This window comes from Salvelinus namaycush, chromosome 15, assembly GCF_016432855.1.
Source record: "Salvelinus namaycush isolate Seneca chromosome 15, SaNama_1.0, whole genome shotgun sequence".
Taxonomy (NCBI): domain Eukaryota; kingdom Metazoa; phylum Chordata; class Actinopteri; order Salmoniformes; family Salmonidae; genus Salvelinus; species Salvelinus namaycush.
In genome coordinates this window covers 6,767,205-6,839,293 of record NC_052321.1, presented here as the reverse complement: position 1 = coordinate 6,839,293, position 72,089 = coordinate 6,767,205, and the positions used below count along the sequence as shown (strand labels likewise).

General features: G+C 47.0%; 1 protein-coding gene across 1 annotated transcript; it reads left to right on the top strand.

Annotated features, from left to right (window-relative positions):
• The first annotated feature begins 12,348 nt into the window (after positions 1–12,348).
• LOC120059745 (sodium/calcium exchanger 3-like) lies at positions 12,349–67,282 on the top strand. Its single transcript, XM_039008800.1, has 8 exons — positions 12,349–12,451; positions 41,663–41,680; positions 46,783–46,901; positions 49,950–50,049; positions 50,788–50,790; positions 58,904–58,989; positions 60,264–60,450; positions 66,777–67,282. The coding sequence occupies exons 1-8, from the start codon at positions 12,349–12,351 to the stop codon at positions 67,151–67,153; spliced, it is 993 nt and encodes a 330-aa protein (XP_038864728.1). The 3' UTR covers positions 67,154–67,282.
• Positions 67,283–72,089: the final 4,807 nt, after the last annotated feature.

The following is a 72,089-nucleotide window of genomic DNA, read 5'->3' as shown; positions in this document are numbered from 1 at the left end:
TCTGTTGATACTGGCAGACTCTAGTATTACCCCAACCATCTGGCCTGTCTCTCTGTCACTACTACAGTCTGTTGATACTGGCAGACTCTAGTATTACCCCAACCATCTGGCCTGTCTCTCTGACACTACTACAGTCTGTTGATACTGGCAGACTCTAGTATTACTCCAACCATCTGGCCTGTCTCTCTGACACTACTACAGTCTGTTGATACTGGCAGACTCTCTAGTATTACCCCAACCATCTGGCCTGTCTCTCTGTCACTACTACAGTCTGTTGATACTGGCAGACTCTCTAGTATTACCCCAACCATCTGGCCTGTCTCTCTGTCACTACTACAGTCTGTTGATACTGGCAGACTCTAGTATTACCCCAACCATCTGGCCTGTCTCTCTGACACTACTACAGTCTGTTGATACTGGCAGACTCTAGTATTACCCCAACCATCTGGCCTGTCTCTCTAACACTACTACAGTCTGTTGATACTGGCAGACTCTAGTATTACCCCAACCATCTGGCCTGTCTCTCTGACACTACTACAGTCTGTTGATACTGGTAGACTCTAGTATTACCCCAACCATCTGGCCTGTCTCTCTGACACTACTACAGTCTGTTGATACTGGCAGACTCTAGTATTACCCCAACCATCTGGCCTGTCTCTCTGACACTACTACAGTCTGTTGATACTGGCAGACTCTAGTATTACCCCAACCATCTGGCCTGTCTCTCTAACACTACTACAGTCTGTTGATACTGGCAGACTCTAGTATTACCCCAACCATCTGGCCTGTCTCTCTGTCACTACTACAGTCTGTTGATACTGGCAGACTCTAGTATTACCCCAACCATCTGGCCTGTCTCTCTGTCACTACTACAGTCTGTTGATACTGGCAGACTCTAGTATTACCCCAACCATCTGGCCTGTCTCTCTGTCACTACTACAGTCTGTTGATACTGGCAGACTCTCTAGTATTACCCCAACCATCTGGCCTGTCTCTCTGACACTACTACAGTCTGTTGATACTGGCAGACTCTAGTATTACCCCAACCATCTGGCCTGTCTCTCTGACACTACTACAGTCTGTTGATACTGGCAGACTCTCTAGTATTACCCCAACCATCTGGCCTGTCTCTCTGTCACTACTACAGTCTGTTGATACTGGCAGACTCTAGTATTTCCCCAACCATCTGGCATGTCTCTCTGACACTACTACAGTCTGTTGATACTGGCAGACTCTAGTATTACCCCAACCATCTGGCCTGTCCCTCTGACACTACTACAGTCTGTTGATACTGGCAGACTCTGTAGTATTACCCCAACCATCTGGCCTGTCTCTCTGTCACTACTACAGTCTGTTGATACTGGCAGGCTCTGTAGTTATCAGGTATGAAATGGGTCAGTCATGGCCAGTTCGTACTATCAGGTGTGAAAGTAAGACCCAGATGCAGATCATGTCGAATAAACAATAGTTTAATATTCGAACAGGAGCAGGCAATAGACAGGTCAAGACAGGCAGGGGTCAGTAAACCAGAGGTGGGGCAACGGTACCGGGCGGCAGGCAGGCTCAGAGTAAGGCAGAGGTTGGTAATCCAGAGGTGGGGCAACGGTACCGGGCGGCAGGCAGGCTCAGGGGCAGGCAGAGCGGTCCGGGCAGGTGGGCCCAGAGATAGGACAGGCAACGGTCAAAACCAGGAGGGCGAGAAAAGAGAGACTGGAAAAAGCAGGATCCGAGACACAAAACGCTGGTTGACTTGAATAAACAAGACGAACTGGCAACAGACAAATAGAGAAGACAGGTGTAAATACACCGAGGATAATGGGGGTAGATGGGCAACACCTGGAAGGGGGGTGGAGACTTCACAAAGACAGGTGAAACAGATCAGGGGTTGACAGTAGTATTACCCCCAACCATCTGGCCTGTCTCTAAATGTTTACCACTGACCTATAACACCAATATTAAAGGTCTATGTATGAATTGTATGCAGTTAATGTACTGTCATTTCTATTGTCACAAAGTATTTCTAAAATATTGATAATATGACTCACTTGAACACAAAATGTACTCGGACACAACACAAAAAGAGAAGGAAATGTGAACACTTTACAGTGAATTCAGAAAGTATTCAGACCCCTTGACGTGTTCCACATTTTGTTACGTTACAGCTTTATTCTGAAATGGATTATATAATACCAATTCCTCATCAATCTACACACAATACCCCATAAGGACAAAAGCGAAACAGGTTTTTAGAAATGTTTGCACATTTATTTGCCGCAGAGTGAAGGAAATTGCAGCCAGCAAGTGCTCGGCATATGTGGGAACTCCTTCAAGACACTTGGAAAAGCATTCCAGGTGATGCTGGTTGAGATAATGCCAAGAGTGTGCAAAGCTGTCATCAAGGCAAAGGGTGGCTATTTGAAGAATTTCAAATATAAAATATATTTTGATTTGTTTAACACTTTTTTTGGTTGAACACAGAGAGATTTCGGTATCTACTCTGCTGACCACTTAACTGCCCTTCGTCCCTCCCCCTCTCCCTCGTTTATAACTCTTTAAAGGATCAATTAGGACGATCGGTGGGCAGCACTCCCGCTGGATGTTGTTGTCTGATGCCATATTGACCTGTTTGTGTGTGATGGTGTCGCAGTCAACAGCTCCTTTTAAAACAGATAGATAGCTCTCTTTGTGTGTGTGTGTGTGTGTGTGTGTGTGTGTGTGTGTGTGTGTGTGTGTGTGTGTGTGTGTGTGTGTGTGTGTGTGTGTGTGTGTGTGTGTGTGTGTGTGTGTGTGAGCCTCACCCCTGCAGACATTGAGACTTCATTACAGGGTAGTTGTGTTCAGAATGGAGCAGGAAGCTGAACAATAAACTCTCTTCCCTTTCGTCTCGTCTCGTCTCGTCTCGTCTCGTCTCGTCTCGTCTCGTCTCGTCTCGTCTCGTCTCGTCTCGTCTCGTCTCGTCTCGTCTCCTCTCCTCTCCTCTACTCTACTCTACTCTACTCTACTCTACTCTACTCTACTCTACTCTACTCTACTCTACTCTTGTCTGTCTGTCTGTGTTTGGGTGTGCATGCGTGCGTGCTGTTTGGGATTTGTAAATACAGCTGAGGAATGGGGTAAGGGAAATATTCAAATCCCTCCTTTGTGTGGACTGTTTTTCCATGTTTGTTTTTAGGTTGGACTTTAGCACACACGTTTGGTGTCACTTCATTAGTCAGTATGTGTTACACCTGTGCTGGTTGCCATCTCGTTAGTGGGAAAGTGTTTCACCTGTGCTGGTTGCCATCTCGTTAGTGGGAAGGTGTTTCACCTGTGCTGGTTGCCATCTCGTTAGTGGGAAGGTGTTTCACCTGTGCTGGTTGCCATCTCGTTAGTGGGAAGGTGTTTCACCTGTGCTGGCCCAGGTGCTATTTAAGAGCAGCTGGCCCAGTACTCCAGGGGTCTTGATATCTGTGGAGGGTCAACACCTTTAGTTGTCTTGATATCTGTGGAGGGTCAACACCTTTAGTTGTCTTGATATCTGTGGAGGGTCAACACCTTTAGTTGTCTTGATATCTGTGGAGGGTCAACACCTTTAGTTGTCTTGATATCTGTGGAGGGTCAACACCTTTAGTTGTCTTGATATCTGTGGAGGGTCAACACCTTTAGTTGTCTTGATATCTGTGGAGGGTCAACACCTTTAGTTGTCTTGATATCTGTGGAGGGTCAACACCTTTAGTTGTCTTGATATCTGTGGAGGGTCAACACCTTTAGTTGACTTGATATCTGTGGAGGGTCAACACCTTTAGTTGACTCTCACTATGTTGATTTCTGGACAAACAATCCTTTATCTGATCTTCCCTGTTTCTGTTTTGCTCCACCTTTTTGGTTGATTTCCTGTCTTTAAGTTTGGTGTTTGATTTTTCTTTTGTTTACTTCTTCTTGGGCAGATTTAGTGGGCGCTCAGGGTGGGTGTCTTGTAGGTTTCAGTGGTTGTTGCTCGTCAACTTTCAGTGGACACTAAAGCTCCACCTGTTTCGTTTTGGTTGTTGCTCGTCAACTTTCAGTGGTCACTAAAGCTCCACCTGTTTCGTTTTGGTAGTTGCTCGTCAACTTTCAGTGGACACTAAAGCTCCACCTGTTTCGTTTTGGTTGTTGCTCGTCAACTTTCAGTGGTCACTAAAGCTCCACCTGTTTCGTTTTGGTTGTTGCTCGTCAACTTTCAGTGGACACTAAAGCTCCACCTGTTTCGTTTTGGTTGTTGCTCGTCAACTTTCAGTGGTCACTAAAGCTCCACCTGTTTCGTTTTGGTAGTTGCTCGTCAACTTTCAGTGGACACTAAAGCTCCACCTGTTTCGTTTTGGTTGTTGCTCGTCAACTTTCAGTGGTCACTAAAGCTCCACCTGTTTCGTTTTGGTTGTTGCTCGTCAACTTTCAGTGGACACTAAAGCTCCACCTGTTTCGTTTTGGTTGTTGGTCATTGTCAGTTCCCTCTTCTGCTTCTTGCCGGGGAATGTAACATGGACAATCAAATAATTGAGCTCAGGGCGAGGATCTCCTTCCAGTTAAACATCAGGGACAGTCTTTTTTTTCTCTGAATTATGGCTCTCTCCGAATATATTGTCTTCATCCGTTCAGCTAGCGGGGTTCTCCGTCCATCGTGCGGAGTCGGGGGGGGGGGGGGGGGGGTGGAAGGGTTTGTTTCATGATGAAAAACTCATGGTGTGATTGTGGAAACTTTCTTTGGTCATTGTCACTGCCATATATATTCCCCCCAAACCAACAATGTGACGGCCGTCAAGGAACTACATTGGAAATTGTGAAAACCGCTTTTCCTGAGGCCGCATTTATTGTAACTAAGGAATTTAATAAAGGAAATATCAGGAAAAGGTTACCGAAATTACTATCAACACATCTCCTATGTTACTCGCTCATCGAATACTCTGGATCATTGCTACTCTCCCTTCCAGGAGGGCTAGAAGGCTTACAAGGCCCTCCCCAACCCTCCTTTCAGCATGCCTCTATTCTGCTACCCCACACCTATAGGCAGAAACCTAAGCAGGAAGCACCCGTAGTAAGGCCTGTTCAACAATGGTCTGACCAATCAGAATCTATGCTTCAAGGTTGTTTTGATCATGCAGACTAGGAAATGTTCCAAATCAGTAAGACATTTAAGAGTCTTAACCCTCGCAAGGTTGTAGGCCCAGACAGCATCCCTAGCCGCATCCTCAGAGCATGTGCAGACCAGCTGGCTGCTGTGTTTATGGACATATTCAATCTTTCCCTATCCCAGTCCTTCAAGATGGCCACCATTGTTCCTGTACCCAAGAAAGCAAAGGTAACTGAACTAAATGACTATCGCCCCGTAGCACTCACTTCTGTCATCATGAAGTTCTATCATATCACCTCCACCCTACCGGCCACCCTAGACCCACTACAATTTGCATATTGCCCCAACAGATCCACGGACGATGCAATCGACATCGCACTGCACTCTGCCCTATCCCATCGGGACAAGAGGAATACCTATTTAACAAAATGCTGTTCATCGACTACAGCTCACCACAGTACCCTCCAAGCTCATTACTAAGCTCGGGTCCCTGGGTCTGAACCCAGCCCTGTGCAACTGGGTCTGAACCCAGCCCTCTGCAACTGGGTCTGAACCCAGCCCTCTGCAACTGGGTCTGAACCCAGCCCTCTGCAACTGGGTCTGAACCCAGCCCTGTGCAACTGGGTCTGAACCCAGCCCTCTGCAACTGGGTCTGAACCCAGCCCTCTGCAACTGGTTCTGAACCCAGCCCTCTGCAACTGGGTCTGAACCCAGCCCTCTGCAACTGGGTCTGAACCCAGCCCTCTGCAACTGGATCTGAACCCAGCCCTGTGCAACTGGGTCTGAACCCAGCCCTCTGCAACTGGATCTGAACCCAGCCCTGTGCAACTGGGTCTGAACCCAGCCCTCTGCAACTGGATCTGAACCCAGCCCTGTGCAACTGGGTCTGAACCCAGCCCTGTGCAACTGGGTCTGAACCCAGCCCTCTGCAACTGGGTCTTGGACTTTTTTTTTTACTGTTAAGCATTTGTATTGGCTTTTCAACCTAGAAACAACACATGAATGAAATAGATACAGAACGTAAAATATGGGAGGAAAATGGGGTGGGGGAAGGGGAATGGTAGTACATTAAATAGCAGTCACATACATTAGTTACAAGGTTTTATATTCATACAATTTTGGAATTGGCAGATATTCAAGTACCGATTACAGGTTTGAAACTTTCAACTGTACATTTCCCGGGTCCCAGAACTTGTGTCCCAGTGTCTAAAATCAAAGTCCTTGAGCAGGCAAGCTGCACATTCCATGTAGTCCTCAAGCAGGCAAGCTGCACATTCCATGTAGTCTTCCAGCAGGCAAGCTGCACATTCCACGTAGTCCTCAAGCAGACAAGCTGCACATTCCATGTAGTCCTCAAGCAGACAAGCTGCACATTCCATGTAGTCCTCAAGCAGGCAAGCTGTACATTCCATGTAGTCCTCAAGCAGACAAGCTGCACATTCCATGTAGTCCTCAAGCAGGCAAGCTGCACATTCCATGTAGTCCTCAAGCAGGCAAGCTGTACATTCCATGTAGTCCTCAAGCAGGCAAGCTGCACATTCCATGTAGTCCTCAAGCAGGCAAGCTGCACATTCCATGTAGTCCTCAAGCAGGCAAGCTGTACATTCCATGTAGTCCTCAAGCCAGCAGTCAACAGAAAAGCAAGTTGGCTTATGTTCCTTACAGGTAACAATAAGAATTCTCTTGACTGAAAGACAACCCAATGATAACGGTTCTTAATAACTATATTAATATATTGTTATATTATTATAATATATTTACTTATATTAATATGACCAAGTAAACATGAAATAGGACACGGGTGGAAATTCAATAAAACATTTCTAACAAAACTGAAATAACTTCAGACCCAAATATTCCCACAACATGTGGAGCAGAGAGCTATTGCTACTACAGTTTTGCCAAGTCAGATTGAGTATTATACAGAATATCTTGTACTGAATAATCTCATACACATTTTGTGGACAGACCTCTCCAAATAGTGTCCCATTGCGATGGGGTGAGAGGTCACTCTCCCATGCTATAACTGAATGAGGGAATATGCGTTTGGGAGGGGGATAAAACAACAGTCTATAAATACCTGATACAGTTTCTTTCGTGGATGCAGCTTTTCTTTTTTTTCATGGAACTCCTGCGAGGAGAGAGTTTATACCTCCTTAAACCATGACTGTGGGGACTGGAGAGGGATGGATCCTCAACACGGGGGCCCCACAGGGGTACATGCTCAGCCCCCTCCTGTACGCCCTGTTCACCAATGACTGCGTGGCCACACGTATCTCCAACTACATTTTCTGATGACACAACAGTGGTACAGTAGGCCTGATTACCAACAACGATGAGACAACCTACAGGGAGAAGGTGAGAGCCCTGGCGGAGTGATGCCAGGAAAACAACCTCTTTCTCAACATCAACAAAACGAAGGAGCTGATCATGGACAACAGGAGACAGCAGAGAGAGCACGCCCCCATCCACATAGACATAGTGGAGAAAGTCAAAAGCTTCAAGTGCCTCGCTGTGCACATCCCTGAGGACCTGAAATTGGTCTCCACACCGACAGCGTGGTGAAGAAACCGGAAAAGTGCCCCTTCAATCTCAGGAGACTGAATAAATTGGTCATGGTCCCTAAGACGCTCATGAACTTCTACAGGTCCACCATCGAGAGCATTCTGTTGGGCTGTATCACCACCTGGGGCTTTCCAGAGGGTGGTACAGTCAGCCCAACGCACCACCCGTCGGGCACACTACCTGACCTCCAGGACATCTACAGCACCCGTTGTCACAGGAAGGCCAAGAAGATCATCAAGGACCTCAGCCACCCAAACCATGGCCTGTTCACCCTGCTACAGAGACAGTACAGCTGCATCAAAGCTGGGACCGAGAGACTGTTAAACATTCATCACGAACCGGCCCCTTCCCGGTACCCAGCACTGATCCTTAGGAACTGTCACTAACCGGCTCCAACCAGGTACCCAGCCCTGAACCTTAGAAACTGTCACTAACCGGCTACAACCAGGTACCCAGCCCTGAACCTTAGACACTGTTACTAACCAGCTCCAACCTAGTACCCAGCCCTGAACCTTAGAAACTGTCACTAACCGGCTCCAACCTAGTACCCAGCCCTGAACCTTAGACACTGTTACTAACCGGCTCCAACCAGGTACCCAGCCCTGAACCTTAGACACTGTCACTAACCGGCTCCAACCAGGTACCCAGCCCTGATCCTTAGAAACTGTCACTAACCGGCTCCAACCAGGTACCCAGCCCTGAACCTTAGACACTGTCACTAACCGGCTCCAACCAGGTACCCAGCCCTGAACCTTAGACACTGTTACTAACCGGCTCCAACCAGGTACCCAGCCCTGAACCTTAGACACTGTTACTAACCGGCTCCAACCAGGTACCCAGCCCTGAACCTTAGAAACTGTCACTAACCGGCTCCAACCAGGTACCCAGCCCTGAACCTTAGAAACTGTTACTAACCGGCTCCAACCTAGTACCCAGCCCTGAACCTTAGACACTGTTACTAACCAGCTCCAACCAGGTACCCAGCCCTGAACCTTAGACACTGTTACTAACCAGCTCCAACCAGGTACCCAGCCCTGATCCTTAGACACTGTTACTAACCGGCTCCAACCAGGTACCCAGCCCTGAACCTTAGAAACTGTCACTAACCGGCTCCAACCAGGTACCCAGCCCTGAACCTTAGACACTGTCACTAACCGGCTCCAACCTAGTACCCAGCCCTGAACCTTAGACACTGTCACTAACCGGCTCCAACCAGGTACCCAGCCCTGAACCTTAGAAACTGTCACTAACCGGCTCCAACCAGATACCCAGCCCTGAACCTTAGACACTGTTACTAACCGGCTCCAACCAGGTACCCAGCCCTGAACCTTAGAAACTGTCACTAACCGGCTCCAACCAGGTACCCAGCCCTGAACCTTAGAAACTGTCACTAACCGGCTCCAACCAGGTACCCAGCCCTGAACCTTAGACACTGTCACTAACCGGCTCCAACCTAGTACCCAGCCCTGAACCTTAGACACTGTCACTAACCGGCTCCAACCTAGTACCCAGCCCTGAACCTTAGACACTGTCACTAACCGGCTCCAACCTAGTACCCAGCCCTGAACCTTAGAAACTGTCACTAACCGTCTCCAACCAGGTACCCATCCCTGAACCTTAGAAACTATCACTAACCGACTCCAACCAGGTACCCAGCCCTGAACCTTAGACACTGTCACTAACCGGCTCCAACCAGGTACCCAGCCCTGAACCTTAGAAACTGTCACTAACCGGCTCCAACCAGGTACCCAGCCCTGAACCTTAGACACTGTTACTAACCGGCTCCAACCAGGTACCCAGCCCTGAACCTTAGACACTGTTACTAACCAGCTCCAACCAGGTACCCAGCCCTGAACCTTAGACACTGTTACTAACCGGCTCCAACCAGGTACCCAGCCCTGAACCTTAGACACTGTTACTAACCGGCTCCAACCAGGTACCCAGCCCTGAACGTTAGAAACTGTCACTAACCGGCTCCAACCAGGTACCCAGCCCTGAACCTTAGACACTGTCATTAACCGGCTCCAACCTAGTACCCAGCCCTGAACCTTAGACACTGTCACTAATCGGCTCCAACCTAGTACCCAGCCCTGAACCTTAGACACTGGTCACTTTAATAATGTTTACATACTGTTTTACCCACTTTATATGTATATGCCTTGGTTTCTCAAATTATTGCCTCGCCTGGTACACCAACTACTTCTCAGATAGAGTTCAGTGTGTCAAATCGGAGGGCCTGTTGTCCGGGCCTCTGTCAGTCGCTATGGGGGTGCCACAGGGTTCACTTCTTGGGCCGACTCTCTTCTCTGTATACATCAATGATGTCGCTCTTGCTGCTGGTGATTCTCTGATCCACCTCTACGCAGACGACACCATTCTGTATACTTCTGGCCCTTCTTTGGACACTGTGTTAACAAACCTCCAGGCGAGCTTCAATGCCATACAACTCTCCTTCCGTGACCTCCAACTGCTCTTAAATACAAGTAAAACTAAATGCATGCTCTTCAACCGATCGCTGCCCACACCTGCCCGCCCGTCCAGCATCACTACTCTGGACGGTTCTGACTTAGAATATGTGGACAACTACAAATACCTAGGTGTCTGGTTAGACTGTAAACTCTCCTTCCAGACTCACATCAAACATCTCCAATCCAAAGTTAAATCTAGAATTGGCTTCCTATTTCGCAACAAAGCATCCTTCACTCATGCTGCCAAACATACCCTCGTAAAACTGACCATCCTACCGATCCTCAACTTCGGCGATGTCATTTACAAAATAGCCTCCAATACCCTACTCAATAAATTGGATGCAGTCTATCACAGTGCCATCCGTTTTGTCACCAAAGCCCCATATACTACCCACCACTGCGACCTGTATGCTCTCGTTGGCTGGCCCTCGCTTCGTCGCCAGGTCATCTACAAGACCCTGCTAGGTAAAGTCCCCCCTTATCTCAGCTCGCTGGTCACTATAGCAACACCCACCTGTAGCACGCGCTCCAGCAGGTATATCTCTCTGGTCACCCCCAAAAACCAATTCTTCCTTTGGCCGCCTCTCCTTCCAGTTCTCTGCTGCCAATGACTGGAACGAACTACAAAAATCTCTGAAACTGGAGACACTTATCTCCCTCACTAGCTTTAAGCACCAGCTGTCAGAGCAGCTCACAGATTACTGCACCTGTACATAGCCCATTATAATGTAGCCCAAACAACTACCTCTTTCCCTACTGTATTTATTTATTTTGCTCCTTTGCACCCCATTATTTCTATCTCTTCTTTGCACATTCTTCCACTGCAAATCTACCATTCCAGTGTTTTACTTGCTATATTGTATTTACTTTGCCACCATGGCCTTTTTTCTGCCTTCACCTCCCTTATCTCACCTCACTTGCTCACATTGTATATAGACTTATTTTTCTACTGTATTATTGACTGTATGTTTGTTTTACTCCATGTGTAACTCTGTGTTGTTGTATGTGTCGAACTCTTTTGCTTTATCTTGGCCAGGTCGCAGTTGTAAATGAGAACTTGTTCTCAACTTGCCTACCTGGTTAAATAAAGGTGAAATAAAAAAAAAATAAAAAAAATATACTGTATTCTAGTCATGGCTCATCCTATATAACTACTGCTGTCCACTTCACATGTATATACTGTATTCTAGTCATGGCTCATCCTATATAACTACTGCTGTCCACTTCATATGTATATACTGTATTGTAGTCATGGCTCATCCTATATAACTACACACCTTTTCTATTCATGTCCATACTTCTATACACACCGTTATGTATATTTATTTTCTGGACTCTGACATTGTTCGTACTGATATTGCTTGTTTTTTTTATTGCTAGAATTTACTGCACTGTTGGAGCTAGAAAACACAAGCATATTGCATCTGAAAATATGTGTACGCGACCAATGAGATGTGTACACGACTAATGAGATGTGAACACGACTAATGAGATGTGTTCGCGACCAATGAGATGTGTACACGACTAATGAGATGTGTACGCGACCAATGGGATGTGTACACGACTAATGAGATGTGTACGCGACCAATGAGATGTGTACACGACTAATGAGATGTGTACGCGACCAATGGGATGTGTACACGACTAATGAGATGTGTACGCGACCAATGGGATGTGTACGCGACCAATGAGATGTGTACACGACTAATGAGATGTGTTCGCGACCAATGAGATGTGTACACGACTAATGAGATGTGTACACGACTAATGAGATGTGTACACGACTAATGAGATGTGTACGCGACTAATGAGATGTGTTCGCGACCAATGAGATGTGTACACGACTAATGAGATGTGTTCGCGACCAATGAGATTTGTAGGCTACAGTGTGATAGATGTGGATGTCAAGACAGCCATGGGAGCCAATGTGGACAGCCTATGACAGAGCTGTCCTAGAGTGACCTAGCGACCATCGTCAGGGACAGCAGCTGACCTTTGACCTCTAGCCTTTTCACCACACTGGTTATTAATCGTCCTGCTGACTTCCTTCTCCTGTCTCAGCCTGTCGCTGATCGCTAATTAACTTTCTGTTTTCTCTCTCTCTCTCTCTCTGTTTCCATCTGTCCTTTTCTCTCTTAATTCCCTTTCTCTTCTGTTCTGTTCTCTTCACTTTTGTTCTCTTCACTTCCTCCTCTTTTTCCCCCTCTCTCTCTCTCCTCTCGCAGCAAGATGGTTCAGGTGAAGGTGATAGACGATGAGGAGTATGAGAAAAACAAGAACTTCTTCTTGGAGCTGGCCGAGCCGCGCATGGTAGACATGAGCCTGCAGAAAGGTGTGGTACTGACACCCTCTTCCTCCTCTTCCTCCTTTCACCTCTTCCATTCCTCCTTTCCTCCCCAGGGACTCCCCTCCCTTTCTCTCTCCTTTCCCTGCATCCCAGTCACACCTTCACCCATGTGTTTCTCAGCCACGTGCTTCTCAGCCACGTGTTTCTCAGCCACGTGCTTCTCAGCCACGTGTTTCTCAGCCACGTGCTTCTCAGCCACGTGTTTCTCAGCCACGTGCTTCTCAGCCACGTGTTTCTCAGCCACGTGCTTCTCAGCCACGTGCTTCTCAGCCACGTGCTTCTCAGCCACGTGTTTCTCAGCCACGTGTTTCTGTTTCTCAGCCACGTGCTTCTCAGCCACGTGTTTCTGTTTCTCAGCCACGTGTTTCTGTTTCTCAGCCACGTGTTTCTCAGCCACGTGTTTCTCAGCCACGTGTTTCTCAGCCATGTGCTTCCCGTTGTCCACCTGCGTTTCCCACGGCAACAATGAAAACACTGTACGTACATACACCCCTGTAAATGAACATCCCCTCCAACACTGTGTCATAGTCCCCAAGTAATGTTGACTAGAGGAAACTACAGCTGTTTGTTTAATGGGAAGTAATGTTGACTAGAGGAAACTACAGCTGTTTGTTTAATGGGAAGTAATGTTGAATAGAGGAAACTACAGCTGTTTGTTTAATGGGAAGTAATGTTGACTAGAGGAAACTACAGCTGTTTGTTTAATGGGAAGTAATGTTGACTAGAGGAAACTACAGCTGTTTGTTTAATGGGAAGTAATGTTGAATAGAGGAAACTACAGCTGTTTGTTTAATGGGAAGTAATGTTGACTAGAGGAAACTACAGCTGTTTGTTTAATGGGAAGTAATGTTGAATAGAGGAAACTACAGCTGTTTGTTTAATGGGAAGTAATGTTGACTAGAGGAAACTACAGCTGTTTGTTTAATGGGAAGTAATGTTGACTAGAGGAAACTACAGCTGTTTGTTTAATGGGAAGTAATGTTGACTAGAGGAAACTACAGCTGTTTGTTTAATGGGAAGTAATGTTGAATAGAGGAAACTACAGCTGTTTGTTTAATGGGAAGTAATGTTGACTAGAGGAAACTACAGCTGTTTGTTTAATGGGAAGTAATGTTGACTAGAGGAAACTACAGCTGTTTGTTTAATGGGAAGTAATGTTGAATAGAGGAAACTACAGCTGTTTGTTTAATGGGAAGTAATGTTGACTAGAGGAAACTACAGCAGTTTGTTTAATGGGAAGTAATGTTGACTAGAGGAAACTACAGCTGTTTGTTTAATGGGAAGTAATGTTGACTAGAGGAAACTACAGCTGTTTGTTTAATGGGAAGTAATGTTGACTAGAGGAAACTACAGCTGTTTGTTTAATGGGAAGTAATGTTGAATAGAGGAAACTACAGCTGTTTGTTTAATTCTCACTGCTCTCTTTTCAGTCGTGTGAATGAAGGCACTGTTTTATACAAATCTGTCATTCATTCTCACATAGAGAAAAGGAAGGAGAGGAAGTCCAAGCTAGTTCTCATCAAAAGTTTGTTGTTGTTGTTTAGTGTTGTTTACTCCAGCTTGGTTGTTGGTAATGTCTGTTGAAAGGTTTAACAGGTGTGCTGTTATCTAATGTTGCATCACCAGGCGGGGGGGGGGGGGGGGGGGGGGGGTAGCAAGATGGTGTGATGGGGAGTGGAGGTGGCAGAATCTACACACACAGAGGGTGCAGAATCTACACACACACACAGAGGGTGCAGAATCTACACACACACACAGAGGGTGCAGAATCTACACACACACAGAGGGTGCAGAATCTACACACACACAGAGGGTGCAGAATCTACACACACACACACAGAGGGTGCAGAATCTACACACACACACAAAGAGGGTGCAGAATCTACACACACACACAGAGGGTGCAGAATCTACACACACACACAGAGGGTGCAGAATCTACACACACACACAGAGGGTGCAGAATCTACACACACACACACAGAGGGTGCAGAATCTACACACACACACAGAGGGTGCAGAATCTACACACACACACACAGAGGGTGCAGAATCTACACACACACACAGAGGGTGCAGAATCTACACACACACACAGAGGGTGCAGAATCTACACACACACACAGAGGGTGCAGAATCTACACACACACACAGAGGGTGCAGAATCTACACACACACACAGAGGGTGCAGAATCTACACACACACACAGAGGGTGCAGAATCTACACACACACACAGAGGGTGCAGAATCTACACACACACACAGAGGGTGCAGAATCTACACACACACACAGAGGGTGCAGAATCTACACACACACAGAGGGTGCAGAATCTACACACACACACAGAGGGTGCAGAATCTACACACACACAGAGGGTGCAGAATCTACACACACACACAGAGGGTGCAGAATCTACACACACACTGAGGGTGCAGAATCTACACACACACACTGAGGGTGCAGAATCTACACACACACACAGAGGGTGCAGAATCTACACACACACACAGAGGGTGCAGAATCTACACACACACACACAGAGGGTGCAGAATCTACACACACACACAGAGGGTGCAGAATCTACACACACACACAGAGGGTGCAGAATCTACACACACACACAGAGGGTGCAGAATCTACACACACACACAGAGGGTGCAGAATCTACACACACACACAGAGGGTGCAGAATCTACACACACACACAGAGGGTGCAGAATCTACACACACACAGAGGGTGCAGAATCTACACACACACACAGAGGGTGCAGAATCTACACACACACAGAGGGTGCAGAATCTACACACACACACAGAGGGTGCAGAATCTACACACACACTGAGGGTGCAGAATCTACACACACACACTGAGGGTGCAGAATCTACACACACACACAGAGGGTGCAGAATCTACACACACACACAGAGGGTGCAGAATCTACACACACACACAGAGGGTGCAGAATCTACACACACACACAGAGGGTGCAGAATCTACACACACAGACAGAGGGTGCAGAATCTACACACACACACAGAGGGTGCAGAATCTACACACACACACAGAGGGTGCATAATCTAACACACACACACAGAGGGTGCAGAATCTACACACACACACACAGAGGGTGCAGAATCTACACACACACACACAGAGGGTGCAGAATCTACACACACACACAGAGGGTGCAGAATCTACACACACAGAGGGTGCAGAATCTACACACACACACAGAGGGTGCAGAATCTACACACACACACAGAGGGTGCAGAATCTACACACACACACAGAGGGTGCAGAATCTACACACACACACAGAGGGTGCAGAATCTACACACACACACAGAGGGTGCAGAATCTACACACACACACAGAGGGTGCAGAATCTACACACACACACACAGAGGGTGCAGAATCTACACACACACACAGAGGGTGCAGAATCTACACACACACAGAGGGTGCAGAATCTACACACACACAGAGGGTGCAGAATCTAACACACACACACAGAGGGTGCAGAATCTACACACACAGAGAGGGTGCAGAATCTAACACACACACACAGAGGGTGCAGAATCTACACACACAGAGGGTGCAGAATCTACACACACACACACAGAGGGTGCAGAATCTACACACACAGAGGGTGCAGAATCTACACACACAGAGGGTGCAGAATCTACACACACACAGAGGGTGCAGAATCTACACACACAGAGGGTGCAGAATCTACACACACACACAGAGGGTGCAGAATCTACACACACACACAGAGGGTGCAGAATCTACACACACACACAGAGGGTGCAGAATCTACACACACAGAGAGGGTGCAGAATCTACACACACACAGAGGGTGCAGAATCTACACACACACAGAGGGTGCAGAATCTACACACACACACAGAGGGTGCAGAATCTACACACACAGACAGAGGGTGCAGAATCTACACACACACACAGAGGGTGCAGAATCTACACACACACACAGAGGGTGCAGAATCTAACACACACACACAGAGGGTGCAGAATCTACACACACAGAGAGGGTGCAGAATCTACACACACAGAGGGTGCAGAATCTACACACACACACAGAGGGTGCAGAATCTACACACACACACAGAGGGTGCAGAATCTACACACACAGAGAGGGTGCAGAATCTACACACACACAGAGGGTGCAGAATCTACACACACACAGAGGGTGCAGAATCTACACACACACACAGAGGGTGCAGAATCTACACACACAGACAGAGGGTGCAGAATCTACACACACACACAGAGGGTGCAGAATCTACACACACAGAGAGGGTGCAGAATCTACACACACACAGAGGGTGCAGAATCTACACACACACAGAGGGTGCAGAATCTACACACACACACAGAGGGTGCAGAATCTACACACACAGACAGAGGGTGCAGAATCTACACACACACACAGAGGGTGCAGAATCTACACACACACACAGAGGGTGCAGAATCTAACACACACACACAGAGGGTGCAGAATCTACACACACAGAGAGGGTGCAGAATCTACACACACAGAGGGTGCAGAATCTACACACACACACAGAGGGTGCAGAATCTACACACACAGAGGGTGCAGAATCTACACACACACAGAGGGTGCAGAATCTACACACACAGAGAGGGTGCAGAATCTACACACACACACAGAGGGTGCAGAATCTACACACACAGAGGGTGCAGAATCTACACACACACACTGAGGGTGCAGAATCTACACACACACACAGAGGGTGCAGAATCTACACACACAGAGAGGGTGCAGAATCTACACACACACAGAGGGTGCAGAATCTACACACACACAGAGGGTGCAGAATCTACACACACACACAGAGGGTGCAGAATCTACACACACAGACAGAGGGTGCAGAATCTACACACACACACAGAGGGTGCAGAATCTACACACACACACAGAGGGTGCAGAATCTAACACACACACACAGAGGGTGCAGAATCTACACACACAGAGAGGGTGCAGAATCTACACACACAGAGGGTGCAGAATCTACACACACACACAGAGGGTGCATAATCTAACACACACACACAGAGGGTGCAGAATCTACACACACACACACAGAGGGTGCAGAATCTACACACACACACACAGAGGGTGCAGAATCTACACACACACACAGAGGGTGCAGAATCTACACACACAGAGGGTGCAGAATCTACACACACACACAGAGGGTGCAGAATCTACACACACACACAGAGGGTGCAGAATCTACACACACACACAGAGGGTGCAGAATCTACACACACACACAGAGGGTGCAGAATCTACACACACACACAGAGGGTGCAGAATCTACACACACACACAGAGGGTGCAGAATCTACACACACACACACAGAGGGTGCAGAATCTACACACACACACAGAGGGTGCAGAATCTACACACACACAGAGGGTGCAGAATCTACACACACACAGAGGGTGCAGAATCTAACACACACACACAGAGGGTGCAGAATCTACACACACAGAGAGGGTGCAGAATCTAACACACACACACAGAGGGTGCAGAATCTACACACACAGAGGGTGCAGAATCTACACACACACACACAGAGGGTGCAGAATCTACACACACAGAGGGTGCAGAATCTACACACACAGAGGGTGCAGAATCTACACACACACAGAGGGTGCAGAATCTACACACACAGAGGGTGCAGAATCTACACACACACACAGAGGGTGCAGAATCTACACACACACACAGAGGGTGCAGAATCTACACACACACACAGAGGGTGCAGAATCTACACACACAGAGAGGGTGCAGAATCTACACACACACAGAGGGTGCAGAATCTACACACACACAGAGGGTGCAGAATCTACACACACACACAGAGGGTGCAGAATCTACACACACAGACAGAGGGTGCAGAATCTACACACACACACAGAGGGTGCAGAATCTACACACACACACAGAGGGTGCAGAATCTAACACACACACACAGAGGGTGCAGAATCTACACACACAGAGAGGGTGCAGAATCTACACACACAGAGGGTGCAGAATCTACACACACACACAGAGGGTGCAGAATCTACACACACACACAGAGGGTGCAGAATCTACACACACAGAGAGGGTGCAGAATCTACACACACACAGAGGGTGCAGAATCTACACACACACAGAGGGTGCAGAATCTACACACACACACAGAGGGTGCAGAATCTACACACACAGACAGAGGGTGCAGAATCTACACACACACACAGAGGGTGCAGAATCTACACACACAGAGAGGGTGCAGAATCTACACACACACAGAGGGTGCAGAATCTACACACACACAGAGGGTGCAGAATCTACACACACACACAGAGGGTGCAGAATCTACACACACAGACAGAGGGTGCAGAATCTACACACACACACAGAGGGTGCAGAATCTACACACACACACAGAGGGTGCAGAATCTAACACACACACACAGAGGGTGCAGAATCTACACACACAGAGAGGGTGCAGAATCTACACACACAGAGGGTGCAGAATCTACACACACACACAGAGGGTGCAGAATCTACACACACAGAGGGTGCAGAATCTACACACACACAGAGGGTGCAGAATCTACACACACAGAGAGGGTGCAGAATCTACACACACACACAGAGGGTGCAGAATCTACACACACAGAGGGTGCAGAATCTACACACACACACTGAGGGTGCAGAATCTACACACACACACAGAGGGTGCAGAATCTACACACACAGAGAGGGTGCAGAATCTACACACACACAGAGGGTGCAGAATCTACACACACACAGAGGGTGCAGAATCTACACACACACACAGAGGGTGCAGAATCTACACACACAGACAGAGGGTGCAGAATCTACACACACACACAGAGGGTGCAGAATCTACACACACACACAGAGGGTGCAGAATCTAACACACACACACAGAGGGTGCAGAATCTACACACACAGAGAGGGTGCAGAATCTACACACACAGAGGGTGCAGAATCTACACACACACACAGAGGGTGCAGAATCTACACACACACACAGAGGGTGCAGAATCTACACACACAGAGAGGGTGCAGAATCTACACACACACAGAGGGTGCAGAATCTACACACACACAGAGGGTGCAGAATCTACACACACACACAGAGGGTGCAGAATCTACACACACAGACAGAGGGTGCAGAATCTACACACACACACAGAGGGTGCAGAATCTACACACACAGAGAGGGTGCAGAATCTACACACACACAGAGGGTGCAGAATCTACACACACACAGAGGGTGCAGAATCTACACACACACACAGAGGGTGCAGAATCTACACACACAGACAGAGGGTGCAGAATCTACACACACACACAGAGGGTGCAGAATCTACACACACACACAGAGGGTGCAGAATCTAACACACACACACAGAGGGTGCAGAATCTACACACACAGAGAGGGTGCAGAATCTACACACACAGAGGGTGCAGAATCTACACACACACACAGAGGGTGCAGAATCTACACACACAGAGGGTGCAGAATCTACACACACACAGAGGGTGCAGAATCTACACACACAGAGAGGGTGCAGAATCTACACACACACACAGAGGGTGCAGAATCTACACACACAGAGGGTGCAGAATCTACACACACACACTGAGGGTGCAGAATCTACACACACACACAGAGGGTGCAGAATCTACACACACACTGAGGGTGCAGAATCTACACACACACACTGAGGGTGCAGAATCTACACACACACACAGAGGGTGCAGAATCTACACACACACACACACAGAGGGTGCAGAATCTACACACACACACAGAGGGTGCAGAATCTAACACACACACACAGAGGGTGCAGAATCTACACACACACTGAGGGTGCAGAATCTACACACACACAGAGGGTGCATAATCTACACACACACACAGAGGGTGCAGAATCTACACACACACACTGAGGGTGCAGAATCTACACACACACACACAGAGGGTGCAGAATCTACACACACACAGAGGGTGCAGAATCTACACACACACAGAGGGTGCAGAATCTACACACACACACAGAGGGTGCAGAATCTACACACACACAGAGGGTGCAGAATCTACACACACACACAGAGGGTGCAGAATCTACACACACACAGAGGGTGCAGAATCTACACACACACAGAGGGTGCAGAATCTACACACACACAGAGGGTGCAGAATCTACACACACACAGAGGGTGCAGAATCTACACACACTGAGGGTGCAGAATCTACACACACACACAGAGGGTGCAGAATCTACACACACACTGAGGGTGCAGAATCTACACACACACAGAGGGTGCAGAATCTACACACAGACAGAGGGTGCAGAATCTACACACACACACAGAGGGTGCAGAATCTACACACACACAGAGGGTGCAGAATCTACACACACACACAGAGGGTGCAGAATCTAACACACACACACAGAGGGTGCAGAATCTACACACACAGAGAGGGTGCAGAATCTACACACACAGAGGGTGCAGAATCTACACACACACACAGAGGGTGCAGAATCTACACACACAGAGGGTGCAGAATCTACACACACACAGAGGGTGCAGAATCTGAACACACAGAGAGGGTGCAGAATCTACACACACACACAGAGGGTGCAGAATCTACACACACAGAGGGTGCAGAATCTACACACACACACTGAGGGTGCAGAATCTACACACACACACAGAGGGTGCAGAATCTACACACACACTGAGGGTGCAGAATCTACACACACACACTGAGGGTGCAGAATCTACACACACACACAGAGGGTGCAGAATCTACACACACACACAGAGGGTGCAGAATCTACACACACACACAGAGGGTGCAGAATCTAACACACACACACAGAGGGTGCAGAATCTACACACACACTGAGGGTGCAGAATCTACACACACACAGAGGGTGCATAATCTACACACACACACAGAGGGTGCAGAATCTACACACACACACTGAGGGTGCAGAATCTACACACACACACACAGAGGGTGCAGAATCTACACACACACAGAGGGTGCAGAATCTACACACACACAGAGGGTGCAGAATCTACACACACACACAGAGGGTGCAGAATCTACACACACACAGAGGGTGCAGAATCTACACACACACACAGAGGGTGCAGAATCTACACACACACAGAGGGAGCAGAATCTACACACACACACAGAGGGTGCAGAATCTACACACACACAGAGGGTGCAGAATCTACACACACACACAGAGGGTGCAGAACAACTTCAGCATCCGAGTGTGGCGAGGACAACACAGACACAGCAGCCATGGCAAGTTCTTGAAACGGGTTGATATCAGCTGCATCCCTGAACTTCCAAATCTCACTCCAGAAGCCCAGTGTGTTTTTTTTGTCTCATTCCGTTTATTAAGATGGATGGCACGCCATTGCTGGACAATCTTGTCTATCTCTGCAGGGGAGTTGCCAAGGATCTTGGCTATTATTTCCATTTCTCCAGAGATCTTATTGTGCTTTAGAGTTTCCTCCACATTGAAAAACTGACATGTACTGCAATGCTTTGATGTTGTCCGGCAGTCTCACCCTCAACTCATTAGTGAGGGAGATGGTGAAGACTACACATCTCACCCTTAACTCATTAGTGAGGGAGATGGTGAAGGCTACACATCTCACCCTTAACTCATTAGTGAGGGAGATGGTGAAGGCTACACATCTCACCCTTAACTCATTAGTGAGGGAGATGGTGAAGGCTACACATCTCACCCTTAACTCATTAGTGAGGGAGATGGTGAAGGCTACACATCTCACCCTTAACTCATTAGTGAGGGAGATGGTGAAGGCTACACATCTCACCCTTAACTCATTAGTGAGGGAGATGGTGAAGGCTACACATCTCACCCTCAACTCATTAGTGAGGGAGATGGTGAAGGCTACACATCTCACCCTTAACTCATTAGTGAGGGAGATGGTGAAGGCTACACATCTCACCCTTAACTCATTAGTGAGGGAGATGGTGAAGGCTACACATCTCACCCTTAACTCATTAGTGAGGGAGATGGTGAAGGCTACACATCTCACCCTTAACTCATTAGTGAGGGAGATGGTGAAGGCTACACATCTCACCCTCAACTCATTAGTGAGGGAGATGGTGAAGGCTACACATCTCACCCTTAACTCATTAGTGAGGGAGATGGTGAAGGCTACACATCTCACCCTTTACTCATTAGTGAGGGAGATGGTGAAGGCTACACATCTCACCCTTAACTCATTAGTGAGGGAGATGGTGAAGGCTACACATCTCACCCTTAACTCATTAGTGAGGGAGATGGAGAAGGCTACACATCTCACCCTTAACTCATTAGTGAGGGAGATGGTGAAGGCTCTACACATCTCACCCTCAACTCATTAGTGAGGGAGATGGTGAAGGCTCTACACATCTCACCCTCAACAAATTAGTGAGGGAGATGGTGAAGGCTACACATATCACCCTTAACTCATTAGTGAGGGAGATGGTGAAGGCTACACATCTCACCCTTAACTCATTAGTGAGGGAGATGGTGAAGGCTACACATCTCACCCTTAACTCATTAGTGAGGGAGATGGTGAAGGCTACACATCTCACCCTTAACTCATTAGTGAGGGAGATGGTGAAGGCTACACATCTCACCCTCAACTCATTAGTGAGGGAGATGGTGAAGGCTACACATCTCACCCTTAACTCATTAGTGAGGGAGATGGTGAAGGCTACACATCTCACCCTTTACTCATTAGTGAGGGAGATGGTGAAGGCTACACATCTCACCCTTAACTCATTAGTGAGGGAGATGGTGAAGGCTACACATCTCACCCTTAACTCATTAGTGAGGGAGATGGAGAAGGCTACACATCTCACCCTTAACTCATTAGTGAGGGAGATGGTGAAGGCTCTACACATCTCACCCTCAACTCATTAATGAGGGAGATGGTGAAGGCTACACATATCACCCTTAACTCATTAGTGAGGGAGCGGGTGAAGGCTACACATCTCACCCTTAACTCATTAGTGAGGGAGATGGTGAAGGCTACACATCTCACCCTTAACTGATTAGTGAGGGAGATGGTGAAGGCTACACATCTCACCCTTAACTCATTAGTGAGGGAGATGGTGAAGGCTACACATCTCACCCTTAACTCATTAGTGAGGGAGATGGTGAAGGCTACACATCTCACCCTCAACTCATTAGTGAGGGAGATGGTGAAGGCTACACATCTCACCCTTAACTCATTAGTGAGGGAGATGGTGAAGGCTACACATCACACCCTTTACTCATTAGTGAGGGAGATGGTGAAGGCTACACATCTCACCCTTAACTCATTAGTGAGGGAGATGGTGAAGGCTACACATCTCACCCTTAACTCATTAGTGAGAGAGATGGTGAAGGCTACACATCTCACCCTTAACTCATTAGTGAGGGAGATGGTGAAGGCTACACATCTCACCCTTAACTCATTAGTGAGGGAGATGGTGAAGGCTACACATCTCACCCTTAACTCATTAGTGAGGGAGATGGTGAAGGCTACACATCTCACCCTTAACTCATTAGTGAGGGAGATGGAGAAGGCTCTACACATCTCACCCTTAACTCATTAGTGAGGGAGATGGTGAAGGTTACACATCTCACCCTTAACTCATTAGTGAGGGAGATGGTGAAGGCTACACATCTCACCCTTAACTCATTAGTGAGGAAGGTGGTGAAGGCTACACATCTCACCCTTAACTCATTAGTGAGGGAGATGGTGAAGGCTACACATCTCACCCTCAACTCATTAGTGAGGGAGATGGTGAAGGCTACACATCTCACCCTTAACTCATTAGTGAGGGAGATGGTGAAGGCTCTACACACCTCACCCTTAACTCATTAGTGAGGGAGATGGTGAAGGCTACACATCTCACCCTCAACTCATTAGTGAGGGAGATGGTGAAGGCTACACATCTCACCCTCAACTCATTAGTGAGGGAGATGGTGAAGGCTACACATCTCACCCTTAACTCATTAGTGAGGGAGATGGTGAAGGCTACACATCTCACCCTTAACTCATTAGTGAGGGAGATGGTGAAGGTTACACATCTCACCCTTAACTCATTAGAGAGGGAGATGGTGAAGGCTACACATCTCACCATTAACTCATTAGTGAGGGAGATGGTGAAGGCTACACATCTCACCCTTAACTCATTAGTGAGGGAGATGGTGAAGGCTACACATCTCACCCTTAACTCATTAGTGAGGGAGATGGTGAAGGCTACACATCTCACCCTTAACTCATTAGTGAGGGAGATGGTGAAGGCTACACATCTCACCCTTAACTCATTAGTGAGGGAGATGGTGAAGGCTCTACACATCTCACCCTTAACTCATTAGTGAGGGAGATGGTGAAGGCTACACATCTCACCCTTAACTCATTAGTGAGGGAGATGGTGAAGGCTACACATCTCACCCTCAACTCATTAGTGAGGGAGATGGTGAAGGCTACACATCTCACCCTTAACTCATTAGTGAGGGAGATGGTGAAGGCTCTACACACCTCACCCTTAACTCATTAGTGAGGGAGATGGTGAAGGTTACACATCTCACCCTCAACTCATTAGTGAGGGAGATGGTGAAGGCTACACATCTCACCCTTAACTCATTAGTGAGGGAGATGGTGAAGGCTACACATCTCACCCTTAACTCATTAGTGAGGGAGATGGTGAAGGCTACACATCTCACCCTTAACTCATTAGTGAGGGAGATGGTGAAGGCTACACATCTCACCCTTAACTCATTAGTGAGGGAGATGGTGAAGACTACACATCTCACCCTTAACTCATTAGTGAGGGAGATGGTGAAGGCTCTACACATCTCACCCTTAACTCATTAGTGAGGGAGATGGTGAAGGCTCTACACATCTCACCCTTAACTCATTAGTGAGGGAGATGGTGAAGGCTACACATCTCACCCTTAACTCATTAGTGAGGGAGATGGTGAAGGCTACACATCTCACCCTCAACTCATTAGTGAGGGAGATGGTGAAGACTACACATCTCACCCTTAACTCATTAGTGAGGGAGATGGTGAAGGCTACACAAACCGCTTTCGGACATCGTTTTCATCCTCAGGCGCAAGGTGGAGCTCAGCTGCCTTTGACTCAAAAAAGGTAACCAAGGTACGGTTTGGGACTGATGTATCCATCTATTGGCCCTTTGAGTACATCAACATTTGCCAGTGGATTCAGCACCCTGCTGCTCACAGACTTGATCAGGCTAACCAAGCTGTCAAGTAGCTTAAGAGGATCTACTGGCTCTCCCTCAAAAGCCTTGATGGCCAACTGTACCTCACCCAGCACTGACTTCAAAAAGAAGTCAGATACAATATGTTTTGAGGATCACTGTACATGGAGTAGAAAAACCCTCAGCCATGTAGCAGTGTTCACTGGACTTGGTGACTGTGAAATGCAGCCTAAGCTCCTCCCGCTGGTCCAAAATGCGTGAAACCGCGGGTTCAATGGAGAGCCAACGTGTGGCACACACCTTGGTTATCTGTAAAGGTTTCTCCCCACACTTGATGGTCTCATATATGGCCTTGTAGGCCTCCCTGCGCTTTGGAGGCACTGAAAACCAGTTCTAAGCCTCTCGTACCAAGTACTCCACACTACAGGGGATGGTGTCATTGGAAGCATGACTTACAGCAAGCTGCAGAGAGTGGCACACACAGCGAATAAGAACCAGATATTTGAGGCCATACTCCTCCTTCAGCACTTTATGGACCCCATTGTTAATCCCCGTCATAACAGAGGCATTGTCAGTCCCTATCCCCAGGAGTTTCTCTTTTTTAAGACAACACTTCTTGAGGAAAGCCACAACAGCACAGGGCTATAGATTTGGCATCTCCTCCCTCCAACTCAACAAGCCCCAGAAATGTTGATACAATTGTCTGCTTGGTGTCACTAAAGTACCTTATCACAACCCCCAGGTACTTAGAAACACATCCGTGGACTCATCGAGGAGGAGGCTGAAACGCTGGTCACCCACATCTGCGACCAACTTTTTCAGAAAGTATGGTGCTAGAACACCATTAATCATTTCTGTGCTCTTTGTCCTGTGCATTTTGAAGTGGGTAGCAGCAGTGGAGTCTGAGAAAGCAGCTCTACATGCTTCTCCAATGTGATCACATGCCAGCATGGAACAGTGTTCAGCGATAGCTAATGCCATGGTGGCCTCAGACTTTTTTGCAGAGTAAATCTTTTTAACCATAAATGGCAGCTTGTTTTGGGTGGAACTGTTATAAGGCTTTGCCTTTTGAGTATGTTTTTGAGTTGTTATGTGTTTTTTTACATCACTAAGTTTGGCATAGAAATCAGCCTTACAATACAGGCAGTATGCCCGTGGATCATCTCTTGTTTTTTAAATTATATGAGGAAAATTATTCAATTTGATTTGGAATGGCAAGCCACACAAAATTATTTATATAATGAATATGAATTCATTAAATACCAAAATTAGTTAAAGAAAGTTGTGATGAATGAAAAAGTATACCAGTTTCATTTCAGGACCAATAAATTGACAGCTGTGCCCTGTAGATTGTAAAATAGTTGGGAATATATTTCTTCAATGTACCGATTCCATGTCACATGGTTTATGAACTGATACACAAAAAGACTCGTAATTCAAAACATACACATTTTTCAATTTAAATTATAATACGAAATTCTTGTAACCAATAGAATGTTATATATATGGGGGATACAAATCATCCCAGCTCTGCAGATTTTGCTGCGAATTACAGATTTGTTTTGGTACTGTCCATATGTAGCTTGTTTTTGGTCGCAGGTTCAGGAATGGCTGAAGAATTGCAACATTTACCTGAAGCTAACTCTGCAGATAGCAATACTGGGGGATTTAAAAAGTCATAGTCAATCGATCAATAAAATAATAATAATAATACTCCTATCAAAAACATTTATCTTTAATTTACAATATGTAGAAATTGTGAGACTAGAAAGGTTCAGAACTGTTGTGAAACATCACAGCACAGTTGAATAAATATATGGTGAATAGAAATCAAAACTGGATGGTCTTCAGAGATAGATGGGAGGGGGTTGAGGGGAGCTGAAGGGTGAGACTAAATTGTGTCTGTAAAATATATATATATAGTATGTTTAATCTGGAAGTAGAAGCCTAAGTGTTGTTGTCCATTTGTTCACTCTAATTAGGGGTGGCAGGGTTAGGGGACAATAATAAAGGGAAATGTCTAAAACAATCTATATATTTTATATATTTACTAAATATATGTATGGGGGATTGGAAATGGTTCAAGCATTACATTGATGGAAACCACAATTTATCTGCAATATTAAAGCTGATCTATCCCTTAACAAAACATATATACATATATGCACCCTTTGTCACGATCGTCGTATGAGTGAGACCAAGGCTCAGTGTGGTATGTGTACATTCTCTTTTAATGAATGAACACTTAACAAAAACAACAAAATCAACGAACGAAACGTGACGCTATACAAATAGTGCAGACAGGCAACTACACATAGACAAGATCCCACAAACACAAAAGGGAAATGGCTGCCTAAATATGATCCCCAATCAGAGACAACGATAAACAGCTGTCTCTGATTGGGAACCATATCAGGCCACCATAGACATACAAATACACCTAGATGACCCACCCAAGTCACTATCACACCCCAACCAACACAGAGAAAAAACAGCTTACTATGTTCAGGGCGTGACACCCTTATTCTAAAATTGATTAAATTGTTGTTGTTTTTCTCATCAATCTACACACACATACATACCCCATAATGATAAAGCATTTACAAAATAAAAAATCAAATTAATTAATGAAATATCACATTTACATAAGCATTCAGACCCTTTACTCAGTACTTTGTTGAAGCACCTTTGACAGCGATTACAGCCTCAAGTCTTCTTGGGTATGACGCAACAAGCTTGGAACCCCTTTAATTGGCACGCCCATTCTTCTGTGCAGATCCTCTCAAGGTCTGTCAGGTTGGATGGGGAGCATCGCTGCACAGCTAATTTCAGGTCTTTCCAGAGAGGTTCGATCGGGTTTAAGTCCGGCCTCTGGCTGGGCCACTCAAGGACCTTCAGAGACTTGTCTCGAAGCCACCCCTGCATTGTCTTGGCTGTGTACTTAGGGTCGTTGTCCTGTTGGAAGGTGAACCTTTGCCCCAGTCTGAGAGGTCCTTAGCACCCCAGAGCAGGTTTTCATCAAGGATCTCTCTGTACTTTGCTCCATTCATCTCTAGGAAGAGTCTTGGTAGTTTCAAACTTCTTCCATTTAAGAATGATGGCGGCCACTGTGTTCTTGGGGACCTTCATTTTTTGGTACCCTTCCCCAGATCTGTGCCTCGACACAGTCCCGTCTCGGAGCGCTACGGACAATTCCTTCGACCTCACGGCTTGGTTTTTGCTCTGACATGCACTGTCAACTGTGAGACCTTATATAGACAGATGTGTGCCTTCCCAAATCATGCCCAATCAATTGAATTTACCACAGGTGGACTCCAATTAAGTTCGGGCTCCCGAGTGCTAGAGGTGTCACTACAGACCCTGGTTCGATTCCAGGCTGTATCACTACTGGCCGTGATTGGGAGTCCCATAGGGCGGCGCACAATTGGCCCAGCATCGTCCAGGTTAGAGTTTGGGCGGGGTAGGCCGTCACTGTAAAATAAGAATTTGTTCTTAACTGACTTGCCCAGTTAAATAAAGGTTAAATAAAATAAATAAACTTACCTATTGTTCACCTAATACCTTTTTTGCACTATTGGTTAGAACCTGTAAGTAAGCATTTCACTGTAAGGTCTACTACACCTGTTTTATTTGATTTGATTTGCACCATTTGTTTTGTTGGTAGGCTCCAACAGCCATAATAGCCTACGGGCTAGTGTCTAAAACTGTACACAAAATTGCACAAAAATTCTGACAAACGTTCAAGTTTCAGCTCACAAGATCTACAATTTGCACATGTTGAGGGAACATTGTTTTGCAGGGCTCTACAGTGAGAGCATTACATTAGCGGAAAAAAAAAAAAAATAGTTCAAAAATCAAGTATGAGCACATGTTCAAGTTAGGATTATAAAACTGCTGCAGTAGCTGTTTTTCCAAAGTGTTTCTGCTGTTTTGTTTCATAGCTGCTAATTACACAGAGAGAAACAGGAATCCTAGATCCCACAGCAACACTGCCTGTCGGGACGCTGTGCGTTTTGAGTGAAATGTTGATAGATTCATTTTTTTGGAGGCGCATATAAACGGGTCTAATTTACTCGACAGTCTACAAAGTGAGACTTGTGTTTCTTGTGTTTCTTGGCTATTTACATTGTTTTGTTCACAAGCTCGGTTGTTTTTAAACATTAGTTTGAGTCTGCTGCTTCAGCTGATAGCGAAGAAACACCCTAATCTCTCGCACGCACGCACACACACGCACACACACACACACACACACGCACACACACACACACACACGCACGCGCACACACACACACGCACGCACGCACGCACGCACACACACGCACACACACGCACACACACACACGACAGGACTCCAGTGGCCCCGTTACCACAGTAACCTCCCGTCCTTAAAGGGCCAGCTGATCATTTTGTCTCTGATATTTTGGTTAGAACCCCATAGAGTCGATTGACACATGGGTGCATCATTTAAAAAAATCCCCAACGAAATCTGTCAGTTTAAACTAGAGATATCTGGAGGGTCTCAATCCACCTCATCTGCCGATGTTGCACGTCCGCATCCGTGGTGACCGGTGACAGAGCGAGAGCGCTGTTTGTCAGACCATGAGACATCCCAAAATTGGTCTACTCACAAAATCAAGTGTCACGGGACTAATCTGACTCACAAGTGTCACGGGACTAATCTGACTCACAAGTGTCACGGGACTCATCTGACTCACAAGTGTCACGGGACTCATCTGACTCACACGTGTCACCGGACTAATCTGACTCACAAGTGTCACGGGACTAATCTGAAGGTAACCGGTACTGGGACTAATCTGAAGGTAACCGGTACTGGGACTCATTTGAAGGTAACCGGTACTGGGACTAATCTGAAGGTAACCGGTACTGGGACTAATCTGAAGGTAACCGGTACTGAGACTAATCTGATGGTAACCGGTACTGAGACTAATCTGAAGGTAAACGGTACTGAGACTAATCTGAAGGTAACCGGTACTGAGACTAATCTGAAGGTAACTGGTACTGACACTAATCTGAAGGTACCCGGTACTGGGACTAATCTGAAGGTAATCGGTACTGGGACTAATCTGAAGGTAACCGGTACTGGGACTAATCTGAAGGTAACCGGTACTGGGACTAATCTGAAGGTAACCGGTACTGGGACTAATCTGAAGGTAACCGGTACTGGGACTAATCTGAAGGTAACCGGTACTGGGACTAATCTGAAGGTAACCGGTACTGGGACTAATCTGAAGGTAACCGGTACTGAGACTAATCTGATGGTAACCGGTACTGGGACTAATCTGAAGGTAACCGGTACTGGGACTAATCTGAAGGTAACCGGTACTGAGACTAATCTGAAGGTAACCGGTACTGGGACTAATCTGATGGTAACCGGTACTGGGACTCATCTGAAGGTAACCGGTACTGGGACTAATCTGAAGGTAACCGGTACTGGGACTAATCTGAAGGTAACCGGTACTGGGACTAATCTGAAGGTAACCGGTACTGGGACTAATCTGATGGTAACCGGTACTGGGACTCATCTGAAGGTAACCGGTACTGAGACTAATCTGAAGGTAACCGGTACTGGGACTCATCTGAAGGTAACCGGTACTGGGACTAATCTGAAGGTAACCGGTACTGGGACTAATCTGAAGGTAACCGGTACTGGGACTAATCTGAAGGTAACCGGTACTGGGACTAATCTGAAGGTAACCGGTACTGAGACTAATCTGAAGGTAACCGGTACTGGGACTAATCTGATGGTAACCGGTACTGGGACTCATCTGAAGGTAACCGGTACTGGGACTAATCTGAAGGTAACCGGTACTGGGACTAATCTGAAGGTAACCGGTACTGGGACTAATCTGAAGGTAACCGGTACTGGGACTAATCTGATGGTAACCGGTACTGGGACTCATCTGAAGGTAACCGGTACTGAGACTAATCTGAAGGTAACCGGTACTGGGACTCATCTGAAGGTAACCGGTACTGGGACTAATCTGAAGGTAACCGGTACTGGGACTAATCTGAAGGTAACCGGTACTGGGACTAATCTGAAGGTAACCGGTACTGGGACTAATCTGAAGGTAACCAGTACTGGGACTAATCTGAAGGTAACCGGTACTGGGACTAATCTGAAGGTAACCGGTACTGGGACTAATCTGAAGGTAACCGGTACTGGGACTCATTTGAAGGTAACCGGTACTGGGACTAATCTGAAGGTAACCGGTACTGGGACTAATCTGAAGGTAACCGGTACTGAGACTAATCTGAAGGTAACCGGTACTGGGACTCATTTGAAGGTAACCGGTACTGGGACTAATCTGAAGGTAACCGGTACTGGGACTAATCTGAAGGTAACCGGTACTGAGACTAATTTGAAGGTAACCGGTACTGAGACTAATCTGAACCGGTACTGGGACTAATCTGAAGGTAACCGGTACTGGTATTAATCTGAACCGGTACTGGGACTAATCTGAAGGTAACCGGTACTGGGACTAATCTGAAGGTAACCGGTACTGGGACTAATCTGAAGGTAACCGGTACTGGGACTAATCTGAAGGTAACCGGTACTGGGACTAATCTGAAGGTAACCGGTACTGGGACTAATCTGAAGGTAACCGGTACTGGGACTAATCTGAAGTTAACCGGTACTGAGACTAATCTGAAGGTAACCGGTACTGGGACTAATCTGAAGGTAACCGGTACTGGGACTAATCTGATGGTAACCGGTACTGGGACTAATCTGAAGGTAACCGGTACTGGGACTAATCTGATGGTAACCGGTACTGGGACTCATCTGAAGGTAACCGGTACTGGGAATAATCTGAAGGTAACCGGTACTGGGACTAATCTGAAGGTAACCGGTACTGGGACTCATCTGAAGGTAACCGGTACTGGGACTAATCTGAAGGTAACCGGTACTGGTATTAATCTGAAGGTAACCGGTACTGGGACTAATCTGAAGGTAACCGGTACTGGGACTAATCTGAAGGTAACCGGTACTGAGACTAATCTGAAGGTAACCGGTACTGGGACTAATCTGAAGGTAACCGGTACTGAGACTAATCTGAAGGTAACCGGTACTGGGACTAATCTGAAGGTAACCGGTACTGGGACTAATCTGATGGTAAGCGGTACTGGGACTAATCTGAAGGTAACCGGTACTGGGACTAATCTGAAGGTAACCAGTACTGAGACTAATCTGAAGGTAACCGGTACTGGGACTAATCTGAAGGTAACCGGTACTGGGACTAATCTGAAGGTAACCGGTACTGGGACTAATCTGAAGGTAACCGGTACTGGGACTAATCTGAAGGTAACCGGTACTGGGACTAATCTGAAGGTAACCGGTACTGAGACTAATCTGAAGGTAACCGGTACTGAGACTCATCTGAAGGTAACCGGTACTGGGACTAATCTGAAGGTAACCGGTACTGGGACTAATCTGAAGGTAACCGGTACTGACACTAATCTGAAGGTAACCGGTACTGGGACTAATCTGAAGGTAACCGATACTGAGACTAATCTGAAGGTAACCGGTACTGAGACTAATCTGAAGGTAACCGGTACTGGGACTAATCTGAAGGTAACCGGTACTGGGACTCATCTGAAGGTAACCGGTACTGACACTAATCTGAAGGTAACCGGTACTGGGACTAATCTGAAGGTAACCGGTACTGAGACTAATCTGAAGGTAACCGGTACTGAGACTAATCTGAAGGTAACCGGTACTGGGACTAATCTGAAGGTAACCGGTGCTGGGACTAATCTGATGGTAACCGGTACTGAGACTAATCTGATGGTAACCGGTACTGAGACTAATCTGAAGGTAACCGGTACTGAGACTAATCTGAAGGTAACCGGTACTGAGACTAATCTGAAGGTAACTGGTACTGACACTAATCTGAAGGTACCCGGTACTGGGACTAATCTGAAGGTAATCGGTACTGGGACTAATCTGAAGGTAACCGGTACTGGGACTAATCTGAAGGTAACCGGTACTGGGACTAATCTGAAGGTAACCGGTACTGGGACTAATCTGAAGGTAACCGGTACTGGGACTAATCTGAAGGTAACCGGTACTGGGACTAATCTGAAGTTAACCGGTACTGGGACTAATCTGAAGGTAACCGGTACTGAGACTAATCTGATGGTAACCGGTACTGACACTAATCTGAAGGTAACCGATACTGGGACTAATCTGAAGGTAACCGGTACTGAGACTAATCTGATGGTAACCGGTACTGGGACTAATCTGAAGGTAACCGGTACTGAGACTAATCTGAAGGTAACCGGTACTGAGACTAATCTGAAGGTAACCGGTACTGGGACTAATCTGAAGGTAACCGGTACTGAGACTAATCTGATGGTAACCGGTACTGGGACTAATCTGAAGGTAACCGGTACTGAGACTAATCTGAACCGGTACTGGGACTAATCTGAAGGTAACCGGTACTGGTATTAATCTGAACCGGTACTGGGACTAATCTGAAGGTAACCAGTACTGGGACTAATCTGAAGGTAACCGGTACTGGGACTCATCTGAAGGTAACCGGTACTGGGACTAATCTGAAGGTAACCGGTACTGGGACTAATCTGAAGGTAACCGGTACTGGGACTAATCTGAACCGGTAACCGGTACTTGACACCCCTTCCCACACCGTCTAGCCCCATCCTCCCGCATCTCCATCTGACCCCGCCACCACCCCGACCCGGAGAAAGCATGCTTCCTGTCCCCCTCCCACCCATCCATCCCCTGAGTCTCCCCTTACCTTACCTCAATCCCCCTTCCTCCCCACAACAACCAGAGAATCCCCCCTCCTCCCCACAACAACCAGAGAACCCCCCCCCCCTCTCCCACACCAACCAGAGAACCCCCCCTTCTTCTCCCACAACAACCAGAGAACCCCCCCCCCCCTCTTCTCCCACAACAACCAGAGAACCCCCCCCCCTCTTCTCCCACAACAACCAGAGAACCCCCCCTCCTCCCCACAACAACCAGAGAACCCCCCCCCCTCTTCTCCCACAACAACCAGAGAACCCCCCCCCCCTCTTCTCCCACAACAACCAGAGAACCCCCCCCCCCTCTTCTCCCACAACAACCAGAGAACCCCCCCCCCCCTCTTCTCCCACAACAACCAGATAACCCCCCTCCTCCCCCACAACAACCAGAGAACCCCCCTTCCTCCCCACAACAACCAGAGAACCCCCCCCCTCTTCTCCCACATCAACCAGATAACCCCCCCTCCTCCCCCACAACAACCAGAGAACCCCCCCCCCCCTCTTCTCCCACATCAACCAGATAACCCCCCCTCCTCCCCCACAACAAACAGAGAACCCCCCCTCCTCCCCCACAACAACCAGAGAACCCCCCCCCCCCCTCCTTCCCTGTGGGCCTGAAAGCAAAGAATGGAAATGAAAGTATAATTAAATATCGATAATTGGTTTGAATGTGTTTGGGGCTTTAGTATGTATTCGTCCAAGCCTCAATTGTTTCTTAACTAGCACCAATGATTCTTGCTGTCGATAATTCTAATGATATAACTTCTGACAGCAGCTGTATCCACTGGTTGAAGGGGAGAGAGTGAGGTGGCAGCCATCTTAGAGCCCCCCCAAAACAAATGTGCAGCAAGCAGTCGTCTTCTCTCATTGATTGAGAGGTTCAAGGGGCTATCATCATAAAGTAACATAATGGAATCATTTAATATTTACCTTCACGCTCTTTGAAAATCATTTTCTCACTTTGTCCCAAAAGCGTTTAACTGCAGGGCACTCCCATATCCTCTCTGAGTGATTTAGGGGACTCAGAGAGCATTTGGAAGTTGGGGACAATTTCATTACAAGACGTTTCTTGTGACTTAGATAAAGTCTGTGAACAAATTTGAAATTAATAAATTGATGGTTCGGATTATGGGATGCAAAAGGACATATTTTTTTTCCATATTCTGGTCCAGTTAAAGAATGATTCAGTTACATTTAAATTAATTTGACATTTACGAATGTCCTTAAACCATTAGTATCCATGATATCGCCAAGGATACAGATACCACATTCGGACCATGGGGGCGATGTGAAAGGCCGTCTTGCAAATCACAGGGCGTTATAGTTAAATATTGTCTGGGCGTGTCATTCCGTTTCCCAGTTGCATCGTTTTTCAATGTTGTGCCAAATAGAGATGTGGTGAGCAGTAATAGAACAAAGTGTAGTTTACATAGTTTTTTTAAATGTATTTTATTTAAACCTTTATTTAACTAGGCAAGTCAGTTAAGAACAAATTCTTATTTACAATGACGACCTACAGCGACCCAAACCCGGACGACGCTGGGCCAATTGCGCCCCACATTATGAGACACCCAATCACGGGCCAGATGTGATGCATCAAGGGATATATCAGTGGAGACCATCTCTTCCAATAGGAAATAGGAAACACAATTTGTCTCTGTATTCTCAGCCAGGGAGTGTAAGTGTAATGTCTTAAACCAATTTAATAATCGGGCGAAATGTTAGAGCTTGGAAAAATACAATTTAATACAATTTAATACAATTTAAAATACAATTTAAAGTTTGGAACGGATAGCCCTGGAGTGTCTTTCCCTCTCTCTGTAAATGTGGTCGTTTAATCCGGGATCTCCATGTTCTTTGGAATGATGATGATAATCTACCACTACGTACACAACCTGTACTGCTATTTCCATCGAAAACACATCCCTCTTTCATTGAGCAGCTCCTAACACCCACACACTTTCTCTCAACACTCCCTCTCTGCCTGTAGAGATGTGCCCTTGTCCCAGCCAGCTGTACCCCCCCCCCCCCCCCCCCCCCCCCAGCCAAGAGGCCTCAGAGCTGTACTGTGTAGATACTCTATACCCTTGTCCCAGTTCCCAGTTCACCTGGGAGGAGCAGTGGAACCCTGGGAGTGAATGATGAGGGGGCTGGCCTCTCTGCAGGCAGTACTCCACCTCCACCTCACCTGTTGGCAGACGAGAGAGTCAGGGAAGAGTTAGGGATGTGACGGCGCCAAGACCTCTACGCCACGATGGTCTGCTTAACCCAGGCCTGCCAGAGTCATGGGCCCGTCATGCTAAATAGTGATCCCCCTCTACGCCACAATGGTCTGCTTAACCCAGGCCTGCCAGAGTCATGGGCCCGTCATGCTAAATAGTGATCCCCCTCTACGCCACAATGATCTGCTTAACCCAGGCCTGCCAGAGTCATGGGCCCGTCATGCTAAATAGTGATCCCCCTCTACGCCACAATGGTCTGCTTAACCCAGGCCTGCCAGAGTCATGGGCCCGTCATGCTAAATAGTGATCCCCCTCTACGCCACAATGGTCTGCTTAACCCAGGCCTGCCAGAGTCATGGGTCCGTCATGCTAAATAGTGATCCCCCTCTACGCCACAATGGTCTGCTTAACCCAGGCCTGCCAGAGTCATGGGTCCGTCATGCTAAATAGTGATCCCCCTCTACGCCACAATGGTCTGCTTAACCCAGACCTGCCAGAGTCATGGGTCCGTCATGCTAAATAGTGATCCCCCTCTACGCCACAATGGCCTGCTTAACCCAGGCCTGCCAGAGTCATGGGCCTGTCATGCTAAATAGTGATCCCCCTCTACGCCACAATGGCCTGCTTAACCCAGGCCTGCCAGAGTCATGGGCCTGTCATGCTAAATAGTGATCCCCCTCTACGCCACAATGGTCTGCTTAACCCAGGCCTGCCAGAGTCATGGGCCTGTCATGCTAAATAGTGATCCCCCTCTACGCCACAATGGTCTGCTTAACCCAGGCCTGCCAGAGTCATGGGCCTGTCATGCTAAATAGTGATCCCCCTCTAATCATGTAAGAACAGGAGTGGTGATCTAGGATCTGTTTTCCCCTTTAGTTCATAATGAATGAGATTATATGGACAGTGTGGGACCTGATCCTAGATCATAATGAATGAGATTATATGGACAGCGTGGGACCTGATCCTAGATCATAATGAGATTATATGGACAGCGTGGGACCTGATCCTAGATCATAATGAATGAGATTATATGGGCAGCGTGGGACCTGATCCTAGATCATAATGAGATTATATGGACAGCGTGGGACCTGATCCTAGATCATAATGAATGAGATTATATGGACAGCCTGGGACCTGATCCTAGATCATAATGAATGAGATTATATGGACAGCGTGGGACCTGATCCTAGATCATAATGAATGAGATTATATGGACAGCGTGGGACCTGAGCCTAGATCATAATGAATGAGATTATATGGACAGCGTGGGACCTGAGCCTAGATCATAATGAATGAGATTATATGGACAGCGTGGGACCTGATCCTAGATCATAATGAGATTATATGGACAGCGTGGGACTTGATCCTAGATCATAATGAATGAGATTATATGGACAACGTGGGACCTGATCCTAGATCATAATGAATGAGATTATATGGACAGCGTGGGACCTGATCCTAGATCATAATGAGATTATATGGACAGCGTGGGACTTGATCCTAGATCATAATGAATGAGATTATATGGACAATGTGGGACCTGATCCTAGATCATAATGAATGAGATTATATGGACAGCGTGGGACCTGATCCTAGATCATAATGAATGAGATTATATGGACAGTGTGGGACTTGATCCTTGATCATAATGAATGAGATTATATGGACAGCGTGGGACCTGATGTTAGATCATAATGAGATTATATGGACAGCGTGGGACCTGATCCTAGATCATAATGAGATTATATGGACAGCGTGGGACCTGATCCTAGATCATAATGAGATTATATGGACAACGTGGGACCTGATCCTAGATCATAATGAATGAGATTATATGGACAGCGTGGGACTTGATCCTAGATCATAATGAATGAGATTATATGGACAGTGTGGGACCTGATCCTAGATCATAATGAAGGAGATTATATGGACAGCGTGGGACCTGATCCTAGATCATAATGAGATTATATGGACAGCGTGGGACCTGATCCTAGATCATAATGAATGAGATTATATGGACAGCGTGGGACCTGATCCTAGATCATAATGAGATTATATGGACAGCGTGGGACCTGATCCTAGATCATAATGAATGAGATTATATGGACAGTGTGGGACCTGATTCTAGATCATAATGAATGAGATTATATGGACAGCGTGGGACTTGATCCTAGATCATAATGAATGAGATTATATGGACAGAGTGGGACCTGATCCTAGATCATAATGATTGAGATTATATGGACAGCGTGGGACCTGATCCTAGATCATAATGAATGAGATTATATGTACAGCGTGGGACCTGATCCTAGATCATAATGAATGAGATTATATGGACAGCGTGGGACCTGATCCTAGATCATAATGATTGAGATTATATGGACAGCGTGGGACCTGATCCTAGATCATAATGAATGAGATTATATGGACAGCGTGGGACCTGATCCTAGATCATAATGAGATTATATGGACAGCGTGGTACCTGATCCTAGTTCAGCTCTCCTACATACATCCCATGGTCTGGGAACAGTTTCACAAGGACCGAGAATAAGTGTAAAAGGCAGTGGATTATCCAGAGAAGGTTTTATGAGATTGGTTGCGTTCAGCCTGACATTGTTAAAATATTTTTCAGGTTTGATTGGTGTTCATTTTGATTTTGATGTGACAAGAATCTGAGAAACTTCTGATGCACTTTTCATATTCTTTGTTGTTAATTTAATAGAGTGTATAGTGTGTAGTGTATAGTGTATAGTGTGTAGTGTGTAGTGTTTAGTGTGTAGTGTGTAGTGTATAGTGTGTAGTGTGTAGAAGCCTTGTAGCATACTGTAGTAGCCTGGTAGCCTAGTAGCCTAGTAGCATACTGTAGTAGCCTAGTAGCCTATAGTAGCCTAGTAGTCTACTGTCATAGCCTGGTAGTCTAGTAGCCTATAGTAGCCTAGTAGTCTACTGTAGTAAGCCTGGTAGCCTAGTAGCCTATAGTAGCCTAGTAGTCTACTGTAGTAGCCTAGTAGCCTATAGTAGCCTAGTAGTCTACTGTAGTAGCCTAGTAGCCTAGTAGCCTATAGTAGCCTAGTAGTCTACTGTAGTAGCCTGGTAGCCTAGTAGTCTACTGTAGTAGCCTAGTAGTCTACTGTAGTAGCCTAGTAGCCTATAGTAGCCTAGTAGTCTACTGTAGTAGCCTAGTAGCCTATATTAGCCTAGTAGTCTACTGTAGTAGCCTGGTAGCCTAGTAGCCTATAGTAGCCTAGTAGTCTACTGTAGTAGCCTGGTAGCCTAGTAGCCTAGTAGCCTATAGTAGCCTAGTAGTCTACTGTAGTAGCCTGGTAGCCTGGTAGCCTAGTAGTCTACTGTAGTAGCCTGGTAGCCTAGTAGCCTAGTAGTCTACTGTAGTAGCCTGGTAGCCTAGTAGTCTACTGTAGTAGCCTGGTAGCCTAGTAGTCTACTGTAGTAGCCTGGTAGCCTAGTAGCCTAGTAGTCTACTGTAGTAGCCTGGTAGCCTAGTAGTCTACTGTAGTAGCCTAGTAGCCTAGTAGTCTACTGTAGTAGCCTGGTAGCCTAGTAGCCTATAGTAGCCTAGTAGTCTACTGTAGTAGCCTGGTAGCCTAGTAGTCTACTGTAGTAACCTGGTAGCCTAGTAGCCTAGTAGTCTACTGTAGTAGCCTAGTAGTCTACTGTAGTAGCCTGGTAGCCTAGTAGCCTATAGTAGCCTAGTAGTCTACTGTAGTAACCTGGTAGCCTAGTAGCCTAGTAGTCTACTGTAGTAGCCTGGTAGCCTAGTAGCCTAGTAGTCTACTGTAGTTGCCTGGTAGCCTAGTAGCCTAGTAGTCTACTGTAGTAGCCTAGTAGTCTACTGTAGTAGCCTGGTAGCCTAGTAGCCTAGTAGTCTACTGTAGTAGCCTAGTAGCCTAGTAGTCTACTGTAGTAGCCTAGTAGCCTCATAGCCTAGTAGTCTACTGTAGTAGCCTGGTAGCCTATAGTAGCCTAGTAGTCTACTGTAGTAGCCTAGTAGCCTCATAGCCTAGTAGTCTACTGTAGTAGCCTGGTAGCCTATAGTAGCCTAGTAGTCTACTGTAGTAGCCTGGTAGCCCAGTAGCCTAGTAGTCTACTGTAGTAGCCTGGTAGCCTAGTAGTCTACTGTAGTAGCCTGGTTGCCCAGTAGCCTTGAGCAGGACTATATGATGACTTATTCATAACAAAAAACGATATAATAATATATATATAAGAAGATGTGATAATGGAGTCTGCTACTTTTGACCAGGTCCATAGCAAATATAATGGTTATTAGACACAGAAATGAGGCTGCTTTATCCATCTCATATCAAACAACAACACGCAACCAAACTGCATATTCAACACACATACTCACAAACAAACACTCACACTCTCACACACTCTCCTCCTCTCCCCTCTCTCTTTTCTCATGTCCTTCCTTTCCCCTGCTCCTTGTGTCCTCCCTTCCTCCCTTCCTCCTCTCCCCTCTCTCTTTTCTCATGTCCTTCCTTTCCCCTGCTCCTTGTGTCCTCCCTTCCTCCCTTCCTCCTCTCCCCTCTCTCTTTTCTCATGTCCTTCCTTTCCCCTGCTCCTTGTGTCCTCCCTTCCTCCCTTCCTCCTCTCCCCTCTCTCTTTTCTCATGTCCTTCCTTTCCCCTGCTCCTTGTGTCCTCCCTTCCTCCCTTCCTCCTCTCCCCTCTCTCTTTTCTCATGTCCTTCCTTTCCCCTGCTCCTTGTGTCCTCCCTTCCTCCCTTCCTCCTCTCCCCTCTCTCTTTTCTCATGTCCTTCCTTTCCCCTGCTCCTTGTGTCCTCCCTTCCTCCTCTCCCCTCTCTCTCCCTCATGCTCTGTCTTTCCAAGCACTGTTACTAGCTGAAGGTAAGTTGTATACTCTGTTTGGAGGGTCCTTCCCTGGGAGTGATGCATGCTGGTCTTGTTTGTGTCTGTACTAACATAAGATAATGTTAGCGATTATTAGAGATTGTTTGAAAATGGTAGAGAATCTTAGGAAATGTTAGAAACATTAGAGAATGTTAGTAAACGTTAGAGAATGTTACAGAGCGTTAGAGATTGTTATAGAATGCTAGATAATGTTAGAGAATGTTAGAGAACGTTAAGACCACATAAGATAATGTTAGAGATTGTTTGAAAATGATAGAGAATCTTAGAGAATGTTCGCAAACGTTAGAGAATGTTCGCAAACGTTAGAGAATGTTAGAGAATGTTACAGAGCATTAGAGATTGTTATAGAATGCTAGATAATGTTAGAGAATGTTAGTGTTAGCGATTATTAGAGAATGTTAGAAAATGTTGGAAAATGTTAGAGAATGTTAGAGATTGTTCGAAAATGGTAGATAATCTTAGAGAATGTTAGCAAACATTAGAGAATGTTAGCAAATGTTAGAGAATGTTACAGAGAGTTAGAGATTGTTATAGAATGCTAGATAATGTTAGAGAACGTTAGAGATTGTTATAGAACATTAAGACCACATAAGAGAATGTTAGAGAATGTTAGAGAATGTTAGAGAATGTTAGAGAACGTTAAGACCACATAAGAGAATTTTAGAGAATGTTAGAGAATGTTAAGACAACTTAAGAGAATTTTAGAACCCAGAGTATTTTCCCTTCCAATGTTACAGCGTCCTCTCGTCTCTGCCCTCTCTCCTTCCTTCCCTCTCTTAATGATTGATTCATGGCCTAATCTGTAGATTAATTAATCATAAACCCATAAATGAGGTTCTCCTGTCAAGAGGAAGGAACAAACACTTGATAACCGTCAAGATAAAAAACGCAGTTCAGAAATTAAAATGTTAATTACCACGGTGATGAATTCCAAAATAAATCTGGTTGAGTCAAGAATGCCATGGCATCATGCAGTGATGTATAGTGCAGGGAATACTGTGGTACACACACACTCACACACGCACACACTACACGCACACACACAAACGCACACGCACACACTACACGCACACACTACACACACACACGCACACACACACACACAAACGCGCACACACACACACTACACGCACACACACACACACACATACACACACACTACACACACAGCGCAGGGAAATACCATGAAGTTCAGGGGAAGAGTTCTACAGGGAAATATGTGGATAATTATCACATGTTAAACACGAGGGGGCCATTTCAGGGCTAATGTGGGTACTGTCCTCTGTGGATAATTGCTCGGGATAACTTGTGTGTGTGTGTGTAGGTCTGTCTGTCGGTCTGGTCTGGTCTGGTCTGGTCTGGTCTGGTCTGGTCTGGTCTGGTCTGGTCTGGTCTTGTGTGTGTCTGTCTGTGTCTGTCTGTGTGTGTGTGTGCACCAGAGGAGAAGATAGAGGGATGAGAGGAGAGAATAGAGGACATGATAGAGGGATGAGAGGAGAGAAGACAGGATAGAGAGATGAGAGGAGAGAGGACAGGATAGAGAGATGAGAGGAGAGAGGACAGGATAGAGAGATGAGAGAAGAGAGGACAGGATAGAGGGATGAGAGTAGAGAAGAGAGGACAGGATAGAGAGATGAGAGTAGAGAAGAGAGGACAGGATAGAGAGATGAGAGGAGAGAGGACAGGATAGAGAGATGAGAGGAGAGAAGAGAAGAGAGGACAGGATAGAGAGATGAGAGGACAGGATAGAGAGATGACAGGAGAGAGGACAGGATAGAGAGATGAGAGGACAGGATAGAGAGATGACAGGAGAGAGGACAGGATAGAGAGATGAGAGGACAGGATAGAGAGATGACAGGAGAGAGGACAGGATAGAGCGATGAGAGGAGAGGAGAGATGACATCCTATTCCCTATATAGTACAGTACATTTGATCAGGGTCAGTAGAAACAATAATGTATTATGTATAGAATAGGATGCCATCTGGGATCAGTCGTAGTCTCTGTAATAGAATAGGGTGCCATCTGGGATCAGTCGTAGTCTCTGTAATAGAATAGGGTGCCATCTGGGATCAGTCGTAGTCTCTGTAATAGAATAGGGTGCCATCTGGGATCAGTCGTAGTCTCTGTAATAGAACAGGGTGCCATCTGGGATCAGTCGTAGTCTCTGTAATAGAATAGGGTGCCATCTTGGATCAGTCGTAGTCTCTGTAATAGAATAGGGTGCCATCTTGGATCAGTCGTAGTCTCTGTAATAGAATAGGGTGCCATCTGGGATCAGTCGTAGTCTCTGTAATAGAATAGGGTGCCATCTGGGATCAGTCGTAGTCTCTGTAATAGAATAGGGTGCCATCTGAGATCAGTCGTAGTCTCTGTAATAGAATAGGGTGCCATCTTGGATCAGTCGTAGTCTCTGTAATAGAATAGGGTGCCATCTGGGATCAGTCGTAGTCTCTGTAATAGAATAGGGTGCCATCTGGGATCAGTCGTAGTCTCTGTAATAGAATAGGGTGCCATCTGGGATCAGTCGTAGTCTCTGTAATAGAATAGGGTGCCATCTGGGATCAGTCGTAGTCTCTGTAATAGAATAGGGTGCCATCTTGGATCAGTCGTAGTCTCTGTAATAGAATAGGGTGCCATCTGGGATCAGTCGTAGTCTCTGTAATAGAATAGGGTGCCATCTGGGATCAGTCGTAGTCTCTGTAATAGAATAGGGTGCCATCTGGGATCAGTCGTAGTCTCTGTAGTAGAATAGGGTGCCATCTTGGATCAGTCGTAGTCTCTGTAATAGAATAGGGTGCCATCTTGGATCAGTCGTAGTCTCTGTAATAGAATAGGGTGCCATCTGGGATCAGTCGTAGTCTCTGTAATAGAATAGGGTGCCATCTGGGATCAGTCGTAGTCTCTGTAATAGAATAGGGTGCCATCTGAGATCAGTCGTAGTCTCTGTAATAGAATAGGGTGCCATCTGGGATCAGTCGTAGTCTCTGTAATAGAATAGGGTGCCATCTGGGATCAGTCGTAGTCTCTGTAATAGAATAGGGTGCCATCTGGGATCAGTCGTAGTCTCTGTAATAGAATAGGGTGCCATCTGGGATCAGTCGTAGTCTCTGTAATAGAATAGGGTGCCATCTGGGATCAGTCGTAGTCTCTGTAATAGAATAGGGTGCCATCTGGGATCAGTCGTAGTCTCTGTAATAGAATAGGGTGCCATCTGGGATCAGTCGTAGTCTCTGTAATAGAATAGGGTGCCATCTGGGATCAGTCGTAGTCTCTGTAATAGAATAGGGTGCCATCTGGGATCAGTCGTAGTCTCTGTAATAGAATAGGGTGCCATCTGGGATCAGTCGTAGTCTCTGTAATAGAATAGGGTGCCATCTGGGATCAGTCGTAGTCTCTGTAATAGAATAGGGTGCCATCTGGGATCAGTCGTAGTCTCTGTAGTAGAATAGGGTGCCATCTTGGATCAGTCGTAGTCTCTGTAATAGAATAGGGTGCCATCTTGGATCAGTCGTAGTCTCTGTAATAGAATAGGGTGCCATCTGGGATCAGTCGTAGTCTCTGTAATAGAATAGGGTGCCATCTGGGATCAGTCGTAGTCTCTGTAATAGAATAGGGTGCCATCTGAGATCAGTCGTAGTCTCTGTAATAGAATAGGGTGCCATCTGGGATCAGTCGTAGTCTCTGTAATAGAATAGGGTGCCATCTGGGATCAGTCGTAGTCTCTGTAATAGAATAGGGTGCCATCTGGGATCAGTCGTAGTCTCTGTAATAGAATAGGGTGCCATCTGGGATCAGTCGTAGTCTCTGTAATAGAATAGGGTGCCATCTGGGATCAGTCGTAGTCTCTGTAATAGAATAGGGTGCCATCTGGGATCAGTCGTAGTCTCTGTAATAGAATAGGGTGCCATCTGGGATCAGTCGTAGTCTCTGTAATAGAATAGGGTGCCATCTGGGATCAGTCGTAGTCTCTGTAATAGAATAGGGTGCCATCTGGGATCAGTCGTAGTCTCTGTAATAGAATAGGGTGCCATCTGGGATCAGTCGTAGTCTCTGTAATAGAATAGGGTGCCATCTGGGATCAGTCGTAGTCTCTGTAATAGAATAGGGTGCCATCTGGGATCAGTCGTAGTCTCTGTAGTAGAATAGGGTGCCATCTGGGATCAGTCGTAGTCTCTGTAATAGAATAGGGTGCCATCTGAGATCAGTCGTAGTCTCTGTAATAGAATAGGGTGCCATCTGGGATCAGTCGTAGTCTCTGTAATAGAATAGGATGCCATCTGAGATCAGTCGTAGTCTCTGTAATAGAATAGGGTGCCATCTGGGATCAGTCGTAGTCTCTGTAATAGAATAGGGTGCCATCTGGGATCAGTCGTAGTCTCTGTAATAGAATAGGGTGCCATCTGGGATCAGTCGTAGTCTCTGTAATAGAATAGGGTGCCATCTGGGATCAGTCGTAGTCTCTGTAATAGAATAGGGTGCCATCTTGGATCAGTCGTAGTCTCTGTAATAGAATAGGGTGCCATCTGGGATCAGTCGTAGTCTCTGTAATAGAATAGGGTGCCATCTGGGATCAGTCGTAGTCTCTGTAATAGAATAGGGTGCCATCTGAGATCAGTCGTAGTCTCTGTAATAGAATAGGGTGCCATCTGGGATCAGTCGTAGTCTCTGTAATAGAATAGGGTGCCATCTGAGATCAGTCGTAGTCTCTGTAATAGACAGCATAATCATTTCCCTCTATGTACTGTTAACCCCACTGGAACACTAGTGTATGATGATAATGTTGTAGCTTGTTTGACCAACGAGTTGCTGTATGTAAATAACTTCCATACGCTACTTCAGAGGGAGGGGTTTGATGTGTTATGACCAGGATCTGTCTCTCTCTCTCTGTCTCTCTCTCTCTCTCTCTACTCTCCCTGTCTTTCTTCTCCCTGTCTCCCCTCCGCCCCTCCTCTCCTCCCCTCCCCCCTCCTCTCTTCTCCCTGTCTCCCCTCCGCCACTCCTCCCCTCCCCCCTCCTCTCCTCTCCCTGTCTCCCCTCCTCCCTTCACCCTGTCTCTCCTCTCCTTTCCTCTCCAAAGATGTCCCAAAGTTGTTGTCAGAGGAAGAGGAAGCTAGGCGGATTGCAGAGATGGCGAAACCAGTGCTGGGGGAACACTCCAAAATGGAGGTCATCATCGAGGAGTCCTATGAGTTCAAGGTACGGGACAATAGATACACACACACACACTCCACACACACACACACTCCACACACACACACACACACTCCACACACACACACAGACACACACACTCCACACACACACACAAGCACACACACACACACACACACACACACACTCCACACACATACACACACACACACAAACACACCCACGAACACACACACACTCCACACACACACACACTGCACACAGCGAAACACTCTACCCATCATGTTAGGTTGAAGTGTGTTTTAATTCAGTTGATGTCACTGCCACCAGGTGGTGAATCATGTGAACTGCATGTCTTCATTCGGATAACGACCTCCTCTGAGTCTTCATAGGACTGTGTTTGTGACTGAGCATGTGTCCCAAAAGGCACCCTATTCCTTATATTTTATTATTGTTACTTATATTTTGGCTCTGGCCAAAAGTACTGCACTATATAGGGAATAGGGTGCCAGTTCTGGTTAAAAGTAGTGCACTATAATAGGGAATAGGGTTCCAGCTCTGGTTAAAAGTAGTGCACTATATAGGGAATAGGGTGCCAGCTCTGGCCAAAAAGTAGTGCACTATATAGGGAATAGGGTGCCAGCTCTGGTTAAAAGTAGCGCACTATATAGGGAATAGGGTGCCAGCTCTGGTTAAAAGTAGTGCACTATATAGGGAAAAAGTGTGTCACCTCAAGTTGAGAGAGCTAACACTGCAAATAGCACTGCCGCTGTGGTTGAGTATCGAAGGAAAGGCATCTTGGGTCGTCGTGGGGAAAGACTCATCGTTAAAACATTTGTAAACAACTGCTTGCAGTTCTGAGCCAACTTGGATACTAAGGAGATCCCGAGGGAAATCAACTAGTATCAACCCGCTCGAGAGGAACAAGATACTCCATCGTGGAAAGATCCGGCTATCTCACAAAATAACTTTAACCCGACAAAACAAAAGAGAGACGGATTAATCTACTGACACCTACCGTTGAAGTAGAGGCTGGTACTCTTGCTGGAATCCATGCAACACTTGAAAAGTTGTGTGAGGAGGTAGCAGAGGCGAAGGGGAGCTTGGAGTTCAGCCAGAGTAAAATTCACAGATATCTATATATATATATATATATATTTTTTTTTTAGCTATATATAATACAAATGGAGGTGAGGGCGATGGAAATGCATTTGGCTGTTAATCTGCTTCTGTTCTGTGGGTGGCGCTGTGTGCTCTTTTCAGAGGATGGGTCCCGGTCTCTCCGGGGCCATGGGATCCGGGGGGGTCGGGGGTGGTCTGCTTCTGTTCTGTGGGTGGCACTGTGTGCTCTTTTCCAAGGATGATGGGTCACAGAATAGATAGACCATTTATTTTGGTATTGCCCTCAGGTAGCCTGTTTCTGGTCTCAGGTTCAGGAATGGCTGAAAATGCATAGAATGTATCTAAAATTGACCCTAGAAATAGTACTGTTAGGAGATCTGGAGAGACCGGGTCAGTCAATTACTAATATACTAATACTCTTAGTAAAGTATTCAACTCGCAATCTGTGGATTATTTTTGATTAGATAAATTCAAATTGTATGTTAAACATCACAGCATAGTTTAAATATATGGTGAGTAGATTTCCGAAGAGGGTGGCCAGCAGAGATAGGTGGGATGGGCTGAGGGAAGCTGAGGGTTGGGATGTGGAATTGGAGACAAGTGGGAGTGGAGTTGCTGGGATAGAATGACGGTCAAAGATAAAAGTGAAAATAAAACATAACAAAAAGTACGTTTGAATGACACTGAGGGGCAGTGTTGTCACAGCTAATGCCTGTTTGCCTGAGGCTGATGCCGTGCAGATGTTTGTGCACATGCATATACACACACTCTCATTCAAATGGAGGCTTCCGAGTGGCGCAGCGGTCTAAGGCACTGCATTTCAATGCTAGAGGCGTCACTACAGACCCTGGTTCGATTTCGGGCTGTATCACAACCAGCCGTGAATTGGGAGTCCCATAGAGCGGCGCACAATTGGCCCAGCGTCGTCCGTCATTATAAATACGAATTTGTTCTTGCTCTTGCCTAGTTTAAATAAAGGTGAAACAAAATTAAAATAAAACAAATGCACACACATGAACATACAAACACACGTACACACATGTAAATAGTGCTATGCATGAACTCAAACATATTCAGTTGGACTTGCTGTTATGATTTTTGTTTTTTCTTTTTTTTCCTTTGTTTTTCTCTTTTGGTAATTTTGTTGCTTGTTGGTGCATTTGAGGGAGTTCTTGGGTGTGGAGAATTATTTATAATTTTTTTCTAGGGGGGGGGCTTTTGGTGGGGGTCTCGGATAGTTGAGGGGCAGCTCTTGGGGAACTGTGGGGGGGGGGGGGGGGGGTTCTTGGAGGGCTGGTGTGCTGGTGGTTGGGAGCTTGGGCCTGTGGCTGATAAGTCGCTAGTTCGAGTTTCCCGTTTTTGACCTTGTGGGAGATCTGTCGACGTGCCCTTCAGCAGGGCGTTGACCCTGGTTGTTTCTGTGTGTCGCTCTGGATGGGAGTCTGTCAGAGGACTTATGTGATGTAGTTGTTGAGCGGCTTCACTGCAAGTAGGTTGTATGTTTTATATATTCAAATATTTAAAATTTAAAATTATTCAAAAATGTATTTGGGACATTGAGTCTGAGTGTCTTCTCTTTCTGTGTTTCTGACAGAATACTCTGTAGTAGGTCAGAGCTGTGTGCTGTAAAACCTTGGTAGAGCATGATGGGTGAAGTAGGCCTTGTGGTGCTGGAACACCTTGGTAGAGCAGGATGGGTGAAGTAGGCCTTGTGGTGCTGGAACACCTTGGTAGAGCAGGATGGGTGAAGTAGGCCTTGTGGTGCTGGAACACCTTGGTAGAGCAGGATGGGTGAAGTAGGCCTTGTGGTGCTGGAACACCTTGGTAGAGCAGGATGGGTGAAGTAGGCCTTGTGGTGCCCTGCTCATATCAATTTTCAGCTTCAGACTTGCCTACTCACTTAAAACATCGTTTTTTTTGTGTGTGTGTGTGTTTAAAACTCTGTCTTTCTATGTTGTGTGTTTCCCTCAGAACACGGTGGACAAGCTGATCAAGAAGACGAATTTGGCGCTGGTGGTGGGCACCAACTCCTGGAGACAACAGTTCATGGAGGCCATCACAGTCAGCGCAGGTAAACACCAGGTCCCATCACAGTCAGTGCAGGTAAACACCAGCTCCTAGACCATCACAGTCAGCGCAGGTAAACACCAGGTCCCATCACAGTCAGTGCAGGTAAACGCCAGCTCCCATCACAGTCAGCGCAGGTAAACACCAGCTCCCATCACAGTCAGTGCAGGTAAACACCAGCTCCCATCACAGTCAGTGCAGGTAAACACCAGCTCCCATCACAGTCAGTGCAGGTAAACACCAGCTCCCATCACAGTCAGCGCAGGTAAACACCAGCTCCCATCACAGTCAGCGCAGGTAAACACCAGCTCCCATCACAGTCAGCGCAGGTAAACACCAGCTCCCATCACAGTCAGTGCAGGTAAACACCAGCTCCCATCACAGGCAGCACAGGTAAACACCAGCTCCCATCACAGTCAGCGCAGGTAAACACCAGCTCCCATCACAGTCAGTGCAGGTAAACACCAGGTCCCATCACAGTCAGTACAGGTAAACACCAGCTCCCATCACAGTCAGCGCAGGTAAACACCAGCTCCCATCACAGTCAGCGCAGGTAAACACCAGCTCCCATCACAGTCAGCGCAGGTAAACACCAGCTCCCATCACAGTCAGCGCAGGTAAACACCAGGTCCCATCACAGTCAGCGCAGGTAAACACCAGCTCCCATCACAGTCAGCGCAGGTAAACACCAGCTCCCATCACAGTCAGCGCAGGTAAACACCAGCTCCCATCACAGTCAGAGCAGGTAAACACCAGCTCCCATCACAGTCAGAGCAGGTAAACACCAGCTCCCATCACAGTCAGAGCAGGTAAACACCAGCTCCCATCACAGTCAGAGCAGGTAAACACCAGCTCCCATCACAGTCAGCGCAGGTAAACACCAGCTCCCATCACAGTCAGTGCAGGTAAACACCAGCTCCCATCACAGTCAGAGCAGGTAAACACCAGCTCCCATCACAGTCAGTGCAGGTAAACACCAGCTCCCATCACAGTCAGCGCAGGTAAACACCAGGTCCCATCACAGTCAGCGCAGGTAAACACCAGCTCCTGCACCGCCCATGCCACACTCTAGGGGGCGCCATTTAGTGGTCAGATAACTCAAAGGAAGATGGTAAAATACTAGCCTGGTTAACAGAACTGTTTTGCTAACATTCCAATATTTGCCACGCGTCATGAAACGGTCTGGAATGTTAGCACAAACAGGGATCAGGCTAGGTAAATACAATACAGTGACCAAAAAAAACGTGGATCTTTGATCGTTAATCGTTGATCGTCCAGTCATAATAGTTAGATTTTACATATCAGAAACTATTACCTGAGTTGTTTTTTGTTTAGCTTTGCGTTTAGCTTCATAAAGAGACAGACAGGTTGGATATGTTTCCTGTATACGGCCATCTTCCCACTCACAGCAAACATTGTTGTTTTGTCACTTTGTCAAAGTCTGAGTGACATTGAGTCTGACTATAGGATCTTTGTTGTGTGAAGAGCTACCAATCAGCCCTGTAGACGGTCCTAGACAGACTGTCTGAAACCATGTGACCCATTTCTGCTGTAGGCAGAGCTCCTCCAGCTTCTACGGAGCAACATGAAGTGATACTCTGGCTGTTTCTCAATGCTTCTTTCCTCGCCCTCCTTCTCAAAACACATTGGAGGAAAACATCTCATTTTGAGAAGGAGGCGAGGAAAGAGGATATGAGGAATCAAATCAAGGAAAGATTAATTGAGAAAGACGCCCAGTTTCCTCCCTCAGCTGTAGTGTAGTGTAGTGTACTGTACACACACACACACGCACGCACGCACGCACGCACGCACGCACGCACGCACGCACGCACGCACGCACGCACGCACGCACGCACACACGCACACACACACACACACACACAATACTCTCTACATCTCTGTAACTTCTCCACACAGTAAACACCTGGAAGGCCCTCACTCTGGTCAGTAAACTGGAAGACCCTCACTCTGCTCAGTAAACTGGAAGGCCCTCACTCTGGTCAGTAAACTGGAAGACCCTCACTCTGCTCAGTAAACTGGAAGGCCCTCACTCTGCTCAGTAAACTGGAAGGCCCTCACTCTGTTCAGTAAACTGGAAGGCCCTCACTCTGCTCAGTAAACTGGAAGGCCCTCACTCTGCTCAGTAAACTGGAAGGCCCTCACTCTGCTCAGTAAACTCCTGGAAGGCCCTCACTCTGGTCAGTAAACTGGAAGGCCCTCACTCGGCTCAGTAAACTGGAATGCCCTCACTCTGCTCAGTAAACTGGGAGGTCCTCACTCTGCTCAGTAAACTGGAAGGCCCTCACTCTGCTCAGTAAACTGGAAGGCCCTCACTCTGCTCATTAATCTGGAAGGCCCTCACTCTGTTCATTCATCTGGAAGGCCCTCACTCTGCTCAGTAAACTGGGAGGTCCTCACTCTGCTCAGTAAACTGGAAGGCCCTCACTCTGCTCAGTAAACTGGAAGGCCCTCACTCTGCTCATTAAACTGGAAGGCCCTCACTCTGCTCATTAAACTGGAGGGCCCTCACTCTGCTCAGTAAACTGGAAGGCCCTCACTCTGCTCAGTAAACTGGAAGGCCCTCACTCTGCTCAGTAAACTGGAAGGCCCTCACTCTGTTCATTCATCTGGAAGGCCCTCACTCTGCTCAGTAAACTGGAAGGCCCTCACTCTGCTCAGTAAACTGGAAGGCCTCACTCTGCTCAGTAAACTGGAAGGCCCTCACTCTGTTCATTCATCTGGAAGGCCCTCACTCTGCTCAGTAAACTGGAAGGCCCTCACTCTGCTCAGTAAACTGGAAGGCCCTCACTCTGTTCATTCACCTGGAAGGCCCTCACTCTGCTCAGTAAACTGGAAGGCCCTCACTCTGCTCATTAAACTGGAAGGCCCTCACTCTGCTCATTAAACTGGAGGGCCCTCACTCTGCTCAGTAAACTGGAAGGCCCTCACTCTGCTCAGTAAACTGGAAGGCCCTCACTCTGCTCAGTAAACTGGAAGGCCCTCACTCTGTTCATTCATCTGGAAGGCCCTCACTCTGCTCATTAAACTGGAAGGCCCTCACTCTGTTCATTCATCTGGAAGGCCCTCACTCTGCTCAGTAAACTGGAAGGCCCTCACTCTGCTCAGTAAACTGGAAGGCCCTCACTCTGTTCATTCACCTGGAAGGCCCTCACTCTGCTCAGTAAACTGGAAGGCCCTCACTCTGCTCAGTAAACTGGGAGGCCCTCACTCTGTTCATTCATCTGGAAGGCCCTCACTCTGTTCATTCATCTGGAAGGCCCTCATTCTGTTCATTAAACTGGAAGGCCCTCACTCTGCTCAGTAAACTGGAAGGCCTCACTCTGCTCAGTAGACTGGAAGGCCCTCACTCTACTCAGTAGACTGGAAGGCCCTCACTCTACTCAGTAGACTGGAAGGCCCTCACTCTGCTCAGTAAACTGGAAGGCCTCACTCTGCTCAGTAAACTGGAAGGCCCTCACTCTGCTCAGTAAACTGGAAGACCCTCACTCTGCTCAGTAAACTGGAAGGCCCTCACTCTGCTCAGTAAACTGGAAGGCCTCACTCTGCTCAGTAAACTGGAAGGCCCTCACTCTGCTCAGTAAACTGGAAGGCCCTCACTCTGCTCAGTAAACTGGAAGACCCTCACTCTGCTCAGTAAACTGGGAGGCCCTCACTCTGCTCAGTAAACTGGAAGGCCCTCACTCTGCTCAGTAAACTGGAAGGCCCTCACTCTGTTCATTAATCTGGAAGGCCCTCACTCTGCTCAGTAAACTGGAAGGCCCTCACTCTGTTCATTAATCTGGAAGGCCCTCACTCTGTTCATTAATCTGGAAGGCCCTCACTCTGTTCATTCATCTGGAAGGCCCTCACTCTGCTCAGTAAACTGGAAGGCCCTCACTCTGCTCAGTAAACTGGAAGGCCCTCACTCTGTTCATTCACCTGGAAGGCCCTCACTCTGCTCAGTAAACTGGAAGGCCCTCACTCTGCTCAGTAAACTGGAAGGCCCTCACTCTGCTCAGTAAACTGGAAGGCCCTCACTCTGCTCAGTAAACTGGAAGGCCCTCACTCTGCTCAGTAAACTGGAAGGCCCTCACTCTGCTCAGTAAACTGGAAGGCCCTCACTCTGTTCATTCATCTGGAAGGCCCTCACTCTGCTCAGTAAACTGGAAGGCCCTCACTCTGCTCAGTAAACTGGAAGGCCCTCACTCTGCTCAGTAAATTGGAAGGCCCTCACTCTGTTCATTCATCTGGAAGGCCCTCACTCTACTCAGTAAACTGGAAGGCCCTCACTCTGCTCAGTAAACTGGAAGGCCCTCACTCTGTTCATTCATCTGGAAGGCCCTCACTCTGCTCAGTAAACTGGAAGGCCCTCACTCTGCTCATTCATCTGGAAGGCCCTCACTCTGCTCAGTAAACTGGAAGGCCCTCACTCTGCTCATTCATCTGGAAGGCCCTCACTCTGCTCATTCATCTGGAAGGCCCTCACTCTGCTCAGTAAACTGGAAGGCCCTCACTCTGCTCATTCATCTGGAAGGCCCTCACTCTGTTCATTCATCTGGAAGGCCCTCACTCTGCTCATTAAACTGGAAGGCCCTCACTCTGCTCAGTAAACTGGAAGGCCCTCACTCTGCTCATTCATCTGGAAGGCCCTCACTCTGTTCATTCATCTGGAAGGCCCTCACTCTGCTCAGTAAACTGGAAGGCCCTCACTCTGCTCATTCATCTGGAAGGCCCTCACTCTGCTCATTCATCTGGAAGGCCCTCACTCTGCTCAGTAAACTGGAAGGCCCTCACTCTGCTCAGTAAACTGGAAGGCCCTCACTCTGCTCAGTAAACTGGAAGGCCCTCACTCTGTTCATTCATCTGGAAGGCCCTCACTCTGCTCAGTAAACTGGAAGGCCCTCACTCTGCTCAGTAAACTGGAAGGCCCTCACTCTGCTCAGTAAACTGGAAGGCCCTCACTCTGTTCATTCATCTGGAAGGCCCTCACTCTGCTCAGTAAACTGGAAGGCCCTCACTCTGCTCAGTAAACTGGAAGGCCCTCACTCTGCTCAGTAAACTGGAAGGCCCTCACTCTGCTCAGTAAAATGGAAGGCCCTCACTCTGCTCAGTAAACTGGAAGGCCCTCACTCTGCTCAGTAAACTGGGAGGTCCTCACTCTGCTCAGTAAACTGGAAGGCCCTCACTCTGCTCAGTAAACTGGAAGGCCCTCACTCTGCTCAGTAAACTGGAAGGCCCTCACTCTGCTCAGTAAACTGGAAGGCCCTCACTCTGCTCAGTAAACTGGGAGGTCCTCACTCTGCTCAGTAAACTGGAAGGCCTCACTCTGCTCAGTAAACTGGAAGGCCCTCACTCTGCTCAGTAAACTGGAAGGCCCTCACTCTGCTCAGTAAACTGGACGGCCCTCACTCTGCTCAGTAAACTGGAAGGCCCTCACTCTGCTCAGTAAACTGGAAGGCCCTCACTCTGCTCAGTAAACTGGAAGGCCCTCACTCTGCTCAGTAAACTGGAAGGCCCTCACTCTGCTCAGTAAACTGGAAGGCCCTCACTCTGCTCAGTAAACTGGAAGGCCCTCACTCTGCTCAGTAAACTGGAAGGCCCTCACTCTGCTCAGTAAACTGGAAGGCCCTCACTCTGCTCAGTAAACTGGAAGGCCCCCTGCCCAGCTACCCTGCCTACATAGACCTAGGCCTGTCTAATCTCCTGCCTAGCCCCCTGCCCAACTACCCTGCCTACATAGACCTAGGACTGTCTAATCTCCTGCCTTGCCACCTGCCCAGCTACCCTGCCTACATAGACCTAGGCCTGTCTAATCTCCTGCCTTGCCACCTGCCCAGCTACCGTGCCTACATAGACCTAGGCCTGTCTAATCTCCTGCCTAGCCCCCTGCCCAACTACCCTGCCTACATAGACCTAGGCCTGTCTAATCTCCTGCCTTGCCCCCTGCCCAGCTACCCTGCCTACATAGACCTAGGCCTGTCTAATCTCCTGCCTTGCCACCTGCCCAGCTACCCTGCCTACATAGACCTAGGCCTGTCTAATCTCCTGCATTGCCCCCTGCCCAGCTACTCTGCCTACATAGACCTAGGCCTGTCTAATCTCCTGCCTAGCCCCCTGCCCAACTACCCTGCCTACATAGACCTAGGCCTGTCTAATCTCCTGCCTTGCCACCTGCCCAGCTACCCTGCCTACATAGACCTAGGCCTGTCTAATCTCCTGCCTAGCCCCCTGCCCAGCTACCCTGCCTACATAGACCTAGGCCTGTCTAATCTCCTGCCTAGCCCCCTGCCCAGCTACCCTGCCTGCTCATGGAGGCCTCAGTTTGTCTGCGGGGAGCTGGGCCAGTGCCTGTCAGGCTACACACGTCCCTACCGCTGTAGAAGGAAGTCCCCTAATTGCCTGTCAGGCCTCACAACCTCTGCTGAGGTTCCCTAATGGCCTACCGAGGACCCCTAATGGTCTACCGAGGACCCCTAATGGCCTACTGAGGGCCCCTAATGGTCTACCGAGGGCCCCTAATGGCCTACTGAGGGAGCCTAATGGCCTACCGAGGGCCCCTAATGGCCTACCGAGGGCCCCTAATGGTCTACCGAGGGCCCCTAATGGTCTACCGAGGGCCCCTAATGGCCTACCGAGGGCCCCTAATGGCCTACAGAGGGCCCCTAATGGCCTACTGAGGGCCCCTAATGGTCTACTGAGGGCCCCTAATGGCCTGTTGAGGGCCCCTAATGGTCTACTGAGGGCCCCTAATGGTCTACTGAGGGCCCCTAATGGCCTACTGAGGGCCCCTAATGGCCTACTGAGGGCCCCTAATGGCCTGTTGAGGGCCCCTAATTTGCCTACTGAGGGCCCCTAATGGCCTACTGAGGGCCGCTAATGGCCTGTTGAGGGCCCCTAATGGCCTGTTGAGGGCCCCTAATGGCCTGTTGAGGGCCCCTAATTTGCCTACTGAGGGCCCCTATTGGGCTACTGAGAGCCCCTAATGGCCACATGAGGGCCCCAATGACCTACTGAGGGCCCCTAATGGCCTACTGAGGGCCCCTAATGGCCTTCTGAAGGCCCCTAATGGCCTACTGAGGGCCCCTAATGGTCTACTGAGGGCCCCTAATGGTCTACTGAGGGCCCCTAATGGTCTACTGAGGTTCCCTAATGGCCTACTGAGGGTCCCTAATGACCTACTGAGGGCCCCTAATGACCTACCGAGGGCCCCTAATGGTCTACCGAGGGCCCATAATGGCCTACCGAGGGCCCCTAATGACCTACTGAGGGCCCCTAATGGCCTACCGAGGGCCCCAATGACCTACCGAGTGCCCTTAATGGCCTGTTGTGGGCCCCTAATGGCCTGTTTAGGGCCCCTAATGGCCTACTGAGGGCCCCTAATGACCTACCGAGGGCCCCTAATGACCTACCGAGGGCCCCTAATGACCTACCGAGGGCCCCTAATGACCTACTGAGGGCCCCTAATGACCTACCCAGGGCCCCTAATGGCCTACCGAGGGCCCCAATGACCTACTGAGGGCCCCTAATGGGCTGTTGAGGGCCCCTAATGACCTACTGAGGGCCCCTAATGACCTACCCAGGGCCCCTAATGACCTACCGAGGGCCCCAATGACCTACCGAGTGCCCCTAATGGCCTGTTGTGGGCCCCTAATGGCCTGTTTAGGGCCCCTAATGGCCTACCGAGGGCCCCTAATGGTCTACCGAGGCTCCCTAATGACCTACCGAGGGCCCCTAATGAACTACCGAGGGCCCCTAATGACCTACCGAGGGCCCCTAATGACCTACTGAGGGCCCCTAATGGCCTACCCAGGGCCCCTAATGGCCTACCGAGGGCCCCTAATGACCTACCGAGGGCCCCTAATGGCCTACCCAGGGCCCCTAATGGCCTACCGAGGGCCCCAATGGCCTACTGAGGGCCCCTAATGGGCTGTTGAGGGCCCTTGGTGGCCTGTTCTGTTATTTTCAGAGTAAAAACCATTTCCAATTAGGTTAGTGAAATTACTTCTGCTGAGGGCCCCTAATGGCCTGCTGAGGGCCCCTAATGGTCTACTGAGGGCCCCTAATGACCTTGTGAATGTATAGAGTTGGACTGTACAAGGTTTTAGCTTTGTTACATATAACAAGATCACTTAATTGAGATGTTCAGTAGTACTGTGTGTTGTCATCATTCCTCTTGCTGTTTCCATCCTAATAGTTCAGTGTGAGGGTATGTGAGTCTTCTTAGAGTGGATTAAACACACTGGGAACCAGGATGTCACTATGAAATACAACCATGTGCTCTTATGAAATATTACTCAATGTATCATATAGTAAGTTAAAATGATTGTCTTCCTTCCCCTTGATGTCGTCCCTTCTTGCTCTATTCATCTACTCTATCACACTACCAACTATTGTTTCAACTCTTCCTCTACTCTTCCTCTTCATCCCTCCTCCCTCCATCTCTCCTCTTCTCTGCTCCTCCCTCCCTCATCTCTCCTCTCCTCTGCTCCTCCCTCCCCCATCTCTCCTCTCCTCTGCTCCTCCCTCCCTCATTCCTCCTCTCCTCTGCTCCTCCCTCCCTCCATCTCTCCTCCTCCCTCCCTCATCTCTCCTCTCCTCTGCTCCTCCCTCCCTCCATCTCTCCTCTCCTCTGCTCCTCCCTCATCTCTCCTCTCCTCTGCTCCTCCCTCCCTCCATCTCTCCTCTCCTCTGCTCCTCCCTCCCTCCATCACTCCGTCCTCTCCCCCACTCCTCCCTCCATCTATCCGCTCCTCTCTTCCACTACTCCCTCCCTCCATCTATCTGCTCCTCTCTTCCACTACTCCCTCCCCCTCCTCCCTCCATTCTCCTCTCCCCCATCCTCCCTCCCTTGTCCCCAGGAGACGAGGATGAGGAAGACTCCGGTGAAGAGCGTCTCCCGTCTTGTTTTGACTACGTCATGCACTTCCTCACCGTCTTCTGGAAGGTCAGTTGACTTGGTCCTCTGTAGTTCAGATGGTAGCGCATGGTTCTTGTGACGCCAAGGGTCGTGGGTTCGATTCCCGTGACCACCCTTATGTAAAATGCGCACATGACTGTAAGTCTCTTTAGATAAAGGCGTCTGCTTAATGGCATATATTGTTATTAGTAACACTTTAGTGCCATTGCTCATAACTATTAATAACTGTGGTTACTGACACATGTTACGATGTGTTATGTAGCTGTTATAAGGGCTTTATGAATGCATTCATAAGGACACCTATAGTAAAGTGTTAAATTATTATTAGTCCTATTATTATTAATATTATTATTATTAATATCATTATTAATAATCGTATTCATATTATTCACATGTTTATTAATATTATTATTATTACTATTATTATTAGTAATATTATTATTATTAATACTACTATAATAATATAATATTCATAGTATTAATAATAATATTCATATTATCCCAATTGGTATTCGTATTATTCATTTTCATATTATTCATATTATCATTAATATTACTATTCATATTATTCAAATTGTTATTCATATTCGTATTACTATTATTATTATTCATAGTATTCAAAGTATTATTCATATTCATATTATTCATATTCATATTATCATTAATAATACTATTCATAGTATTCAAATTGTTATTCATATTAGTATTACTATTATTATTATTCATAGTATTCAAAGTGTTATTCATATTCATATTATTACATTTTAGTCATTTAGCAGACGCTCTTAGCCAGAGCGACTTACAGTAGAGTGCATACATTTTATTACATTTTACATACTGAGACAAGGATATCCCTACCAGCCAAACCCTCCCTAACCCGGACGACGCTATGCCAATTGTGCGTCGCCCCACGGACCTCCCGGTTGCGGCCGGCTGCGACAGAGCCTGGGCGCGAACCCAGCCCAGCCTGGGCGCGAACCCAGAGACTCTGGTGGCGCAGCTAGCACTGCGATGCAGTGCCCTAGACCACTGCGCCACCCGGGAGGACACTGCATTAAATACATTATTCATATTCATATTATCATTAATAATACTATTCATAGTATTCAAATTGTTATTCATATTATTATTAGTATTAGTATTGTTATTAATGGTATTATTATTATTATTCATATTATTCATATTAGTCATATTATTATTATTATTCATATTATTATTACTCATATTATTATTAGTATTAGTATTATTATTAATGGTATTATTATTATTATTATTAATATTATTATTATTATTCATATTAGGTGCTGTTTGCCTGTGTTCCTCCCACGGACTACCTGAACGGCTGGGCCTGCTTCTTCATCTCCATCATCATCATCGGCATGCTGACCGCAGTGATAGGAGATCTGGCCTCTCACTTCGGCTGCACCACCGGGTTGAAGGACTCCGTCACTGCCGTGGTGTTCGTGGCGCTGGGTACGTCTGTCCCTGGTGAGTACACTAATGGAAAGCAGTATGGGTGTGTGGGTGTATTTTTTATTTTTTATTTTATGTAACCTTCATTTAACCAGGCAAGTTACTTGACCATGCTGGTCATTTATGAACATTTGAACATCTTGGCCATGTTCTGTTATAATCTCCACCCGGCACAGCCAGAAGAGGACTGGCCACCCCTCATAGCCTGGTTCCTCTCTAGGTTTCTTCCTAGGTTTTGGCCTTTCTAGGGAGTTTTTCCTAGCCACCGTGCTTCTACACCTGCATTGCTTGCTGTTTGGGGTTTTAGGCTGGGTTTCTGTACAGCACTTTGAGATATCACCTGATGTAAGAAGGGCTATATAAATACATTTGATTTGAAGTCAGTTAAGAACTAATTCTTATTTACAATGACGGCATACCAAAACGCAAAAGGCCTCCTGCGGGGACGGGGCCCTAGGATTAAAATAAATAAATACAATATAAATAGGACAAATCACACATCACAACAAGAGAGACAACACAACACTACATAAAGAGATACCTAAGATAACAACATAGCATGGCAACAACACATGACAACACAGCAAGGCAGCAACACATGACAACACAGCATGGCAGCAACACATGACAACACAGCATGGCAGCAACACAACATGGTAGCAACACAACATGGTAGCAGCACAAAACATGGTACAAACATTATTGGGCACAGACAACAGCACAAAGGGCAAGAAGGTAGAGACAACAATACATCACACAAAGCAGCCACAACTGTCAGTAAGAGTGTCCATGATTGAGTCTTTCAATGAAGAGATTGAGATGAAACTGTCCAATTTGAGTGTTTGTTGCAGCTCGTTCCAGTCGCTAGCTGCAGCGAACTGAAAAGAGGAGCGACCCAGAGCTTTGGGGACCTTAAACAGAATGTGACTGGCAGAACGGGTGTTGTATGTGGAGGATGAGGGCTGTAGTAGATATCTCAGACAGGGGGGAGTGAGGCCAAGAGGGTTTTATAAATAAGCAACAACCAGTGGGTCTTGCGACGGGTATACAGAGATGACCAGTTTACAGAGGAGTATAGAGTGCAATGATGTGTCCTATAAGGAGCATTGGTGGCAAATCTGATGTCCGAATGGTAAAGAACATCTAGCCGCTCGAGAGCACCCTTACTTGCCAATCTATAAATTATGTCTCCGCAATTTAGCATGGGTAGATTGGTCATCTGAATCAGGGTTAGTTTGGCAGCTGGGGTGAAAGAGAAGCGATTACAATAGAGGAAACCAAGTCTAGATTTAACTTTAGCCTGCAGATTTGATCTGTGCTGAGAGAAGGACAGTGTACCGTCTAGCCATACTCCCAAGTACTTGTATGAGGTGACTACCTCAAGCTGTAAACCCTCTGAGGTAGTAATCACACCTGTGGGGAGAGAGACATTCTTCTTACCAAACCACATGACCTTTGTTTTGGAGGTGTTCAGAACAAGGTTAAGGGCAGAGAAAGCTTGTTGGACACTGTGGTCGTAAGGGGTGTGGGCATAGGGGTTGTGGGGGTAGGGGGTGTGGGCGTAGGGGGTGTGGGGGGCGTGGGTGTAAGGAATGTGGGGGGGGGGTGGGGGAAGAAGGTGTGGGTGTAAAGTCATACAACAATTAAAGCGTATTTCTTTTCACTGCTACCTTTGAAATTATTTTTAATGATTCAGTCGTAAAATATAAATCACAAGATCATTTTAGAATAATGCAAGATCGCGCCAATAGAGATGGCAGCTTCGCTTCAAACTGTGCAGTATTTTGTTTTTTAAAAATGTTATTTCTTACATTGTTAGCCCAGAAAACCTTAAGTGTTATTACGTACAGCCGGGAAGAACTATTGGATATCAGAGAGACGTCAACTTACCAGCACAACCAGCACGACGACCAGGAATACGACTTTCCCAAAGCGGATCCTTTGTCTGCACCTCCCAGGGCATTCGAACTGATTCCAGAGGCCGACCCAAAACAACGGAGGAGGTGCCGGAGCGGTCTTCTAGTGAGGCTTCAGATGCGCACACACCACCCACCGCTTCCGAGTGTATTACTCGTTACTCTCCAGTCCCTAGTTAACAAAGTCAACGAATTCAGGGCAAGTTGCTTTCCGAAGAGATATCCTGGATTGTAACATACTCTGTTTCACAGAGACATGGCTAGCTGGGGACATGCTGTCGGGGTCCGTCGCGCCGACAGGAACAAACATCTCTCTGGTAAAGAAGAAGGGTGGGGTTATATGTTTCATGATTAACAACTCATGGTGTAAATGTAACAACATACAAGAACAAGTCCTTTTGTTCACCTGACCAAGAATGCCTCACAATCAAATGCGGTATTATCTCCCAAAATAACTCTCCTTGGTTATCGTCACAGCCGCAAGCGGATACCAAGCCAGCCATCAAGGAACTTCACTGGGCTTTATGCAAAATGGAAACCATATATCCTGAGGCTACATTTATTGTATTATTAACAAAGCTAATCTGAGAATAAGGCTACCTAAATTCTATCAGCATATCGATTGCAGTACACCAGCGAGTAACACACTCGACCACAGCTAACTCTAACTTCCGCGATGCATACAAGGCCTTCCCCCGCCCTCCTTTTGGCAAATCTGATCATGACTCCATCTTCTTGCTACCCTCCTATAGGCAGAAACTAAAACAGGAAGCGCCTGTGCTTAGGTCTATCCAACGCTGGTCTGACCAATCGGATTCCACGCTTCAAGATTGCTTTGATCACGTGGACTGGGATATGTTCCGGGTAGCCTCAAACAATGACATTGACATATACGCTGACTCGGTGAGCGAGTTTATAAGGAAGTATATAGAAGATGTTGAACCCACTGTGACAATTAAAACCTTCCCTAACCAGAAACCGTGGATTGATGGCAGCATTCGCGCAAAACTGAAAGCACGTACCACCGCATTTAATCATGGTAAGGCAACTGGAAACATGACCGAATACAAACAGTGTAGTTCTTCCCTCCGTAAGGCAATCAAACAAGCTAAGCGTCAGTATAGAGACAAAGTGGAGTCGCAATTCTACGGCTCAAACACGAGACGTATGTGGCAGGGTCTACAGACAATCACTGATTACAAAAAGAAAACCAGCCCCGTCGCAGAAATCGACATCTTGCTCCCAGACAAATTAAACAACTCCTTGTGCACTTTGAGGACAATACAGTGCCACTGACACGGCCCTGTATAGCCTGTGGGCTCTCCTTCTCTGTGGCCGACGTGAGTAAAACATTTAAATGTGTTAACCCTCGCAAGGCTGCCGGCCCAGACGGCATCCCTAGCCGCGTCCTCGGAGCATGCGCAGACCAGCTGGCTGGTGTGTTTACGGACATATTCAATGTCTCCCTATCCCAGTCTGCTGTCTCCACATGCTTCAAGATGGCCACCATTGATCCTGTACCCAAGAAAGCTAAGGTAACTGAACTAAATGACTATCGCCCCGTAGAACTCCTGTCATCATGAAGTGCTTTGAGAGAATAGTCAAGGATCATATCACCTCCACCCTACCTGTTACCCTAGACCCACCTCAATTTGCTTACCGCCCCAATAGGTCCACAGACGATGCAATCGCCATCACACTGCACACTGCGTACTGCCCTATCCCATCTGGACAAGAGGAATACCCATGTAAGAATGCTGTTCATTGACTACAGCTCATTATTTAACACCATAGTACCCTCCAAACTCATCATTAAGCTTGAGACCCTGGGTCTCGACCCCGCCCTGTGCAACTGGGTCATGGACTTCCTGACAGGCCGACCCCAGGTGGTGAAGGTAGGAAATATCTCCACTCCGCTGATCCTCAACACCGGGGCCCCACAAGGGTGCGTTCTGAGCCCTCTCCTGTACTCCCTGTTCACCCATGACTGCGTGGCCATGCACGCCTCCAACTCAATCATCAAGTTTGCAGAGGACACAACAGTGGTAGGCTTGATTACCAACAACGACGAGACAGCCTACAGGGAGGAGGTGAGAGCACTCGGAGTGTGGTGTCAGGAAAACAACCTCTCACTCAATGTCAACAAAACAAAGGAGATGATCGTGGACTTCAGGAAACAGCAAAGGGACCACCTCCCTATCCACATCGAAGGGACAGGAGTGGAGAAGGTGGAAAGTTCCTCTGTGTACATATCACCGATAAACTGAAATGGTCCACGCAACAGCGCCTCTTCAACCTCAGGAGGCTGAAAAAATGTGGCTTGTCACCAAAAACCCTCACTAACGTTTACAGGTGCACAATTGAGAGCATCCTGTCGGGCTGTATCACCGCCTGGTAGGGCAACTGCACCGCCCGCAACCACAGGTAACTACCGGCAAACTACCTGCCCTCCAGGACACCTACAACACCTGATGTCACAGGAAGACAAAAAAGATCATCAAGGACAACAACCACCCGAGCCACTACCTGTTCACCCCACTTCCATCCAGAAGGCGAGGTCAGTACAGGTGCATCAGAGCTGGGACAGAGAAATTGAGAAACAGCTTCTATCTCAAGACCATCAGATTGTTAGCCTCTTTGGGCTAGGGGGCAGTATTTTGACATCTGGATGACAAGCGTGCCCAAAGTAAACTGCCTGTTACTCTGGCCCAGAAGCTAGGATATGCATATAATGATCTGGATTTGGATAAAGATTTGGATAGAAAACACTCTAAAGTTTCTAAACTGTTTAAATAATGTCTGTGAGTATAACAGAATTGATATGGCAGGCGAAAACCCGAGGACAAACCATCCAGAAGAAGAAAAAAAACATTCAGCCCACCATTGATTCCTATCGCTGTCATTTTTAATATGAAGGGAAAACATCCCAGATTGCAGTTCCTAGATGTCATAAGTCTTTAGAAAGAGTTTCAGGCCTGTTTTTGGAAAAATTAGCTAGAATTTTTTGTTTTTCTAAGTGGCTTCCATTTTGGCTGTAGTGTTTGTTACGCGTTCTGGTGAAAGCGCGTACTTTGTTGTTTATCTCCGGTAATGACAATAATGATTCTCCGTTATTATTTTACGTATTAGGGTACCTGAGGTTTGATTATAAATGTTGTTTGACTTGTTTGGAGAAGTTTATTGGTAACGTTTGGGATTCATTTTGTATGCATTTTGAAGGAGGGAAACGGAGTGGATTATTGACTGAAGCGCGCTAAACTGAGTTTTTATGGATATAAAGAAGGACTTTATCGAACAAAACGACCATTTGTGATGTAGCTGGGACCTTTTGGAGTGCCAACAGAGGAAGATCTTCAAAGGTAAGGCATTTATTATATCGTTATTTCTGACTTTCGTGGCGGCACCTGCCTGGTTGTAAAATGTTTTTAATGCTTTTGTGTGCTGGGCGCTGTCCTCAGATAATCGCATGGTGTGCTTTTGCCGTAAAGTCTTTTTGAAATCTGACACAGCGGCTGTATTAACAAGAAGTTAAGCTTTTAAACGATGTAAGACACTTATATTTTCATGAATGTTAAATATAACTATTTCTGTCATTTGAATTTCGCGCTCTGCAATTTCACCGGAAGTTGTCGAGATGGGATGCTAGCGTCCAAATGATCCGCAAAATGTTAAACAGCCATCACTAGCACAGAGAGGCAGCTGCCTACCTACAGACTTGATATCGTTGGCCACTTTAATAAATGGAACACTTGTCACTTCAATAATGCCACTTTAAGAATGTTTACACATCTCGCATTACTCATCTCATATGTATATACTGTATACTGTATCCTTCACTCTATTCTTTACTATCTATTGCATCTTAGCTGCGCTGTCACTGCTCATCCATATATTTTATATTTATATATTCTCATCCCATTCCTTTACCAGATTGTGTGTATTAGGTTTTGTTGTGGAATTTGTTAGATATTACCTGTTAGATACCGCTACACTGTCGGATCTAGAAACACAAGCATTTCACTACACTCACAATAACATCTGCTAACCATGTGTATGTGACCAATACAATTTGATTTGATTTGCACCTTTCTCTCTCTCTCTCTCTCTCTCTCTCTCTCTCTCTCTCTCTCCCTCTCTCTCTCTCTCCCTCTCTCTCTCCATTTTACTCTCTTTCTTTATGTCTCTCTCTCCCTCTTTCCCTCCCTCTCTCTCTTTCCCTCTCTCTCCCTTTTACTCTCTCTCTTTATGTCTCTCTCTCTCTCTCTCTCTCCCTCTCTCTCTCTCTCCCTCTCTCTCTCTCTCTCCCTCTCTCTCTCCCTTTTACTCTCTTTCTTTATGTCTCTCTCTCTATCTCCCTCTTTCCCTCCCTCCCTCTTTCCCTCCCTCTGTCTCTCGCTCCCTCTTTCCCTCTCTCTCTCTCTCCAGACACATTTGCCAGTAAGGTAGCGGCGGTGCAGGACACATATGCAGATGCCTCCATCGGTAACGTGACGGGCAGCAACGCGATCAACGTGTTCCTGGGCATCGGGGTGGCGTGGTCGATAGCCGCCATCTACTGGCACATGCAGGGCAAGCAGTTTGTGGTGGAGGCCGGCTCCCTGGCCTTCTCCGTCACCCTCTACACCATCTTCGCCTTCCTTGGGGTCTCCGTGCTGCTATACCGCCGCCGGGCCCACATCGGGGGGGAGCTGGGCGGGCCGCGCGGACACAGACTGGCCACCTCAGCCTTCTTCTTCAGTCTCTGGTTCCTCTACATCCTCTTCTCCAGCATGGAGGCCTACTGTCATATAGAGGGCTTCTAGAACCTCCCGGAACACTTCTGTAACACTTCTAGAACACCTCTGGAACACTTCTAGAACACTTCTGAGACAATTCTAGAATACTTCTGGGACAATTCTAGAATACTTCTGGGACACTTCTAGAATACTTCTGAGACACTTCTAGAATACTTCTGGGACACTTCTAGAATAGTTCTGGGACACTTCTAGAGCATCCTTACAGGAGGTTCAAAGTATAACTTAATGGAGAGTAAAAATAGGATTCTCAGTGTGGAATGATGTAATGATGGAAATATATTTTGTTGGTATGAAGGGATGAGAGGAGGAGAACAATATGAGGTAAAGGGGAGTTGGTGGTGGCCCCCTCTCCTCTGCCGCTCCACCCTCCCTCAACCCCACTCTAAGGACCCCCAGACATAATCAGTCCATCTCCTCTGAAGGAGATGTCTGTTAAGGCAGGGAGAGCCGGTCCACATGGGAGAGCTTACAGCTGGGGTTGGGGTACCTCCATACCGGAGTAAGAACACCAGAGGGTGTCTGGTCTCATCTGGTCTGGTCTGGTCTCATCTGGTCTCATCTGGTCTGGTCTCATCTGGTCTGGTCTGTATTCCACTAGAAGAGACAATAAGCCGGTGAGATCTGAGCTATCAGAAGAAGTCTATATTTTTCTCAACACCTTGATGAGAACAACTTTTTCTAAAGTAAGTATTTTGGGGGATAAAACCAAAACACTTTTGTTTGTTTTTTACAAATAAAAAGAGGAAATCAAAGATACTATTTTCAGATCTTACATTATGGAGAACAAAACATGGTATATAACTAATGGAAAATATATTGTTGATGATGAGTGACAATTGAATGGACTCATAGTATTTATTAGTATTTTATTTGCTTAGTTTCTTATTAAAAGGAACGAACGCAGCAGCAGAGGAACAACAGAGAACAAGATCAACTATCAAACTAAAGACAGGAGGAGGAGGAGGTGGAGGAGGAGGAGGAGGTGGAGGTGGAGGAGGAGAAGGAGGAGGTGGAGGAGGTGGAGGTGGAAGAGGAGGAGGAGGAGGAGGAGGTGGAGGAGGTGGAAGAGGAGGAGGAGGAGGAAGAGGAGGAGGTGGAGGAGGAGGAGGAGGAAGAGGAGGAGATAGAGGAAGAGGAGGAGGAGGAGGAGGTGAGGAAGACATAGAAGGATGACATTATCAAAGTGCCCTGAACATTACTTCAGTACATCTGTCTATATATAGCATATTTCCATATATTCTGTATATTTTGACTATTTATTTCAATGTGGTCACATTCAGCTCCAACTACTGTGGCTTGGTATGGGGGGGGGGGAATGATGCCTGTGTCGCAAATGGCACCCTATTCACTATATAGTGCACTACTTTTGACCAGGGCCGATACGGTTCTGCACTATATAGGGAATAGGGTGCTATTTTAGATGTGCCCCAATGTCTTCTTCATGTTTTCTAAAAGATCTATTATATCTCCCTAAAACATTTAAGAAATGGCATTGTTATTTTATTGTTATTTTATTTGTTATTAATATGAATAATATCTTGCTCTTACAAAGTTTTCAAAAATCCCCCCCCAAAAAATTGTGTTTCTGCAGAGAACTGTAACAGATTGATAATTTACAGGTATTTTTCTACTGGTCTGCCATGATGCACTTTGCTAATATACATCTATTTATTGAGACTTCTTCTGTAAAAAAAAAATGCCAATATTGAACTGTAAGACTAGGAACACCTGTCATTCTCTGAAAGCTCACTACCTGCATGGTCTGAGAGGGTTGAGATGAGATGGCCTGACTCGTGTCTCATTGACAAGCTTTTCATTCCATTCATGCGATACTTAATCAGAGTAAATATACGTTATCGTTTGTCACATATTCAAAGGGATATATGCGTTAAATAGAGCCGGTACAGGAAGCCGGTACAGGAAGCCGGTACAGGAAGCCGGTACAGGAAGCCGGTACAGGAATGTGTTTGGGTGTAATCATGTATTGAAGGCTGTTATGTTTAGTGTGCCTGGTAACTCACAATCTACAGTAGGTTACATCCCACTGGCTCAGAGAGAGAGAAAGAGCTAAGAGAGAGAGAGAGAGATAGAGCTGAGAGAGAGAGCTGAGAGAGAGAGCAGAGAGTGAGAGAGCTGAGACAGAGAGAGAGCAGAGAGAGATAGCTGAGACAGGGAGAGAGAGAGCAGACAGAGAGAGAGCTGAGAGAGAGCAGAGAGAGAGACAGAGAGAAAGCAGAGAGAGAGAGAGAGACAGAGAGAGCAGAGAGAGAGCAGAGAGAGATAGCTGAGACAGAGAGAAAGAGAGAGAGAGAGAGAGAGAGCAGAGAGAGATAGCTGAGACAGAGAGATAGCTGAGACAGAGAGAGAGCAGAGAGAGAGCAGAGGGAGAGAGAGAGCAGAGAGAGATAGCTGAGACAGAGAGAAAGAGAGAGCGAGATAGCTGAGACAGAGAGATAGCTGAGACAGAGAGAGAGCAGAGAGAGAGAGCAGACAGAGAGAGAGCAGACAGAGAGAGAGCAGACAGAGAGAGAGCAGAGAGAGAGACAGAGAGCGAGAGCAGACAGAGAGAAAGCAGAGAGAGAGAGAGAGAGCAGAGAGAGAGAGCAGAGAGCGAGAGCAGACAGAGAGAAAGCAGAGAGAGAGAGCAGAGAGCGAGAGCAGACAGAGAGAAAGCAGAGAGAGAGAGAGAGAGAGAGAGAGCAGACAGAGAGAGCAGAGATAGAGCGCAGAGAGAGAGCAGAGAGAGATAGCTGAGACAGAGAGAGAGCAGACAGAGAGAGAGCAGAGAGAGAGAGCAGAGGGGGAGAGCAGAGATAGAGAGCAGAGAGAGATAGCTGAGACAGAGAGAGCAGACAGAGAGAGAGCAGAGAGAGAGAGAGCAGAGGGAGAGAGAGAGAGAGCAGACAGAGAGAGCAGAGATAGAGAGCAGAGAGAGACAGAGAGAGAGCAGACAGAGAGAGAGCAGACAGAGAGAGCAGAGATAGAGAGCAGAGAGAGACAGAGAGAGAGCAGACAGAGAGAGCAGAGAGAGACAGAGAGAGAGCAGACAGAGAGAGAGCAGACAGAGAGAGCAGAGATAGAGAGCAGAGAGAGACAGAGAGAGAGCAGACAGAGAGAGAGCAGAGAGAGAGAGAGCAGAGGGAGAGAGAGCAGACAGAGAGAGCAGAGATAGAGAGCAGAGAGAGACAGAGAGAGAGCAGACAGAGAGAGAGCAGACAGAGAGAGAGCAGAGAGAGAGAGAGCAGAGGGAGAGAGAGAGCTGTATGGGGCACTGGAGATGTGTGTAGTGGGTTGTACTGTAACACAGCTGGTGATTTGGTTTTATGACATTAAAAACTCATGTATACTGATTTCAAGCTCTCAACAATCAGATGTTGTTTTCTTTATATATCTATAGATCTATAAATACACCATATATACTGTAGTCTATTATATAAGTCAGTCATTGTTGGTCATTTTAAATCTGTGTAGAGAACCAAAAGAGCAGAGAGGTACAACTACAATACCAGAGGTGTATTCACTACAAACCAAAGAAACTGGGAGGGACCTACCTGAATTTGTCCAATAGAGACTCTCGTTTTCGTTGCAAAAACGTTTTTCGTTTGTTACGGACTGCAACTACTAGAGATCGCCAGCTTGTAGTCCTAAAAAAAACGGAAATGAGTTACCTCTGGTTCGTTCGGGCCTATTGGGAAAATGAATGGAGGAAAGAATATGGTTTTGTAATAAACGGCAAAAATAGGGGTTTGAGGTTAACACAGGTTTAGGATATCTTATACGTTTTGTTCTGTAATATAATAACAGTCAGTTAACATGACCTTTATGAATTATGGGGCCTCTATGTGTATACTGTAGTTGCTTCAGAATTCACACAAAGTGACATTAGCTGATAAAGATTATCAAAACATATCAGATCTTCTAAGCCGGAGTTTACCGCAGACCTTATTTTATGCATTTGTCCTAAAATCCCATTCATTTCCCCCAATAGGCTTTGGCCAACAAGCCATGGAGGAGTTGGTGGCTCTCTATGAATACACCTCAGTAACACGATGAGGTCATCAGAGGGCGACCAGGAAGTTGCAGTGATACTCTGGTACCACCAGGTGGTGCCAGAGTATCAATCTCAATTTCAAGCTCAACCTCCAGCCCCTGTGATGGAGTTGTCTCTTCCCTTCCCTTGGTCTGGTTTGGACTGCTCTGGTCTGGTCTGGTTTGGACTGCTCTGGTCTGGTCTGGTTTGGTCTGGTTTGGACTGCTCTGGTCTGGTTTGGACTGCTCTGGTCTGGTTTGGTCTGGTTTGGACTGCTCTGGTCTGGTCTGGTTTGGACTGGTTTGGTCTGGTCTGGTTTGGTCTGGTTTGGTTTGGACTGCTCTGGTTTGGTCTGGTCTGGTTTGGTCTGGTCTGGTTTGGACTGCTCTTGTTTGGTCTGGTTTGGTCTGGTTTGGTTTGGACTGCTCTGGTTTGGTCTGGTCTGGTTTGGTCTGGTTTGGTTTGGACTGGTTTGGACTGCTCTGGTTTGGTCTGGTCTGGTTTGGTCTGGTTTGGTTTGGACTGCTCTGGTTTGGTCTGGTCTGGTTGGTCTGGTTTGGTTTGGTCTGCTCTGGTTTGGTCTGGATGGGTTTGGACTGCTCTGGTTTGGTCTGGTCTGGTTTGGACTGCTCTGGTTTGGTCTGGTCTGGTTTGGTCTGGTCTGGTTTGGTCTGGTCTGGTTTGGACTGGTTTGGACTGCTCTGGTTTGGTCTGCTCTGGTCTGGTTTGGTCTGGTTTGGACTGCTCTGGTTTGGTCTGGTTTGGTCTGGTTTGGTTTGGACTGCTCTGGTTTGGTCTGGTCTGGTTTGGTCTGGACTGATCTGGTTTGGTCTGGTCTGCTCTGGTTTGGTCTGCTCTGGTTTGGACTGCTCTGGTTTGGACTGCTCTGGTCTGCTCTGGTTTGGTCTGCTC

Bases quoted from the DNA above. Each gene is read 5' to 3' on its own strand.
- LOC120059745 (XM_039008800.1), top strand. From the start codon at position 12,349: ATGGTTCAGGTGAAGGTGATAGACGATGAGGAGTATGAGAAAAACAAG. The intron at 58,990-60,263 runs GTCAGTTGACTT...TATTCATATTAG, and splicing joins TCCTCACCGTCTTCTGGAAG to GTGCTGTTTGCCTGTGTTCC. The intron at 60,451-66,776 runs GTGAGTACACTA...CTCTCTCTCCAG, and splicing joins GCTGGGTACGTCTGTCCCTG to ACACATTTGCCAGTAAGGTA.